We start from the raw sequence: 60,948 nt of genomic DNA on the forward strand, positions 1-60,948 counted from the left end.
TCAGGGAGTAGTTTTTTCCCCCCTCTCATTGCTGTTTGGCTTAGAATACGTGTGTTGTTTCAAGTGATTTGTCAGAATCTGTCTCTTGTGTTTCTTGGTACCCTGTTTTTATCATTTTGTTTAGATTTTTTATTTTTTTTGCCCACTTCCATCTGTGGGGAAATCAGACACACTTGTCTCCAGTTAAGGGGTAATTAAGTGTTTCCTTGTGCACTAATTGCCAATTTAATCTTCTGCGCTTTCATCTAAATTTATAGAGTCAAAACTGTCAGTCAAGCAGGGCGGGTTTCTATGGGGATAAGGAAAGTGTAGTAGTTATTCACTTTAACCAGTGGCCAAAGTAAATTACCTGGAGCCTCCTTTTCAACGTTGCTATGGAGATGCAATTATCCAAAACTGAAATTGTGCCAGACTAATGTGTCAGGCCTTTACGTCTTAAATTGATTGAGTTTTTCACTCTTTCTCCCCTCACCCATGTCCCATGCACTCCACCCACTGCCTACCCTTTGGTGAGCAAAACTGTTCAGTAACAGTAAGTAGAGGAAACAAGCGAAGACTTTCTTTAAAGGATGATCAACTCCAACGGTAAAGAAAGCCCTTCTGAGCAGCCAAGAGGAAACATAATTAATATTTCAAAGTGTGTGCGCATGTATGCGTGTTTATCTTGTGGCAGCCTGACATCTTGGGCATCGTAGAAACACAATGAATAAGAAGTGTCCGCTTTCAGAAGTGATTGTCATTGACTTGGTTGCTTATCAGCACTTGGCTTCAGAGACACAGGTGCATCAACGGCATCCTTGAGGCATAACATTTCTTACTTTCACTCAAGACCACCTGCTCAGAGCAACAGCACACTCACAAGGACACACACACACAGGCTGATTTCCCCCGCAAATGTCTCTCTAACATTACAACACAATTGACTTGAGGTGCACTGGCCAGTACCAGCACGAATACTGATCCAGCCTTACTTGCCATCTTCGCAGAGGATATATCTGAGTGGGAGTAAATCCTCATTAATTGTGTTTCTAAGTTAAAGATGTTGGAAACTGGGCCGCCACTGGAGAAAACCCAATCTTCTTCAATCTCCATTCCGCATAGAATAAAACAGCTCTCATCACTGCTGATCTACCGTGAGAAATGGGATTAATCAGTCAGAGAGAGTACATTTATCTGCAAATTAAGAACTGCGCTCATCACTGAACGGACAGCTTTTTTTGGTTCTGGTGTTATTTTTGTGACATGGTGAGTGGGTGGCTTTCAAACAACAAAAGAACATCAATCGAACAGACCTCAGATGAGTAAACTGACCAGTTTATAGAAAGTGTAGGGAAATTTAACAAATGAAAATGTGAAAATGCAATAAATTAAAGTTTCAAACAGGCATTTTGTCAATACCACCATAGCTACACTAATAACTTCATTCAGGGAATTTTTATCAATTATATGGCAAACAATCAAGTTCAATATGTGTGCAATCCATTGTAAGATTATCTTAAAATAAACTATGAGTGGCTCCACCCACCAAAAACCTCTGACTGGATCAACATCTTGTCAGATGTTTGGTTGTGTATGGTAGAATTTAGTTAGGCAAAGACACTTCATTGACTAGAATTAGGATTGATATGCTAAAGCTTAATTGTCCAATTAATAATTGAGCATTTCAGTGTTTGTTGGTCTCTTTCTTACAGGAAACAGAGCTGGATGTTTTAGTAGATGTGTGGCTCGTCCTTGATGCTGAGCAACTCTGCAGGCAGCCATAGTCGATGTCTTGATAGGAAAAGGATACAGCAGCAATTACAGAATTATCAGATATGACAGGTACCAAAAGAAAATGTCATGAATCACACAAGTAGGAAGCCTATTTAGAATCAACAGTATGTCATATCACTAACTACAAGATTAATTTTCATTGAAAATAATGTCCCTAATGGATAGAAAAGTAATAAAACAAATGAATCATAGATAATTTGGCCTGGATTAATTCTAAAATCTTAAAAATGATGTGATAACTTTAGAGAAAGATCATATAATGAATGTGCAGAATGTCATATTTGTGAACTCAGTTTATGTTTGTTAAGTTAATGATCAATTCTGAAGTGATCAGTCCACAGCATATTGATGACACGTGAATAAATGAAAACACACACACAGTGCACATTTCATCATTAATTAAACTGCCTTGGTGTTTGGAAGAGGTCAAATGATACCTTAAAAAGGTTAGGAAGCCTATATTTTTGTGATAAAACCTTCAAACTCTGCTGCATTTTTACACATGGAGAGAGATGACCTCTCTGCCATTAGACAAGTTTTTACTTTTTGTGCTCACACAAATGGTCACTGTGGTAACAGATACTGTACACTTTTGATCTGCACAAATTCCAGCTCTGCAGATATTATTGAAACCAAAACTGACACTGCATTGCTCTTTGCTGCCCTCACATGCCACCCAAAGGAATGCTCAGCACACTAATAAAGACTGTGTCACCTAAATACTGACTCCAGGAATTAAAGAATGTCGAGGCTCAAAAAGCTTTGAAATTGCATGTGATCTTGCTGGGTGGTGATGTTATCTCACATGACCACAAGTAAATGGAGTTTTCTAGACTCACCAGTCAGGCAGCAAAATACTTTATCATAAGACAAGTGTGTAAATGTAAAATTGATCTCTACCTCTTCTATCCATTGTAGGTTGGCTACAAACCTGAGCAACTGGCTTCCAAAGCAAGATAACCATCCAGCAAAGAGCTGAACCCTGTCAATCCTCCCATAGCAGCATAAGGGACATCCTTGCCAACAGGCTGACCCCGTGCCTCTCTTTCTAGTTTTGTCTCAACCTGTGAAGGACAGATGAAATATTCAATTTATTATAATAGCTGCATATACATTTCTAGAACCAGGTTTCTCTAAAATAGGCATCACCTGTGGTTTGATGTTTGACACTACTCACCAGGGTCTGGTGTGCAGAGCAGGGCTGGCCACAGCCACAGGTGTAGGGACTCTGGAATCCAGAGCAGGAAGTGCCTGAAAAATTTGTTATTAGTAAAACAAGCAAGAACTCAATTTTAATACAATGCAAAAGTTATTTGGAGTTGCAAATTAGTCATTTCAGACTCACACATCTTGCAAAAGTGGCCCATGACTTCATTGTGATCTTGGGGCAAATGTTTACACCTGCAGCGCACAGGGTTTGGCCCAAGCCGAGGAACATAGTGGAAGGCAGCGCAGTGACATCCTCTGGCCTGGCATGGAAGGTCCAGGGGTCTCTCAGAGGGAACCACCTTCCATTCTGTCTTATGCTCCTTGTACCTGGTTGGTATGAAATTACTCTCAAATGTATTTGTCTGGGTTTATGGGAGAAGGATGTCCAATTTAATATGTAATGGAGTAATGTCTCACCTATGTGCACAAAAGCACTGTGTCTCGGGGCCAATTAGTTTGCAGTCAATACCCCCTGGTACACCAAAGCTCACATACAGCCTGTTTTTAATACGTTGAGGCAGAACCTTCCTCTTGTATTCATCATATTGCTCTGGAGTAAACAGTTTTCCACCATCATCATTACCCACAATCCTTGAAAAGAAAAGAAAGAAAAGATGAAGAGGTACTACGCAAAAAGCTGTCATGCCAGTCCCAACAGCTTCTATCTTATTTCAGCATTTATATTTCACTTTAGCTTTACATCAGCTGCTATTCAATTATATAACTAAGCTTGCGGTGGGACATGGTATTTTTATTCAAAATTAATGGGAAACCCCCCACGTTTTTTTTTGGCTCGCCTAATTTGATTATATATCTAATTACGTAGATCAGTGTTGGTACAAACCTTCTGTACTCCCAGTAGTCATCCACGGCTTTTAAAGCTGATTGATCGAGATGTATTGAATCCATCGTTAGAAATCTAAAAACTAAACGTAGTGTGTGCTTTTTGTCTTGTACTTTGCAGCAAACAGCGACTGTTTACCACCAGATCCGCGGTTGCCATGGAGATGGTTATAAACGTTCACCTAAAAAGTGAACAACAAAACTTTTTTAAAAATAAAAATAAAATAAAAACAGTAAAGGCCAAACAAAAAGAATGAACAAACCAAAATCACACCAACACCGAATTACCATTATTAACTTCGAGGCTTTGCTGACTATCTGAACACAAAATCTAAGGTCTAAGAGGTGGATTTATATTTTTAACTAAGCTTCATCTACAACTAATTTTCTCATCCAGATTAATATTACAGTCATCCGTGCTAACTGTCAAGTGGTTACAAAAGAGACAATCGCAATTTAAAATGGTAAGAATACATTTCCCATAATTCAGCACTGTGACGCAAGCTGATAACGTTCAGGGGAACCATGACAGTCAGCACAAATGCACGCTTGCGGTTGGAGCTAACGAGTTTTTTCTTTTTTTTTTTTCTTTAATGGCAGAATAGAATGAAGTGAGCAGCACACCAAAAAAGACTTCCCGAAAGGAGATAGCACCTACAATTTCCTCTCTTTTAATTTTGTCGGAAACAGCGGGCCGCCCCAGCGGTAACGAAAACATCCCCGGGGCAGGCAAACAGCAAGCATCTTTCTGTGTCAACCAGCGGTATCCGCTGGAGCTCGTCTCGCCCCAGCTTCTCTGCAGCCTGTAAATTTCCGTTTCAGAGTCAATGTAGCCTCTCGGCACACACGGTAGGGTCATTTATTAGTTTTTGAAGGTCGTCCTGTATTTGCTGGCCATAATTTGCCTTTTTGTTGACTTTGTGGTTGGAGCGTTCGGAAGCTAACATGTCACGCTAACGAGATGTTAAGTTGGAGGCAGCTTCAGCTACGCTCGAATACATCCTACCAATATTTTTGATAACCTGTTCTAAATGAGAAAAGTCTGGTCGGAAGTCTTTAACTTGACACCTTTATCCTCTTTTAGTATGCTTTAATTCGGGTATTTGCCCTTTACTGTGAATTGACATTGTGTAATGAGTCCAGGCAGTTTTTTGCAAACTTGTCAATGAGTAATGTGTTGCTTGGTACTGAGTCTTCGAGTTGCAGCGACACGTATATTCGGCGCCTCAGTCTTATCTTTTACGTTCTGCACGCATACTTTAGCGACTTGTAAGCTTACCCGCGCAGCTTAGCTGGTCAAGAGTGTCTCTGACCCCTGGCAGCTGTAAACTCACAGATGACAGCTGTTGTAGTCAGTATTTAACTTCTAAATGGGCTAGTTTGGCTGATGCGGTTAGCCTTGTTGCGGTCACTAGTCCCCGTTAACACACTTTCACACAAATCACACCCAGTGAGTGTGTTTAGTAAATGATAGAAAGCGTTATGTCAGATTAAATGCTTGGCAGGCTCAAAAGAATCACCAAGAAAGTTTAGCACTTTGTGGCTCAGCGACTGAACTGCAAGCTCTTAAGACAAAGAGCTTTAAGTTCAACCGGAAATTTGAAAACAACGGTTTTCTCTAAGGTCCCTGTATGTGGTTTCAACTTGTTTGACTGCTTTTGTTTTCAGTTGTAAATTTTGGAAATTGGCTCAACTGTGTCTGATCCGTTTGAGATTGAATCTATAATTCTAAGGTGACCCTACAATCAAAACCTCCCGCATATTTCAGCTGCATTTTTCAGCATGGAAGCAGAAAGCTGCAGTGCCTAACCACAAGTCAGAACTTTCCTCCCATGTTTTTACATGTTTGACACAAACTTTGCATGCCGACATGCTTCTGCTCTTGCTTCCGTGAAGTCGTTTCCCTTTCCTCCCTACTTTTTGTCCATTAATGCTTTGTTTTGCCTGGGTCAGAGAAAGGACGTGTGTGTGCGGACGCGCGCGCGTGTGTATGTGTGTGTGGACACATCACTTCATAGATTATGTTACCTTTCTTTTCATGATTTATTTACTCGGTCACTGTCCTCTTTCTAGCCCCAGTGGGGAGTGACACTCCCACACCCAAGAGATACTGGAGAGAATGAAACTGATGACCATGTTGTGAAAACTGAAAAACGATCGTTTGATTTTCCTGTATATTTGCACCTTGCACTCACACTCCTATTCGTCAGAGCAATAACCATTATCGTAGGATGACTAGAACACTCTGTGACTCTCTGTTGCCTTGTCTGCTTTCTGAAGCTGCAAAAGTAGGTCCCATGGAGTCTAAACTAGTAATTGGGTTTCTGGGCTAAGAGGACTGAAAGAGATTTGTTGATGAGTGGGATATTGTTCACCGCGACCTAAAACAACAAAGAAATCTCTCTCATAATAGCTAAATAGTCCAGGAAGCCACTTTGATGTTGCCTCCAGCTCCTCACTAATAAAGAGGAATTTGATTTGGTGCATGCAGCGCACTGCAATGTGTGTGTGTGTGTGTGTGTGTGTGTCTTGGAAATTGTTGCTTTAATTCACTCCCTACAGTCATTCTTAAATAAAACCACGAGATGCTAAACCCACTGCCAATGAACATAGAGATCTACAGACATCAGATATGAAAGTTGGTGTTTGTTGGGTGTTGTTTTCTTTTCTTTTTTTTAGATCTTAAATCATGACTGGGCAGCAATGGAAAGAATTGATTGTTAAAATAGATCTCTTCCACACTTTGTTAATTTTGTCCATTATGTGTTTTTTCTCTATCATAGTCAACAATGTCTGTGGACTTCCTGCCTGATTGCCTTATCTGCGTAGGTGAGTTGATGCTCAAAATCTTGCAACCAAAGGATCTTTCTAAAAACCCCTGATTGCTGGTGCTTAAAGGGCGTTTGTTGCCTTCTGGTTACACCTCCTGCTTCTGCTATTGCTCAGCACTTGCTCCGAAGAGTACAAGATGTCTTAGGATTGCCATGTAGAAGATGTTGACCTTTGACCTTTCTGTGGAAAAGGATAGCAGGAAAGAGAACTTCACTTCTAAGAAGCAACGTTGAGCCTTTGACCGGGCATCTTGACCTCCCTTCCACCACCCGCAGTACCGTGCTCGGTGCACTCATGCTGCGGAGGAACATGTCGCAGAAGTTGAGTGTGCTGCTGGTGGTGTTCGGCCTGGCATGGGGACTCATGCTGCTGCGCTATACTGTGCAGCAGCCTCGCCATCAAAGCAGCGCTGAGTTGCGTGAGCAAATACTGGAACTCAGCCGGCGATACGTCAAGGTCCTGACAGAGGAGAACCAGAACGCGCCGAGTGGGCCACAAGGAACCTCCATGGCAGGTTATGGTAAGCAATTTTAGAGGGATTTAAAAGTTGCTATTCAGTACGTAAACACCTTTGTGATTACGGGAAAATTGTGTGTAGCAAAGTTTTGAAAAATAATTCACCGTTTGTTTTTGTTGCATGTTTTTTTTTTTTCTTCCATCCCTTTCTTCTCATACACACCGCAGCTGATCTGAAGAGGACTATAGCCGTGTTACTGGATGACATTCTGACACGGCTGGTCAAGCTGGAGGGGAAAATTGAACTGGCGGCCAATGCTTCCACCACAAACACGTCCCACGCTGCAGGGGGTATCCTCGCCTCTGCTCCTGCTGCCCTGCAGAAAGCTTCAAAGCAGGAGGCACCTGGCAGCCACACAGGGACGTCACGCCTTCACCCGCACATCTTTAAAAGGCTTCGACCACACTGAGAAGAACATCGTGCTTTTCCATCATTTATTTCATTAAAGTGCTAAATATTAAAGGGATATTTATGGACCTCCAGAACCTTGAAATATGAGGATGCGTCTCAGAAAAGTTCAGTCTACTCAGAGATGAAAGAAAGGACATCTTTATTGTCTTAATTATCACATTCTGGTGTATCAAGAGCCTCATACAGTTTTTTTTTATATTGGCATTGCTGAATTGATTTAGCATACATTTTGTAGTTTGTTTGTTTGTTTTTCCCAATATTTGAATCTAGTGACTGTTAAATTAAATGCAAGCAGCAAATGTTACAATAAGAACTGAGACTGAACTTCAAATGCTTCGTCATAGAAATGCTTCCCATCTACTATATATCAGAGACAGTTTAAAATACTGCTCCAACATATCAAAAATGCTGAGCTAAATGATCCACTCATGATGATAAAGAGTAGCTACACTTCAGTTTTTGGGAAAAAATTGAAAAAAATATATTATTTAGCTTGCTCATATTAAGCATAAATAAACGGTGCCGTTAGCACAGAAGATGTAACCCAAAGAATATATTTTGCACTTAATTGAGGGCAATATAAATGTGTAAGTGATTATTGCTGTGGGGTTATAGGAAAACGACAGCCTGTTTGTCACTGTAAACGTGTGCAAGCGTGTGCGATTGAGGTGCTTCACCTGAAGTCTGTTGGCTGCCACACAGCTCGTTCACAAATGTTCTCATTTAGATGAAGAAACTTTGAATGTACTGCTATCCTATAATGCTGTCAGGGGGACTGGTCGGCATACATATGTTCAGGGTTCTTGTTGCACTGTGACTATGAAGATTTTCTAAAAAAAATTGGTTCATTTAACTTGAGCTTCATGGATCCTTTTAAAGGGGAGTGGGGGCAGACATTGTTATCATCATCATCATCCTGCTCTTCCTTACTTTGGTCTCTTTAATGCTGATAAACTAGTAAAATACAGAAGTGTGTGATTTCCTCATCATGATACTTCGTGTGATGGCATTCTCCTGCCACACAGCGAAGTTGTGCTGCGATCAGCATAATTTGGGAATGGTATGCAACAAAGTCAATGTGGGTCAAGAAAAAAAACTTAATTAAAAGACTGCTTACTGGTTTTGCTCAGAAACGTAGCAGTGCATAGACTAAATTATTCAGTTGTGCTTTTACTGCATCGGCACTGAGTGATGCTGTGAATGTACTTTGCTTCATAATGCTACAGTGTGATTATTATATTATATTATGAGCCGACCAGCTGTTTTGAAATAACTTTACTAATAAATCCGCCTAACGGAAAGCCAATCCTCTCCCACTTAAACTTGTTGTGTGTTCCTAGCCTAACAACATAACGGATCTTGGTTTCTTTGCTTCTTTTCAAATATAAATGCTGCGGTGAACAAAGACGGTAATCTCTACGAGTACTAAAGAGCCGTCTTTTATGTATGAGTGAATGCATAAAAATAAATTGCCCAACTGGTTGTAACTGAGGAGAATGAAAAAGAAACCCCTGACATACTTTGCCTGTCAAATGTTGTGCTATTATTGCCTTTGACGGTGCGGTAATTTCATCTGGGGTATAATTTTGAACCACTAAATTTAAATTTTGCTGGATGATGCTGGTTGTATATCATCTTCAAGCATCTGGGGACTGAGGCCAACTCCTTTTGTTTTGAACATGACATTTTTCCAATTCTTGCTTGATAAAGGTGTTCGGCTGCTCAACTGTTCGGCTGTTCAGAGTCTTCTTTCGTGCATGCTTTATCATTTCATTACGTACTAAATGTTTAAGTGGACTGCATGCAGGCCAGTTTAGAACCTCGACCTATGCTGTGTGCCCTAATGAACCGCCATATCCTCACAGATGTTTGCTTTTGAACTCTGCTGGTAACAAGCTGGTTTTCATTTATTTAATAATCAAATTTTTTTTTTTGCTAAAGTTTCCAAAGATAACCTCAAATTTCAATAGTGTTCCAGAGCCCAAGTGCAGTGATTTTTCCCTCACAAGAGGTTAAATGATGCTGTAAATGATCAAGTCTCCATATTCCTTTGCAATTTTATACTGAGCATTGTTGATTTGTTGAACTATTTGCCCATCGTGTCCTTCATGGACTGGTGATCCCCTCCATATATTTATATATATATATGTTTCCCTATTTTGCTCTCGCCTTTTTACTAAAAACTGTTTTTTAGTATCCAAACTGTTACAGGTTTTCTGTCAATTTCACCAAAGGAAAACTGATCAGCCAGGATATTATGGCCTGATATTGAGTTTTTTTTTTCTCATGTTAGCCAAACAGTCTGACAGGATAAGACATGGCCAAAAACATCTGAGGGAGTCCTGGAGTGTCTGGTACCAGATCATTATTGATCCTTTGGGGCTTGTGGATGGGGACTTTGTGGATTACGTTTTCTTCCCACAGATCCCATCAGACTGGTTATGTGGTTGGAGACTGGTGAACACCCCCGACTCTTTTTTGTTTTTCTCTGAGCCCTTTCAAAGAAGTATCTTACAGGCCTGCTGCTGTCCTTCTGGAGGAGCCCACCACTGCACTGCAGTGATTTCAGGATGCAGGATTTCCACACAGAACATTGCACTGTAACCAGATGAGCCAAAGTGTTATTCGAACTATCAGTGGTTTTACTATTATAACTGTTGGCGGTAGATGCGAGAAGTTTTCTGTCACTCTTTCTTGAAGCATTACACAACTTTTTAACCTATTTTTAAACAACCTGCTGGTATCCAATTAAAACTGCACAGTTTTCCTTTTTCAGAATTTAATATATGGTCTCTCTAATTGAATCAACATGGAATTCATATTAACTAATAATTTATGAAGTTATTTAAAAAACGGGGAATGTTTTCACTGTGTCGCTGTTCTTTTGGCTGTGAATATTGTTGCGTTATGTTTAACAAACTTGGTTGGTGTGAGATTGGATCAGCCGTGGGGACAGACCCAGCCTCCCTTCACCACCAATCACAGCACAGCGTCCCGCCGACTTCGTCCTTGCGTCCGATCCAATTGTAGATTCTTCGGGATAAATGAAGCATGCCTTAACATGAAGGGGGCGTGCCACGCGAGACGGGAGATGACGTTAGTCCTGCTATGCCTAAACAAACCTCCCACCTCACGCGCCATCTTCTAGCTAATAACCAGTTAATTAAGTCTTTTTTTTGTCCTTGCTGCATATTACTGAGTTCAAAATCGTGTTTTTTTAGGTAGTTACACCCAAATGAGTGACACAGAGGATGGACACTGTGACAGGCGGGTAAGTGGTTACAACAAACTCTGCCACAAACTCCCTTTCCTCCTTTTTTCTTTTGTGTGGCTTCCCATAAATTTCATCATTAAGTTATGTCAACTCCAGCTAATTGAAAGATGTGTCATGGTTGACTTTGCTTATTATTTTGGCGTACATGACCTGTGTCAGAGAGGCAGAGAAATGCTAACAGCGGTGATACTGAGCTTTTTTTTTTAGATGCTAGCTTAACAACCTCAGCAGGTTCCTCCAGCTGTAGCTCAGTGAGCTCGTCACCCTTTACCTGAAATGAGGTCGGAGGTATCTACAATTTGGCTTTTTTCCCCCCTATTCTCATCTTGATTAATTGCATCTGATTAATTTGATAATAAAGTAACAAATATGAGTATAAAATCTGGAGTAGCTGTGATGTTATCGCAGCCATTTCTGGACACGCTGAGCTTTTGTTTTGCCTGCTTTAGCATTCATTAGATGCTGTCTCGAGCCACTCTGCCATCTCTGCTTTCACTCTCTGATTTAGCAACATGAAATACTGCTACAGCACACACCTGAGCTCTTTATTTGTAACTATATAGCTTGTTGTGACTTTATTTTTTAATAAAACTAAATGTTATGTGCTAAGATGTAACTGTAGTCTGCTTGTTCTGACTGTAGTGTTCCTTTTCATTTTGTATAAGATATTCTCCATCTCTGAAACCTTGATCTTTGCTTTTGATTAAATGTTCTCTTTTCACAAAGGTTATTGAGCCTGAGGGATTTGAAGAGTTTTATCTGAGAGCGATGAAGAAAGTTCAAGATAGAAGAAGGCTAATGAAAACTTTTACAGAGCAAGACAGAAGTGGAAAGGGAGGAGATGTGACTGTGGAATGGTATCGGATAGATGGACTTGCAATGTAATGGCTAAAATGAAAAAGACAAGTCCAGGTCAAAATGTAGGTATGTTGTCACTTTTAATTGTTTCTCATGATACTGTAATTACATCGCAAACAGGGTCTCATTACGGTCACTCAGTAAAGAGGTGCAAAAAAATGAGTTGTTTTTTTTTGTTTTTTCATTGATCAGCTAAAATACGCTCACCTACTGTACCACACAGTTCAGTGTCTCTTGTCTTCAGGTCTCGCTCCTGGCGGCACTCAAACCGCCGCTGCAGCCGCTCACGTTCCTCGGTCTGGTTGCCATGGGAGAAAGTCCCACTTTCGATCCTACAGCCCAGGAAACCGGCGCAGGAGAAGCCTGAGCACGTCCCCCATGTCACACTGGTGCCGTCACACTGGCAGCAGGGTGAGTCTGATCAGATCTGAAGAAAGTGAAAGGAAAACTAAACAATGCGCACGTGTGTAAGGTGTCAACTCTGACGCCATTAACATCTCAGATTGACATGTCATCTGTGAACACTTCTAAGACATTTAGAATAAAATATTTTGATGTATCATCAAATGGTCTGTTATGATATTTAGGAGTAGCCTTGAAGCTGCTGTTTTTTTTCACAACCATCATGCAAAGGCCTTTTCTTTTCTTTTCTTTAGATGTAGATAAATTGGAATTTGATTTTTGGGAGTGTGTTAGCAGCACTCGTCTCATTGGACAGTTTAGAAATTAAGAGGTACTAATTTAATCTTTCTGTTATTCGTATAGATTAGTTCTATTAGTTGTTTGTATTAAATACTGTGGGAATCCACTGTGGCATGACATTTGATAACCCCTTAACTTTTCCCGCCTTTCATTGCATCAACAGAGCCATGACTTCAGAAAAGAAGCAAACAGCCATGGCCGTGGTGCTGATGTTAGGGTAAGTGGACCCTATGTTGTGTCTTCATGTGAGTCTTAAGTTGCAGCTTTCATTTAGACGCTGTATACTGGATAAAAGTCTATAATGTATTACCCTTATATACCTTTATGAAAAGATAAGCGTGGGGACGATTTTCACCCCTGATTGCATACTACTATGATTTTGACACTTTTTGCTGAAAAAAAGTGTTTACATTTTAGATTTTTAGTAGTTTTCACAGATGTTATTCGATTAAGATGTGCGCTGTATCTGCATCATTACAACAGGAGCAACCAAAGTATTAGTGCATAAATGATTCGTCAAACTTGCATCTTTTCAGTTTTTAGGTTCTTACTCTTTGTTTTACTTTAAATTGTGTTACTTTTGATCTAATATTGTTCAAAGATGTCTGTAAAACCTTGACGGCGAGGAGTAAATGTGCGAAATACTCAGTTTAACACTGGGAGACTTAAGAGATGTTTAGTTTAAAAATAAATAAATTGAAAAAGGGCATCTTGCAATAAGCAAAACGATGCTTTGCATACTTCCACTAAGGAAGGGTGAAATTGATTTCCTTTGTCCCCACCTGGAGACGTTTGCTTGCAGCTCCATGTTAGAATGCAGTTTGTGTCAGATCAATGTTGGCAGCTTAACTGCTGCTTTAAGAGGTCCATATGAGAATGTTAAACAGGAGGGAGTTATTCTTTAGAGAAGCGCGGAGCAAATTGAGTGCATGTCTGTTTTAATCTCCCCCTGTTGCACCTTCATGTACACAGTTAAAGGGGTTCTTAAAACCGTCATATACAGCCATTTTAGAAGTTATTTTGATAGTGTTCCAACTGCTTCCTCACTGTGGAAATGCACAGGTTCTTACATTTTCAGTTTATACTCCAAAGCCTAAAGTTGTTGTGTGTAAGAGCACATGTTTAGTGCGGAAATGTTGTATTTTTCTCCCTAAACAATGATAAACTGACCTGAGACAGCCAGTGTACGTATTTGGAAAAAAATAAATGAATAAAAGTTGGAAATCCGTTGATGAATTGATTGATTTTTGTATGCAAAATATAAAACGAGCACATTAGCGCAACCACCACAACAACTCTGTATTGTTGACCTTTTCAGGCGAACCCTGATGCGAGCACACGTGTGGGAGTGTTCAGCTTGAGCTTGTGCACGGCAGAGTGCGACCTGAGAGAGGTGTTTTCTGGCTGGGGTCAACGTGGTGTACGACCAGCACACAGGTTGCTCCCGTGGCTTTGCCGAGAGACGAGAGACGATTCCAAAGAGGTATGGAAAATATTTCAGTTTTTTTATTTGTAAATCAGATGCCCAGTAACTTTCAGTCCTTGTCTTGGAAAACTGTGTTGGTACCGGCACTATTTTTGTGTTCAGATTGAAAGGAATCTTTAAATCAGGTTAGAATGATGTGATCTGGTTTTGTGGTTTCATTGTTGTTGTGCTCTGATCCATTTTAAAATATATCCCCCTCAAATATATATCTAAAAGGAATAGTTGTACATCCAGATATGGTCCTTAGCAAATACATTTTGTCTGTGAACCACCCACCCCTCATTTTCTTAATCTCGGTGTGATTGCATACATTTGCCACTAGATGTCAGCCTTGCCTCATATTGCATTAACCATGCAGCAACGCATCCTATAGCAAACGGGTTGCATTGTGAACTGTTGCAGGGTTTTTGGAAATGAAATAATTCTTTACTTAAGAGCGCACGATTATGTGAAAGCATCTCTGTCTTTTCCTGCTTGTGTTCCCCAGGCAATGGAGCGAGCCAACGGCATGGAGCTGCACGGGATGTGCATCAGAGTGGATTATTCCATTACCAAGCGTCCCCATGCCCCCACACCCGGGATCTATATGGGCCGAGCAACTCAGTAAGATCAAGACTAACGTCAGATCACATCTTCACTGTTTTCTTGGCCCGTTGTGTGGCTTTGGACCTTGATATTCATGTGATGCTTGACTGTACATCTGATTCATTAGGAGTGGGTGGGGAAAAAAGGGTTTTTTATGAAAGCTTATTTGTTTATTTATTATTTAACTTAGCATCCGTTTTGTTTTGTTTTTTGAAAACATGTTCCGAATTTATAATTCACATCTATTTTTATATGGTGCAATGTTTTTGAAGAGCCCAGAAGTCAGGCTCTTTGTATTCTTACAGCAGTGGAGGTGGGAGTGGCAGCAGCAGCAAGAGGAGAGACTATGTCTGTGGCTACGACAGATACGACGAGCATGACTGTAGGTGCAGGTGAGTAATCATTCGTTAAAGCAAAGTCAATGTTGTACGGTTACAAGAAACAAATTTAGTTCACTCTTTATTTTTTTGTCATGTTTCAGCCGTAGACACCCCCCATCACCCTACTGCAGTCGATACAGATCTCGCTCTTACAGCCCACGTAAGTGTCAAGAGAAACTCGCATGATTTAAAAAAATAAAACGCATTTTCCTTACCGGTGAAAGCTGATTGGTCTCATTAGCATTCCACTGTCTTAATTCTGTTCTAATACAATTTTGACCTTTTTCTTTTTGCAGGAAGATACTAAGTTGCCTCTTTTCAAAGTTCACCTTTTCTTCAGTCGCTGACGTACGATTCCTCCAAGATGTTTCTGCGGGAACAATTTGAGCAGTTACGACTTTATCAGCAGAACTCGTGTTTTTTTGAGGTAGTTCTCGTTTACATGCAATAAACGTCTTAGTATTGAGACACTTTTGATGCTCCCACATGGAGTGTGAGCAAACGACTCGGCTCTTGCTTCATTTGTTAGCCTTTTACGTACTTCCTTCCCGCTTCTTTTTGTGCAACACGGATTGCCTTTTTCTGTTGTTGCATTGGTCACTTTGACCTCACGATGGGGAAAGAACGCCGGCTTTGGTGTATATAACACAAATGGTGACACTTGATTGTTTTGCAACCATTACCAAGAAGGTATGGCTGCATTCTGACTGTGCAGTGAGGAAAACAGATTTTATCTCAGTTTCTTAATACGAACCTTCCATTTAACTGTCAAGCAGCACGTGAATCTGGCTGTAAAATGAAGTGTTATCAGCAATCAGAAGTGAAAGTGGGTCTCTGCTCACATTCAGCCCCTTTTCTCTTAGCGAAGGAGCTCCCTGGGAGTTTTGATTTCATGTGGCTTTTTTTTTTGTTTTGTTACTGTCGGTTCTTTGTGTGACAATACAAATATATGAAAACTTTAAATTGATGGGTCTTTTTTTTTTTTGTTTGTTTGTTTTTTCCCCTCCAGACTTAATATGTATGAAATTGAACTAGAGATGTAGTTGCATGGTTCGGTTAATACTGGAAGTTTCTGAGAGTAAGGTGTGAAAACAAGAGGTTCACAAAATAAGGTGTTGTGTGACAAGCAAAGTGCACACGGTTTTTACGTAGTTTGGCTGCAGTTGCTATTTTAAACTACGCTACACTCTGTTTTCCCCATTTACCCCAGTCCGGCCACACAAGTGAAAACACGCACACAAGAGGTTTGACCAAGGTTTTATTGGGTGTTCTCATGTGAAATACAGTATGTTCTGTAAACCATTTCTCATTAAAATGCAGCAACGATGCATTGTCTATACACATCAACCTCCCCGGGGACATAGGTAGATTATGTACTATGAAAAGATAACATGAATATGGGTCACAAGTCACAGAAAACACCTGGGAGATTACATCACAGTATGATCAATCACTTTGTCCCAGAGTTGTAAATTGGGAGCAAACAGGATTTTGAGTGGCTAATCACAAAAGTAAACCTGAAGGAATGAAGGGCTCTTTATCTGTAGACCTTGGTCTCAGTAATAAGGCACTCCATTCAAATACGGTCAATAATCACTGCTGACATGTCATGGGGCCCACTCTGGGTTATGCATTCAGCTATAGACTCAGAGATAACTAAAGGTTCCAAGGTAAGAACAAGCTGGGGGGGGGCACAAGGGTCAAAGTTCAAGGCCTTTCTCAATAAAGATTGAACAGTAGAACTCAGGATGCACATGGCTTAATGATCGTGTGGCCATTTAAATCCTAACAGATTTGTTCATACACATTTCCTGGCAGATGTCTGATGGAATAAACATTTCACTAAATGTATTTCTTTAACATTAAGGAGTCTGGTGCTGGCGCTTCATATCAGTTGTCATTGTGGAAAGCAGGTGCACACAAAGCGAATGCAGACACTTCACCTGGTTAATGCGGCTATATATCAAGTTGCTTTGTGATCAATGTCTTGCTTCACTTAAGTTGGGTGTAACGACGGGAGCAAAACTACCATGAGGCTGAGGCATGAGGCACAGCCTGAGGAGATCGCTGTGGTTTCATGCGAACGCATTGCTTCTAGAACTTGCGCCTTGTTTTCAAGCTACAGAGAACAAGCGGTATCTGTTGAAAGGAAACACTTTGCAAAATAAGGGGGGGGAGAAAGCTTACGAAATCATTGCTTTCTCATTTTTTAAATCAAATTGACCTGCTTATTTGTTTATTTTTAGGAATTTACCATTAATTCTCTGACATTTACTGTAGAATTGAAGGATTTACAACCAATTACACCCAAGATGTACGGCAGGTGCAACCTGTAGCTTTAATTTGTATTTGTGATCAGATTAGAAGATTAAAGGGCGGGGGGGGGGGGGGGTGGTGGCAATGTCTGGAGGTTGACAGGCATCTATGCTCATGAATTCAAAACAGGAAAACTGGGTGGGGGTGTAGGCCTAAATGCTCCACCTCCTTACTTCGAACATGTCTGATCAGTAAGCACATATTCCAGTGTGCTGTGCTGATTATTTCAGCCATTAATCGGAATTTCTGTTAATGGGACTTATTAAGTCAACAGAATTTGTTTTCTGAAAACGATTATTTTGGAGGTTTCGCACGATAGTTGTCCAAATTAAAATGAAACACTTGTTATTTTTTGCTCCACAAATTAACCTGATTTCCCTCTTGAAACTGGGAGCTAAACCGCGTCAACATGGGAAGGTAATTCACTGTCCATTTGAAAGCTTCATGAAATGTGAAATGTTTTGCATATTTCAACACCATCAAATGGATTTCTGGGAACAAAGATTTGGGAAATTGATTTATTTTGCCATAACATAAAAAAGGCTTCCTGGTTCACAAAAATAAATAAATAAATTACATGTAAATCATTTGTGTTTCTTAATTGGAATTCAGTGCCAGAATTATGACGTTCACGTGACTCCCCTCAACATTTTCACTTCAATAGTCAATCTTCACAAGCAAATAACAGATGCCTTCCTATTAAGACAGAATACAGACAATAGTCCATTCCAAATTGAGCAAATCGTGCACTGTATTTTACAATTAACACAATCTAAAAAAGGACAAAAGTGTGAAAAAAGAAAAAAAGCTGAAGCACAACAAAACCCTGCTTCTCACTCAGTTCAGGCAACAGGACACTTGCAGACGCTGATTGCTTTTGTGTCGTTTTGGGGGAGAAATTTCCCTCCACACAAATCACTGTGAAACAAATCAATCAAGGAGCTGAAGTCAGTAAACAACAACAGCAGCGGCCGCAGGGGCAAGTTTCCCTGCAAGAGAGGGACAGAGCTCCATGCTAATGCATGGCCGTGCACTGTGGTGTGCAATGTCTGACAGTCTGCAGATCCAAATGTGAGTCTGTGTGAAAAACACACACTCTCGTCAAACTGCTGTGCAGCAGGAGCGTGTGGCGTAAATCTCAGCGAGAAAAGTGACCAACAAGAGCCAAAAACTAAAATAAAAAAGAATAACACCCAAAAAAATGCAGCCATCTTCAGCTCACGCAAAACACAAATCAGCAGATGTTTATTGGAATGAACCACAGTTGTGTTGAGCTGATTAAAAACAACAACAACAATGAAATCTAACAAGGATTTGTAATAAATCATTTCACGCGCCATGCTGCGGAAACAAGTGTGGACGGAGCTGAACCAGATTAAAAGCTATTAAATAAATACTTCAATAAAAAAATATTAATATACATGTAGCTGCTGCCAGCTGAAACAAAAACTATGATGTGACGGTTATTGTTTTTTTGGCTGCAATCAATAGCTTCCTTCTTCTTTTGTTTTTTTAACAACAACCAAAAAGTTAAAAAAATAGATAAGACCAGATATTTAATTCCAAAAATATTCTCCCGTTTAATTAATCTTTTCAGTTACTTTGTATCTATTCTTAATTGAAGTTTTTCCCACAGTAATTCCTGGAATTTTAGTTACGTTTGTGGGAGGAGGGGGAGGGAGGCAAAGAAAGTGTTAGTGGCGAGAAAACTAGAAAAGCTAAACATACTGTAGTCGTGTTGCTCATTAAAATGATCAAAAGATAATAAAAAGCTGGGATAGTTTTGCTTGAGTGTTTTGCCAGCCAGACTTAACTCGTTCTTTGCTGTATAAAAAAAAGGAAATATCCCCTGGCATCTGTTTTGAGGGGACACAGACCGCCATTTTCTGACGGGATGAAGGGTGTCATCCCACAGCAGAATCTGAAGAGAAAACACGTCCACTCTTCACTTTTTCTTCTCCTCCCCCCACTCCACCTCTACTTTTTGGAGCCTGCATGAAAGCACTCTCTGAGAATAGAAAACATATGTCTGGACCAAAAATAGTTGCATGAACATCGAGATTGTTTGCATCAGTTAATGTTGCTGGAAGGCTCTCATCAACATGGCGTTCACCCCAGTGTTCCCTGACTGTCCGAAGCGGTCAGCCACTAGGTTTAATGGTGAAAACTCAAGTGGAGAGAAAACATTGTAAAAGATTGGAATCGCCAACGATCATGAAAATAAACTTTAAAAATAATAATAATAAAGCAATCTCACCGGAGAACAGAATCCCTGGATTCACTGTAGTTTATAGGGTTTGTGAAAGAGCCTGGCGCTTGGCGACGTATGTCTTGGAATGAGGCCAACAACAGCTCAAAGTTGGGCTATAAGATGCGTTGAGCTTAAACAATCAACCTCCCCTCTCTTCTCTTGGTATTTCCTTCTGGAATTATCCAACACTGTGTTTAAACAGGTCGATTTGGTCACCCTTTTCCCTGCACTGACATTAAACGCACCAATCTTCTCACATTGGGTGCCGTCTACTTTGAAACTTTATGTCAGTTTGCCCCCTATGGAATTTGTACATAGCGAGGAGTCCTGAAACTCGGGGGCGGGGAGACTTTCTGTACATTCCTCAGCGATACATTCACTACTCCTCCTGCAGCGCCAGCAACCACACACACTCACACAGAGAGGGTCAGGCTGCAGCCATGCATCAGTTCATTTAAGCCGACAGAGCCAGGCGGAAGACTCACATGGCTGCTGCCTCTATACGTCCAGTAGCCACACAAAAAGCACCATCTGTTAAGACACAGTTCAGCAGGCAAAAGGAGGTTCACACCGAGCTCCTCCGAGTGCGTGTCGTTATAGCATTTGCGGTGGCCATCAAGAGAGCCAAATAAATTGTGTTGTAAATAAAAAAAATGTATAAACTGAGCAAAGCCAAAGGAAAGCGCACACGCCCTGTGAACTCCTCATATAGGTCCATGCAGAATGAACATTTTCATTCCCTCACCGATTTAAAAGTTATTCAGAAACTTTTCGGGAATGTAAACTTTTGGAAAAATTAGAAAACAACCAAAAGTCGTTCGGGAGTTGTCCTGGAGCAGTTTTTTAAACTCTATATTTTATTCTCTTTTCACTTAACCTAGTTGTGTGGGTGCCCCATAAATGTAACTCAAGCATAAACTTCCTGAAATGTTGAGAACCGTTAGAAAAAGCGCCTCGGATATGGTAATCCTTTCGTGTTTCGTTACATTTTTCTGCTTTATGACAAAGCCGAGCAAAGGAAACCTGGGGAGAAATGTATAATTGGCGCGCTGATTCATATAGAATTGTCGAACCGGGGAGCCAATGAACGAGCGCGCTGAGGCCGAGCCAGCAGCAGTAGTACGGAACAAGTCTGCCGCTCTCTGATTGGTCAGGAAGTATGGCCAATCAGAGAGCCATGTGTGTTTGCTCAGCAGCAGAGGAGTAACCCACTGAAACTGCCATGGCCCCAGTCATAGCCAGTGACTAGAGGGCCCACTAAACTAACACTCTCTTTGTAACCTGCTTTACATGAGCATGCACACCTACAGGCTCATTCATTAGCAAACACAGCGGCGACACAAAACGATCATCCCTGCTCAAAGTAAATCTGTCAGTACTGGCTGTTGCAAGGCTGCAGGCAACAAGAGGCATACTAAACTTACTTTTCCCAACTTTTCAAACTGATACAGCTAAAGCTCTTTTGGGATGGAGACTGGAATAAAAAAACATTATATTTGGCTTGGAAGACCGTGAGGTCAAAGTTAATGTTGTGTAACTCCTTATAGTAACCATGTAAAAAACAAGTTTTGGCTGCAGTACAGTTAGATTTTAACCATACCTAGGACAAACCATAGCACCATTATTGCAATGTATAATGTCCTCATTTATACCAACACATCATGCTAGTAGCACATACAGTCTGATTTCAAACTAGGTTATGTGTATTGAGCACATGTAAACACACTTCCACAAACTCAGATAATATGAATACAGTAAATTTAGATGGATGCTCTCAGTGGTCAGTTTTTATGTAAATCTAAAATAATGTATGCAAGTGCTATGTTCATGATAAAGTTGAGTTTCTCTTAAATCTGTTTTGAAGAGGCACTGATTTGGGTCAGATGGCAACAGTTGTATGGCTTTTGATTTATGTCGCCAGCTGAAAGGTGGCTGTATTGTTTTGCTGGCCTAATTTTACCTACACCTAGAGTGTTTGACTTAATAACAGAAACGCCACTCTGTGTCATGCAGCGCAGTTCAACTACACTACAAACTAGGGCCCCCAAAAATACTACAACTGCTATGAAGATGAGGGTTACTGCATCCATTTTTAGGATAATGTAAATCAGAATCAGAATCTCTTTATTTGCAAAATGTACAATGTACACAGGAATTTGACCTTGTGTAACAGCACCACAGAACATCAAATACAAGTTATCTTAGCAGAAACAAGTAAAAAAAAGTTGTGCCTTTGAATATATATATATATACAATTGAGGTAGGTAAAATAAGCGACTTTAGTTTGATCAATGACTAAACTTCAAGGGACAGAAGTCAATTGTCAGCTCAGATTCTGTGATAAATGTTACCCTTTGCACATACATTCCTCATGGGACCTCTGTTGTTAAAAAAAAAAAAAACTTGCACAAGTTCTGCCCTGGCCCTATATCGACCTTTCGGATTGTAGTCCCCATTTGACCAGTAAACACGAACATCATCTACAGAGTGACCTACGCGTGAAAAATCCACCCCGCCTTGTGATTTACAAAAAAATCCTATTGACAGTTGTGTAATGTTTTAGACATGTATTCCACACGTGACTGAATTAGTTATATGCCTTACATGGGACGCTAGGGGCAGATTAGTGTGGGGGACCCCTCCCTCCTTCAGTAAATTCAAATCCATGCCGGAGGTATAGAAGAGGAGATTCGCCATGTGTGCTCGCTCCATATGGCTTTCTCGTTGCGCCCAAACTGCCTGAAAAGATATTCAGAAAGTACACAAGTGGCGTGATAGCATCCACGTTGCTCGAAGATACCCTCTCAGATATTATTTTTGTGTAACCACGAGTATATGGGGCCCGCTGTTGGACTTTGAGCTGTGGATCAGAGAGGGCATGGCTCCACGCTTGCTGGAGAAGATGGATGCCGTCATGTGGATAGTACGTGTCATTGCCACATTGCGTAAGGGCCCAAGAAGCGGCGCAGGGCCCTCCCAATTGACGAACTATTTAAAATTAAATGTGCCCAATACGCAATTTAACAATATAGTGCAACATTATATATGAATGGCCCCACCCCCTTTTCTTTCAACTGTGTCATCAGTACAGCGCACTTGGTAGCCTACAGCCGTGCGCTCAAGCCCCAGCATGAGCGCATTGCCGTTTTACTATTTCTCAGCCGACCAATGAGAAACAAGGCTTTGCAGAGAAAGGCACACGAATGTGATTCTAGTAAAGATACACTAGTTTCTCACGGAATCCCTTTACGCACATATCTCGCCAGGTTTTTTCTCCCCCCCCCCACAACACCAATCCACTCTTCCCGTCCTTTTTTTCTTAACTCCCCTTTGCTGTCCCCACCCCAGATTCCCGTGCAATTTTCCCCAATCCCAAACACTTAATTGAGCAATTGGGATTCCTCACGTGTGGGCTGATTTGTAGTTTGAACACGTGGCTCATTCAAAAAAGCCGGAATAGCAGAGGATTTTTTTTCCTCCCCTTTCTTCTTCTTCTTCTTCTTCTAGGCTCTAGACTTAGAGGCGGGCGCCAGCCTTACCGTGTGTGACATTCTCTGTCTCTTTGCCAAGGGGTTTGGAGGAAGACACAAAGTAGTTTCTCCTCCTTTTCACCCAGCCCGCCATCGTTTGGAGACACGAGATTAATAATTGAGCATTTATTTATTGCGCGATATAGACAGAGGGGCGAGGGAGCGCAAACGCACTGTGAGGCTGCCAGTTTAAATCTATCTGTGGCTTGAACGACCGGGAAGCACGCCACAGCCACTCCGTAGTAGTAGGCGATTTGGGCTACTCCAAACTCTGCACATCCGTGAGAGCAAATAACTGTCTCTCCCTCAGCGTAAAGATTGTCCCTTTTCCGCGTAGAACATGAATAAGCTGTACATTGGCAACGTGAGCGCAGAGGCGAGCGAGGAGGACTTCGAAACTATCTTTGAGCAGTGGAAGATTCCGCACAGTGGTCCATTTCTTGTTAAAACTGGCTATGCGTTTGTGGATTGCCCGGACGAGAAAGCTGCAATGAGAGCCATCGATGTTCTTTCAGGTGAGAGATTTTAAGCCCAAAACAAAAGTGGAATTTAAAAATACGCAACAACTGCTGCAATTGACGAGATTGCCTTACTTTCAGGGCCCCTGAGAGAAATGCATGTAGTCCTGTAGGGTGGGGGTGCATCCAGCGTTTCTTTCTCTCACACAACCTTTACTTGGCCTTTTGACACTATGGGTTCAAACAAATGGCTTCCAGTAGGTTTGAGTGTAATTCTGCCTTGGTAATACCACTGTGTGTAGCTTGATTAAATGGTCGAGTAAACACAATCATGAGGATACCAAGGCTTTACTGTATGTGCCGTTCAGGGCAGTGGGGCGATAGGCAGCGGGGCTGTGGACGCCGTGAAGTGAACCTTATTGTGAGCTCACTTTGGCACGATTTGGAGCAGTGTGTTGCTGCTTCCTTTTTTTTCTTTTTATTTTGAATTTGCACTCTGAATGTTTCTAAGTACAGGCTTTCTCCTGTTGCCACAACTCACTACATGGTGAAGCCATTTCGCCTATACTGACACACCAGGTGGTTTAATTGTGTTGGTCAAATGTAGGCCAGCTAACTGAGCCACACCACAATTTGCTTTTGTGTGTTTTGTTTAATCTCGTCTCAGGGTTTATTCAATTAAAGTCAAGTCTGCATACAAGGAACACGTACCAATTTCGCCAAATTCCAATAATTTTACGAATTGGGCTAACAGGCTCAGTTGTGTCCTCGTGCTATTTGTGGCTCGCACACCCCGAACGATTCATGTTAAAATCCACACTGATATTTTCACATATGCCTGTTTTTGTTAATTTTTTTTTAAAGCACTGTTTACAAACTGGGTAAACGCCAACCTAACATTTCACACAACACGAGGAGGCCTGTGTGAGAGGTCATATGCAAAAAAAAAAAAAAAAATTAAATGATTGTATTTTGTGTTGTAGGTAAAGTTGAACTTCACGGGAAAGTTCTCGAAGTGGAGCACTCGGTCCCTAAACGTCAAAGGTAGGTCAAGTTTTATTAACTAGTCTTGGTTCAACTTGTGGGAGCTCCTTTCCCTCCCCTCCTTCCCCCCCTTCACCTCAATGTAGCCATTTTCTACACAAGCATTTTTTTTAAATGTTTTTTTTTCCAATAAGAGTACGTGTGCGCTTGGTTTTGTTGTCTAGTGTTTTTTAATTGAGTAGAGCTGTGTTGTTTTTTTTTAAACCCCATTTTTGGTTAATGGAGTATTTTCTTCCTGAACGCTCTAGGTCAAATATAAGGGGCGTATGGTGGTGAACTGTACTCCCTCCACTCGCCATGACAATAGAGTGCTAAAGCTGGTGTACGTTTAAGTTCATTTAGCACATGCTGGTACACATCTCATTCGCAGCCACCATTGTTTTTCTTAGCATACGCACAGCGCCTAATAGCCGAGCTCAAAGCTCGGAGCGGCTGATAAACTACTGAGTGTGCAGGCTTAAATGTGTCAAGAGTGGGTGCAGGCTTGATTTGAGGCGTACAGGCCTTGTGGAGTCGTCCATTTGAGAAGGATCTGCCCGTCATTCTCCCTGCCTGCCCTGCGCTTCCGCCCTCCTCAGCACATTGTGCTGCTGTTGCATGAGATGGACTCCCAAACGCGAGGGAATGGGAGGCTTGGGGCCCAAGTCACGAAAACCCTCGCTGTTGAAGTTAGACCCCCTCTAACCTAACTAGGAGGTTGTTTCGGTGTTAAAACGTGTCAAATAAATCACCTGAGTGTGCAGCATGTAATCTGCGCTGTGGACGTGAAATGCAGGGATTTGAAGACATTGCGTGCGTATTTTTGGTGAGGCAATATGCTCACTCTGTCAATTATATAAACTAAATTTAAAGCTTAATTGGTTATGGGTACAAGTATCTGCAAGGTGCACTATATTAAAAAATGCATTTGGTGCTTCAGTAGAAAAAAGTGGTATTTGACGCAAAGTCTGGTGCCACATTTAACAAAGCAATGGCGAAAGACGTCGACTTTTCAGCTGTTAAACGTGGCTCAAATTAATTTAGAAACTGCTTGGATATATGTAGAAAAAATGGCGCATACAGATTAAAAATTCGAGTTGTTGACGTGGAATTTATTTTCCTTTTGAACATAATAAAAGCCTTTCGTGGCAGCTGGTGGGTGATTGTTTGTCATTGTAGCGTGAATAAATGAACCAGCAGAGCTCAATATGAATTTGTTTGCAATAAAATCTCAACACGTTCCTCAAAGTGCTCCTCATCAGCACAAATTTGTGACGTCGCTGTCTTTCACTGCAGCCTGTAGTGTTGGCTATGGCAGCAGCGGAGTCGAGTTTCAGCCATACTTTAAAAGGGGAGGAAAACGAGTAAAACGTGCCCTCCCTGTTCCACATGGAACATAACCCTATAGTCGTTGGGAACAGTACTGACTCAGACGTGTACACTGGGGGGCCCCTCGGAGCATTCCAACCCTGCAGATTTCAGATTGAGGTTTGGCCAATCACCATAGCTTAACCTTTGAACTCATCAGGAAGGGGAAGTGCCAAAGCAGACGGGGATCAAGATGGGGTGGCTGCATTGTGGGGTTCATAAAGATAGGAATGTGTAGAGTGACATGCCGAAGAGTGTGGTGTTTCACTCCGGGCAAAATACACTCCAAAGATGCCAATTTAGGCTGCATTCCTCTGAATTGAACATGGTTGTGATTTTTATTTTATTTTTAAAAGGCCACATAAATAAGTCTGCTACAGCCAGTAGTGACTTTTTAAAATGTTCCTTTTATTTAAGCTAAATGCAGAAATATTGGTATATTTGAAATCCCATTGTCTGTAGATAGTTGTTCATTTACGTTACCTATCCACTTTTTTGCAAATGCCCCCCCTTGTCTTGTGCTTTTTACATATTCTGTGGGAAGCACACAGAATATGTACATTTTTCAATGAGCAGAAGTCGAGCATTCATATGAATCTTGTAAGTGTATCTACTTTTCAAACCCTACTCTCCACAGTTGACTTTTTTCCCCATTTTTATTGCTTTTTTTTCTTTTCCTTATTTAACCAAAAATGTTTAGCTTTTTGGAGTAGCTGGACCATATAAATATTTTTTTCCACCTGGCAAACTGACCTTCACAATGGTCATTTCTGTGTACACTGAATGAATGTCCTGGTTGAAATTATTCCCCACGTAAGGTAAATTGAGTGCAAGAAAAGGCAATTTAATCATCTTCTTCTGCACGTGTCACTAGTACAGAAAGAAAATGGTACGGCTGAATGAGGGGTGGCCCCATTTAAATGAGCAATAGGAAATGGCCAAATGTATTGTGTTCAAAGGTGTAGGACTAAGATTTACTTTTTCCAAAAATTAAATTTTTAAAACTAGTATTTGATTTCAGTGGGTGGTGTAAAGTTGAGTCCTTGTTTTGCTTTGTTTGTATATTTGCTTATAGATTTATTTATTTATTTTTGATAGAATTTATTTTATATATATATTTTTTTTTTAATCTAAAACAAGATGAAAGCCATTTTTGAAAATGTGTAGACTGGGTTTGGATTGTTTAGAGAAACAACTCGATTCTTAAAGGAGTTCTGGGTCATGGGGTCAATGAGGGGCCCCACCTGCGCACATACACAAGACTGTTTTGGGGAGACGGCTTGGGAGGCTCCAACTTTTAATGTGACACCTCGATTCACTTGAACTGAAGGAAAAGGTCTCTTTAAAAAAAAAACAAAAAAAAAACATTTGTGTGCAATGAGACAAAGTTGGGTTCCAGTTGATATCCAACATAATTTCAGCTTATTCAAATGCAGTGATGAATTCTGCTTCTTGGGTGCACAGTGTGTATGGAAGGTCTGAAGTAGACAGTGGAGCCCGAGACTTGGTTCAGTCATTCAGAACCTGCGTAGTCAATGGCTGCGGATGGGCAGTGAGTTCTTCAGTATGGGTAGATGATTAATAAATGGAGAGGAATACAGGTAATGTGTTTGCTGCTTAACTTGTGAACCCTCTTGTGGTTGTGTGTGCGAGTAAAACGCATGCAGGGTCTGCTATGCAGGCCTATACGTCTCACCCAGGCAGCTGAGGACAAACGTGTAGAATGTTGGTCCATTTTGAAAGTAAATAAGGAGAGTGGCCTCCTCCTGGCCATCACATGATAAGCTAGCCTCAGTAACTCCTGGGCCTCCCCTCTATCCTGTCCCCTCCCACTTTTAACCCTGCTGTACATGTTCCTGTCAGTGGACTTGCCAGTGTCCATAGCAACAGGGCCCCACCCCCACAGGGCAGAGAGGGCCCTTGTTACCCTTGCCTGAAACAGGGCTACCCCCCACTGTCCATACCACTCCTCACACGTACACGCACTTCCCCAAATCAAAGACTGAGACCAGGAATGTATACTACCCACAACCCCCACCTCCCCATATACCCTGTGTGTATGTGTGGAGCCATAGGTTAATCCGACTGGAAGTACTTTGTGCATTTGCACATTTCGCATGGCGTTCCCACCGCAATGCAGGGCATACGGAATGAGTGGGGAGAAGGGGCTGGATCAGCCAGGAATGGCACCGTGGGCCGGAAAGGGTTGAAATTCCTGTTGGAAGTTATTTTGGAATTTTCTTTACAATTTGTCCATTTAGAATTTAGTGGTTTCCTAATGTCCTATTTTGTTACATTGGACAACTGTTAGCCTGAATATAGGCAGTGGAAATGCTAAGGAATTGCAAATGTTGTGGTCCATGTTGCACACATGCACTGCACTTTGTTTTGTATGACACGTTACGATTTTTGTTTCATATTCTTAATTTTTAATTTTTTTTTAAAGGGTTAATTTTTAAGGGTTAATTGGGCCTCTGAGGTCCATTTTAGATTTCAAAACAGCAACTAACTAATTAACAGTAAAGCAGTCTGTACAAGTAGGTGTCACTTCAGTGAAGTTGAGCTTTTGGGAAAAATGTGTGCAGTGTGACTAAAGGATTTTACACTTGCTACAAAAAATAGCTGATCACAACTTTGAATGAGGTGTGCATATGTGGTGTGAGTGTAAGGCTGATAATGGAAATCAGTTGGGGTCAAGGTTTGATTCTTTGTATTCGTACTTTAGCTTGTATTCATATGTACATTTTGTTCCTTTAGGTCTATGTGTTAGGAGGTAGTGGACTTTGGAGTGGCCTGTGCTTTTCTAGCCTTTTTTTTTTTTTTTTTTTTTTTTAAATACAACCACCACATGCAGGCAGACACTTGTGAAACTCACCCATTGATCCACAAGTTCCATTGTCTGCATGACCATAGCCTGTATACTCGCACTGTTGTACACAAAACTGATGAAATGGGGAACCCTAATGCTAAAGGAATGAATTGGGGATTTCTGTACTTGTTTCTGGTGACAGAGCACAGCAGTACCATTGTAACCGCTAGTCTCCACTTGCTTCAGCTGTATGCACGTTCTGTGAACAAGCATGTGACTTTTGACTCTTCTTTGTGTGACCCAGCTAGCAAAGATTCCTGTCAGTTTCTGAAGGCCTGTTGAAGCCCACCCCCCTCCCCTTAATTTTTGATACAACAGCTGGCTGCTCCTGGACAAATGTCTATTTGGGCTGAAATGAGTGGGCCTGAACCATGCAGCGGTTGACGCATCATGATTCAGTACTACAGGGCACATGTTTTACTCAGTGTGTAGACACACTTAAATATGGAATCTTTTTCCAATTTTCAGTCCCTCTTGCTTCTGCTCTGAATTCCACTTCAGTGTACTGGTTTTGTTCCCCATCTCACTCTTTGTGCTCTGTCCTACAATTGATGTGGGAGAAGGAAGGGCGTGGTGGTGTGGCCTTTATTTATTCCTAAAAGCTTAATTCAGATTTTGAGCAGCCTCAACTAACTTTAATCTGCAGAAGTAGATTTGTGTCAGTCTACCTGAGTTGGGAATAGAGCTATTGTCTGTGAATAGCAGCAAGATGTGTGCGGTTACTTTATTTAAAAAAAAAAAACAAACGAAAAAACCATTTAAAAATGTTATTTGCATCATAGTGCCCTTTGTAATGACTATTGTCTTTCTCCCTCTTCTCTCCCAACAATTTCTCTCCCCACCCTCGTCCTTGTATCTCCAGGAGCTGTAAGCTGCAGATCAGGAACATCCCGCCTCACATGCAGTGGGAGGTGAGTGCTAACGGGCTACTAACCATTTCAAGGGTGGGCCGTCATGGGGCAGCCCAACTGGGCTCTTATTTAGTGGCCACTAGTATTATCTTGCCTCCCTTTTGATTTCAACTGAGCATGAGGTTGATTTATTTGACCAGGTCTGCAGCTTGGGTTGGTAGGAAGGTGGCCTAAGGTTGGTGGATCAGAAAGGATGTCTCTAGAGTAGAGACTTTGAAGATGGCAAAGATTTAGTTTAGAATTATTATATTATATAGAAAAGATTATTTAGCGCAAAGTCCCCCTGATGGAGCTTAATTGTCGTAGCATTAATCCAATGTGTTTTGACTACCTTTGAGATGCGTAAAATGAAGGGATTGTTGAAGGTGCTGGTACTTCTGGTAAAGTGAGAGTACATTGTCACTTAATTCAACACAGATCCCATTTGTTAATTCAAGATTTTTCACATGACGTGCCTCCCCCAAAAAAAGAACCCGAAAGTGTTGTCATTAAAGGTTGTGAAATGTTCTTGTGACAGAGGTTTGATATGTCCAGTCTAATACTGCAAATCCCTTTTATGGTGTATCATTGCTTTACAATTGTCTGTTTTCTAGCAGTTGTTAGGATTCATGTCTTACAAAAGTCTAAAAATGGTGAATTTTAAACAATTGTCGAGTATGTTTCAGTGGCACGCAAAAGGATGAATTAAAATTAGCATTTTTACACTTTGATGCAAGCTTTTGCAGGACCCTTTAGTTTAATTGTCAGGTTTTGAGTCTCACAATGGTTATTCAATTCCAGTGAAATTTAAGGACATAGTTGTGATGGAGCATACATGATTTTCTTACCTTTTTTTTTTAAGCTGACTCATATTTCTCTCAATTGCTTGTACTGATAATGTGACTTACACATAGTATTTAATTGTTGTGCTGTTGCACACAAACTGATTTTGTAATGTGTAACACTTCCCACACAATTCATTCTTAAAACATGGTCTGGCATTAAAGGGGCAAAAAAAAAAGACGCAAAACAAAAAATTCCTGCACATCTCTTCCAAAATGGGGAACTTAAACTTTGAATTATTTGGTATGATGTAGATTTTAAGCCTTAAAGTCAACCATGGGATTTTAGGCAAAAAAGTAGTCTCCAGATTTTGAGAATCTTTTGATTTGAACTCTTTTGAAATCTCCAGTAAATGTATGCAACCAGCAGTTCACTGGTAAATTTTCCTTTTTTAAAAGGTTGATGTTCAGAAAAGCTGTCACAGCCATTCATATACTTTATATAAGTTGAAATGGCAAGCAGTAACATGAACAGATTTCGTAGTTGGCATCTAATTAATGAAAATCCAGCCAGTGTTAGGCAGTTGTATGCATGTTTCTTGTGCATGTCCTTCTCTCTCTGTGCATTTGTGTTAAACTCCTGTGTATTCAGTCTCCACCACTTATTCTGCCTGAATTATAATTTATCTGTGAGGACACTTCTATTCATAATGGCTTTAAATTTGTGAGACAACTTTGAAAATGATTCAAATTGAAGTAAAGCTATCTAATTATTTGTAAAATTCAAAATCCCACTTGGGTCACATGTGGAATTTCATGCAGCTTTACGTGACTTTCTTTTCCACCCCCCACCCGCCTTTGTACAGGTTTAGCTGCGACATGTGCTTTCAGTATTCGGTTTAATTTTCTGCTCCATAAACCCAAAGAAAGCCAAATGAGAATTTACTTTGTTGCACAATTGTGCAGTGATACTCCAAAATCTTAAGCTTAATTCATAGGTTTTTTTATTTCAGCCATTTCGCCAACTGATCAAATGGCTACAGGCGAGCTCAGTTTTGTAATGCTGGCCTCGCTTTGCTTACGCACGCAGTTCCAGATCCACCCATGTCCTTAGCATGTAGCGAGCCAGCTATTTGTTTTCTTGAAAGATGACATGGAGATCTCCCTCCTCCTCCCCTCATAGGGGGAAGGGTCAGAAGAATTGAGGGACAAAACGAAGTGAGATCTTTAGCAGCAAAGGCCTTGCATGTAGCTCACTAGGTAGATATGACTATGGGTCATGGTGTGTAGCTCTACAGCAAGCAGTGATGGTTGAGAGTAGTAGTGTGTTCACAAGCCGTGGGTGGGTGGGTGGGCCTGGGCCATTTCCCCTTCCCCTCCATGTGCTCTGATTCACAGAATGTGTAGCATGAACTCGTACCCCTCCCCCCCAGCTGCTGCTTCCTGCTGGAATGTACCCCACCCTTTCCTGAATGGCCTGGATTTCCATTGGCTAGGTTCAGTAGACGGACAGGCAGCGAAGCCAGCCAGCAGCCAACAAGGCCTGGCTTCAGGGAACTTGTAAGAGTGCAGGAGCAACCAATGATGGGGAGTGGAGATGGCAGAGAGGCGGGAGGTTGTTTGGTTGGTGGTTTAGTAGAGCTGTGGGGGGGTGGGGGGTACAATCTTGTTGGTTAGAAAGTGGGGTTGAGCTCTTGGGGGTGTGGCCTTGGGTTCAGCTGAGCATGGTCAGAAGTCCTAGCTTTGCTTAGAACCCTGCTCCCCCTCTTGCCCACATGTGATCGCGTCTATAAATTTAAATCCTGTGCTCTCCAGATTTGGTTTGGGGCAGCTCATCGCTTTCTTTAAAGAGCAAGCAGTAGAACATTTTTGGCCACTGGCTTTTATGTATATAGTTTCAACTTGTTAGAGAAGTATATTTTATTGTGCTTGTAGAGGACAGAAAAGGGTAGCTTTTAATTGTATCTTTGGGTTGGCACCCAGTGCCGAGTGTCTTCGGTGTCATAACTTGATAGACAGACTTTTACAAGACTGCAGTAAATGTAAAACTCAACATAAACTCCGGTTTCAGAATTAATGGAGTATGTCCCGCCAGCGAGCTAGGCTGATTACCGTGGGAGAGCTTCATCTCATCAACAGGTTTGGGTCAGAGTCAAGGTAATCATGCCTTTTCTGTTTACAGGTTTTGGATGGTATGCTGGCACAGTATGGTGGAGTAGAGAGCTGTGAACAAGGTAAATGGACTAAATCGGCTTCGATGCAATAACTGTTGAAATGTAATTCGGTTACCCTGCTGCAAGAAGCTCTTCGTCAATGCATTGAGAATGTCTGCACCAAATAATCTTACTGTATGATTAATGAATGTAGAAAACATCTAGTAAAGACTGTAAGAATACACCAGTGGTGAAGTTATTGGATTTGCGGGAACTGACCGTGTATTTTCCCCACAGTAAACACTGATACGGAAACTGCAGTAGTCAATGTTCGATATGCAGCCAAGGACCAGGCCAGGCTGTGAGTACACACACACACACACACACACACACACATCTGACATTTGTGTTGACATGAATCTGCAATGCTGCTTTTTTTTTTTTTTTTTTTTAAAAACCCTGTTTCCTAGTGTTCTGAATTGGACACTACATAACCTTTCTTGGTCTTGTTTTTATAGTGCACCTGATTTCCTCGGTTTCATAACTATTGCAGTTGAATTGTATGTGAAATGACTGCTTAGGGTGTGTGTGTGTGTGTGTTTGAGGGGGTTAAATTGGCTATCTAGTGCCCCCTGGTGTACATGATTCATGCTGCAATGTTGCGCTCCATCCAAATGGTCGTAGAAGTCTTTATGCATAGTTGTTTCAAAGAAATCAAAATCCTTGAGGTTTAAAAATAAGATTGGTTTAAATTGAATCTCCGCGATTACGGTTCGTTCCTCTCTGAGATGAGATGAAAACGGTATCTTGTTCTCATCACTTGAGAAACTACACATGGATTCAAGCCTCCTGTACTGTAAAATCAAAGCCCCTCTGTGGTGGTTGGAAGTATCACGCAGTAACTTATGTCATTTTACTCTGCCCAGGGCGATGGAAAAGCTGAATGGATCTATGATGGAGAACTATGCCTTGAAAGTGTCATATATCCCAGATGAGACAGCTGCACCAGAAGGTCCTTCAGCAGGGGGCAGGAGAGGCTACAATGCCCGTGGACCTCCTCGTCCTGGCTCTCCAGGTTTGGGTGCGCGGCCCAAAATGCAGTCTGACATCCCGCTGCGCATGCTGGTGCCCACACAGTTTGTAGGTGCGATCATTGGCAAGGAGGGTGCTACTATCCGCAACATCACCAAACAGACACACTCAAAGTACGTACACGGAGGTCAGGAATTGAACTGAACACGGCAAGTGAAGTGTGTTCTCTTCTTGGTGGTTAATTTTTGAAGCTGGCTAATTGGATGAACTCTTTTACTCCAGGATTGACATCCATAGGAAAGAAAATGCAGGTGCAGCAGAGAAACCAATCACAATCCACTCAACTCCTGAAGGCTGTTCGAAGGCTTGCAGCACCATCATGGAGATCATGCAGAAGGAAGCTGTTGACACAAAGTTGTGAGTTTTGCCCAAACAAAATGAGACTAAATGCTGTGTTTCATGTCATCCTTACTCTTAAAAGATGGGAAGGAGCCAGTCTTTATAGTACACAACTTTGGTTAAACCGTTTGTTACAATAAGGTCAAAATGGACAGTCATTTGAGCATCTTGGCATGCATTTATTTTATTGATAGAAGTTTCTAACTGGAGATGAAGCTAAATGACTTCATAACCATGTCTGTCCAAAGCATTAACAGGCTGAACATGTCTTATTAAAAGATAAAAAAAAATGTATAAAGGATGTAGAAGCTTCTCCTAATGGTTGTTATTAACTACAAGGGCGCTGTGATAGCACAGACACTGATCTCCTTATTCAAAACTGAAAAAAAGAGCAATCTGGAACCACACCAACCAATGTAATGGGTTCATTCATTGCCCCTGCTTCAAATCTTCAAAATCAAATGAAATTCAGGCCAGTTATAATTGCATAATCTGCTACCAATGACGTTTAGTGGTCTCGTTGAACTGATGTTTGCTTAAGTTCAGCAATACATTGAATCATGTCTTGAGATGTTTAGTATTTGCAGAAAACGTGACGCGCTTGACTGTCTTGTGCAGCACTGAGGAGATCCCACTGAAGATCCTTGCACACAACAACTTTGTTGGAAGATTGATTGGGAAAGAAGGACGCAACTTAAAAAAAATTGAGCAGGACACAGGGACCAAGATCACAATATCACCGTAAGATTTACTCACCTTGAACCACTGATGGCTCTTACTCACGGCTCATAATCTGGTTAATTCATAGAGGGGACTGTTGGCACCACATCAATTTTTAATGTTATAGTATTGACTTTATTTATTTATTTTTTACACTGAGCACTGTTCTCATTACACCTTTTTCTTCAGTCTTCAGGACCTCACCTTGTACAACCCAGAGCGAACCATCACCGTAAAGGGTGCCATTGAGGCGTGCTCAAGAGCTGAGGAGGAGGTGATGAAGAAGATCAGGGAATCGTACGAGAGTGACATGGCTGCTATGAATGTAAGCATTTACAGCACTTGCAAGGATATATCCACAGACAATGAAATGTGACCCATGTTCGGTCTGAATATCAAGTTCCCACTGAGGAAGTGTCTTGCTTGAGTTTGTGATTGATACTTTATCTGGGGGGGGGGGTAAAGAAATAGATGAATAAATAAACCAAAAGACTGATCTTGGGAAGCAGAACAGATAATTTTTTGCATCGGCATGCTGATTGTGAAGTGGAAACGCAACTGCCATCGTAGCACTTTCATTTCCTGAATAATGTTGATACTCAGGGCAGGGGGGGACCCAACTTTACTTTCTTTTTTTTATGAACATTACTGATGATTAGGGATACTTTCCAAAATGCAATGTCAGCGGTGTTTAGCCTTACAAATGCTTGTGGATTGTATTAATAGAAATGTTGGCTGTTCTCTCCAGCTCCAATCCAACCTGATTCCAGGCTTGAATCTAAACGCTTTGGGTTTGTTCCCCAGTGGAGCAGCAGGCATGGGTCCCTCAATGTCCAGCATCCCACCCCCTGGAGCCCACGGTGCATGTGCGTCTTATGGAGTAAGTGACAGTCGTCGTTGCATACTGTACATTGGCATGCATTGTACACTACACAAACCCAGGACTGTTTTTAATTGGTTTGACACATTCCTGGGTCAGGTTTGTTTATTTTAGAGGAGAAAAAAAGAATAATTAAAAACTGCGCTCAGAGAGATCAGTCTTGAGCAACTCAGTCTCATGTTTCCTTTTTCCTCTAGTGCAGTCCTTATGGGGCTGAGGGGCCACTTTGGGCCTCTTTGGTGTCGGCGAGCAGCCAGTCCCTTACTGTAAGTTGCGCATCCAGAAAGCTTTGCACGGCTTGTGGCTGCTCGCTGCAGGATTAGGGGCTAAGTCATTCAATCAGGTGGATGGGAAATTTTAAGCTCAGAGGGGCACTGATGTCCTCCGCCCTTCTCAGACATGGTGTGAAACATTAATGGCTTCATCAGCCAGTTGAAGCACTGGCATTCTGGCATTCGTGCTTCTGTCAGTTTTACGATCAATGGCCTATTAGTGAAACTGCGTTTGTAAGAGAGGAGATGCTGCAACATGACCACAGATATCAAAATGTGTTAAATGTCAGTTAAGTTTGCCCCAAATGCTGTGATAAAACAATGCAGGGCTGCATCTGATGCAGAGCTTTTGAGTAGGAAGGTTTGGTCTCTTGCTTGCTGTTAAACAGAGATTTGTTGGATCCCTCTCAAAGGCATATTTCACACTGAGCTATATTGAATCTTACTTATAAGTAAAATCTGTTTGAATGCTAGGATGCAGTTTTTTCACAGAACATTGCACTGTAGCAAAGATTAAGGGTTTCACTGTTTCTGTCAATATGACTGATCAATGGTGGTTTGTGCTGTTAAAACTGATACCTTAAAGTTGGACCAAAGATGGCTGGCTTGGTTGGTTTTACAAAGTAGGTCAGGGACCCCCCCTCCCTCCCTCCAAACTATGAAGCAATTGCAGTTCTTTGGAAGGGGTAATGATTGAAATGGCAAGTAACTCATTCTCAGCACCTAAAGCCCTTCTCCAGATTTGTAGGCAAAGTTGTTGGCCTGACACCTGCTTGAGATCAAACCTAAAATCAGCAAGTGCTACTAATTATTTATTCCTCGAGAGCTCAATTCGCCCACACCCGCCAAAAATAATGTGCATCTTGGCAGTGGTAAATAATTTGACATTTTCAGTGGCTAAATATGAGCTTCATATATCTGTATACCACAGTCCACCTGATTTATTTCTTCTTCTCACAGTTGGAATTTAACACTAATCTATTGTATGTGGCAGAGTCTGACTGTGACTTCTGACACTCGGTAGTTTTTGTTTGGCTCATTTAAGCAGTGGTAAACAAACCAGAACCCAGGAGTTTTCTTTCATTATGACTGTATTAGAGACCAACGTTTCCAAGAAAATCTCAGTGGCCGTTATGGTGGTTTTATATCAAGATGGTATTAGCTGAAAAATATATATATATAATTATAGAAAAGCTTTCGCTTGATCCTCTGCCTGCATTTGCTCATTGGTGGCTGGAGCTTAGTGGCTGGTCTATAGATGTCTGTGTGGTCCGCTCCTGATCACCGTAGTGCTGAAATATTTGTACTTAGCAGGGACAGCCGGAGTCGGAGACGGTTCACCTGTTCATTCCTGCACTTGCAGTGGGAGCCATCATTGGAAAACAGGGCCAACACATCAAACAGCTCTCGCACTTTGCCGGAGCCTCGATCAAGGTGATTCCCTGACAGGAGTGAAACTCAGAATCTCAATGATGACATGATGCTTGCTGTCTTCCTGTAGTCACTTGATTGATGGGAACAGGCAGCAAAAGAGATGGTTGCTGTTTATTAATGCTGCATGTGCCCTCTTTCAGATTGCCCCTGCAGAAGGTATGGATGCCAAGCAGAGGATGGTCATCATTGTTGGACCACCAGAGGCTCAGTTTAAGGTGATTAACTCTTACAAATCTCTGGTTGTTTATGGTTTTTATTTGCATTTTACAGCCTCATCAAGAGCAGGAACACATTTCACTTCTACCATTTGCTGGAGGGGGGGGGCTCAATTTCCCAAATGCAGCATGAGTAATCTGTACTTGAACCTTTGCTTGGCTGCAGGCCCAGTGTCGTATCTTTGGTAAGCTGAAAGAAGAGAATTTCTTTGGACCCAAGGAAGAGGTGAAGTTGGAGGCTCACATCAAGGTTCCCTCCTTTGCTGCTGGACGCGTCATTGGGAAGGGTGGAAAAACGGTAAACGGAGGACACCGAGTCATAGATTTACAAATTGGAATTTTGCCCCAACATTCAATCACTCTTAACTGCAGGTAAATGAGCTGCAGAACTTGACCTGCGCCGAAGTGGTGGTGCCCAGGGACCAGACGCCGGACGAGAATGACCAGGTCATAGTAAAGATCAGTGGACACTTCTTTGCATGCCAGGTGAGTCATTGGAAAAAACACTTACGAGCTATCAAATAATATAAATATATTTGTATTTAAAAAAAGATTTCAGAGAAACTGTTTTTCAGTTTTTAAATGAAACGTAAGGCCTTTACATTACAGTAAGATTCTGCCTTTTAACCACAACTATGCAGTTGTTCAGAGCTTTTATTAGAAGTATATCCGAGTAGTGCTAGTGGAGCCATAAACCAGTCTGAAAATCCAGTTATTAAAGTTGTAGCGTGGTTTAACAAGACTCCAGACCAAAATATGCGGTGGGGTCCAATTTTAAAAATACATGACTACGTTGTTGTGTGGTTTGATCCCAGCATTCTTCTATCATATCATCTAGTTGGCCCAGAGGAAGATTCAAGAAATCCTGGCTCAGGTGAGGAGGCAGCAGCAGCAGCCTAAGCCCGCATCTGGAGCCCAACCTCCAATGCCCCGCAGGAAGTAAAGATCCAGCACATCTGGAGGAATGGTGACTGACTCTGTCAGAAGACTCGACAGATGGACAGATGCAGCAGAGTCCAGGGGTTGGGGGGGGGGAGATGACGACAGTGGGTCCTAATGCTCAACTCAGGGGTCAGAGGTTATGTGAACCAAATCAAACATCCACCCCTCTTTGACTTGAACATTCAAGTGTGGCAAAAAAAGACCTCACTCCTCTGACGCTTCACCCACTTCACCCCTGCATCTCCTGTGAGAATGTACTTCCGAGGGCTCCCACAAATGTCACCTGCCCTCATGTGTACGCACCCCTAAAATACTCTCCTCCCCCCACGGGTGATAGTTTTAATTTTGTTCCTTTTTTTTTTTTTTTAAAACACTATAAACACAAAGAAGAAATAGGACACCCCCAACCCCACCCCTCTATCTATCTCTCTCTCCTGTCACCTCCTTGGTGTGGTACTTAAAACATGACAAGATGTTTGGGTTGACTTCAGATTTTTTTTTTTTCCTCTCTTTTAAAGTCTTTAATTGGTTGAAGCTTTCTCATGAGTTTTCTGTGGAAAGAAAGGCATTGCTCGGTCCAAGCTGGACCAACAGAGGTTTATTTGGGGGGAGGGTTGGCTCCTGTTGGGTGGGCCATGTTTAGGGGAAAGATTCTTGTTTTGGGACAGGACCCCAGAAAAAGGTGGATTATATTGGGTGTCCTGCCCTTGTAATAGTGGCATTTTTAAAAAAATTCGGATGCATTTTATAAATAGACCTATATAATAGATGAATATATATAAATATATATGTAGAGAAGAGGGCAGCACTATGACTGACACTTAGGGAAATGGTGCCGAACTGCTGCTGCTCAGAAAAATCAATTTAATATGCATTTTACTTAACTACCTCAGGATTCTAGTACCTCAGAAGAGAAAAAAATGATTATATAAATATATATATATGTGTGTATATGTATATGCATATATATGTATATGAAAATGTTCCTTTTTTTTTTTTATTTTGCTTTTGTGGTATTTTGTATACTTTATAAAGCTGATGGTCTTTGAACATTTTTATTTTTTTAAGAAAATTTAAAATTTGGTCAGCTGCCAACTGACCTTGCCTTCAACTCTGGTGCTTTAGGTGGCATTGTACATGTTTGCGTGACTTAAGATGACCCTGTACATAAAGTCTTTTTGTACATAGAAGCCCCGGAGCAAGAGTTGGCGCCCCCTCAGCTGGCGGCTGACAGGGGAAAAAACTGAGGCAATTTTCTCGATACTCCTGAGGGTCCACCATCTTCTTGAAGGAGGGGGGGGAGGGATATATATGTATAAAACGACTTAAGACATGCAAATGATGCCAACCGTACATATTTGCAACAGTGCAGTTTAGTTGTGATTGACATTGGTAATGGTACTTTAATTTGTCAATATTTCCTTTTCATCCTCTGACGAGGGCTGTGGTCAGGGTTCTGCAGCACAGGCTGCGATGGGTCCTCCCTGTAGCAGTTGTAGTCGGCTAAGCATATATATATTAAAAAAAAAAAAAAGTGTTTTGGGGTTTTTTTTTTTTTTTGCTCCAGGGTCATCTGCCACCTTCTTGACGATGCTGTTTTGGCAAGGTCTAAGCCCAACTAGAATTACTTGTTTTTTTTTGTTTTTTTTTCTCGTCATCATAGAACAAGCTTTGTCATTGCAGGGTGGCCCTCGTTGCCTGAGCAAGTCAATGTTGTCATTCACTGCATGAGGATAGGGGAAGTCACACTGATGGATAGTCACGCATATCGTTTTATTTTTTATTTTATTTTGGGCTTTTGGGAAAAGATTAGGGGGGGGGGGGTAGGAAAAGAAAGGAATCCAAAAGTTAAAAAAAAAATACAGTTTATTTCATTTGTTTCCATGCCGAATGTAAATGTGTTAATTGTGGTAAAAGTGCTTGTGTATCCATGCTTCCACAGTAGAACGCCATCTACCTCAGCTGAGGGGGTGGGGGGGGATTGTTGTGACATGAGGCACCTCACCCTGCCCCCACTGAGCGCCAGCGCGCACGATACCTCAGTCCCCCCCCCCCGAACACTTTTCTCTACCTGGGCGCGCCTTCCTAACACCACGCTTAACTGAGGGGCACAAGTGATACTTAAAATTTTCCCTGGACATCTCCCAATTCCCTGCGTCCTTCCTGCCAACCTACCCTCTCCACACCTCCCCTCCTCCAGTTTGTTTTGATCTACCTCTTTAGACATGTATTTGAAGTAGAGGCATTCTTCTATTTGTTAGACTTTACCCACACTTTTCTGCTTCCCCAGATAAGAATAAAAACGTACAAAAATCACGAACTCCTTAGAATTGAGAGTATTCAAAAGTGATCAAAATATTTTCTTTTGCTAGTGTTTATAAATATATATACTCCTTTTGGCTTTATTGAAATCCTCAATGGTTATTTCTTTGCTTTCTATTTTTGGTGGTGTGGCTTACATGTATTTGAACTTTTTGCTTGAGTTTTTTTGTGAAAAGGGTCAATCACTCGTTTGACTTTTGCTTTCAAGAGTTGATACAAGGAAAAACAGTTTTTTAATGAAGGGCCTGACTTTTTGTTTCTGAACTGTAAGACTTCAAAATAGATACTAAGTGCTGTCTTTTTTTTTTCTTTTTTTTTCCCCCTTTTATCTTTCATCGATGCTAAAACTCGCTGATTTAATAGCTGTTTTCTTCTGTTGCATTTCTTGGCTGTGTAACTTGAAACATCCTCCTGGTATGGGACAGATGAGGGACTGGATCTGTTAATTGAATAATGATCTGACTTTGGCATGATATTTCCTTCTTCCCCTCTCTGCAACCATGCTTGTGCCCCTTCACTACCCCTCACACACAGCTCCACTTGTCAAATGCCTCTGAATAATTAAAAAAAAAAAAAAAAAGAATATTTATATAGTGTGTTCTTTTGTATTCATAAGGCATTGCAAAGAATTGTTCGGTGTTTTCGTGACTTGTTTTGTTTCTTTTCAACCTACACTGTACAAGCAGGCAGTTTATCCTTTAGTCTTGGGTCTTCAGAGGATGTTTGAAATGGTAAGACTTGAGCTATAAAAACAAGGCAAACTGTAAAGATAACTGGCAACTGATAAATGTTCGGCCGTGCCCTCTTTTTGTTTGCAGTAAAACTGAAATGTAATCGGGTACTGCTTTTAAGTGGAGATTTGAAGGGTATTGCACTTTAGTTTTCATTCCACATCCACTGCCCTTAATCTCAGGGGGGGGAATATTGCACTTACCTACATTTATCTGAAAGCTCATGATTTTAAACATTGGTGTATAATTTTCACTGGTGCTGAAATTAATTGTCAAGCAATCCTTAAGTAGACCCTAAAATTGGCAGCTATTTTTCAGTCATTGGGATGCAGTATTTTACTTGTTTTTATTTGATTTATTTTAGAGTAAGCAATTGGCAGTTTAAAAAAAAAAAAAAAAAAAAAAAAAAAAGCTGCCACAGTGAAATTCTTCATTTAGAGTAATGTACAAGTAGTCCTACAATGCATTTTCCTGTTGATTTACATGACATTTCAATGAAGATCTCCTAACCTTTACGATGGGGGAACAGAACTTAAAGAATCTAAGTGCTTTCCCTGCTTTTACCATAAGACCCGGCATGAATCGGAACGCTGTGCCAGAAATCTAAGGCTGCTTTTCATTCAGCTAACTTGTCTCCTTGCCTCCCTGACAAACATTACTTTCTTGATGTGACCTGGACATCCATCTCAGCAAAACATTGTAATGAAAGATCCACTTGTGTCCTTTGTGGCATCTGAGATCTGTGTGTGTGTGTGTGCATACACACCATGGTATGCCACAAAATTTGATCTTTCTCTGAGAACATTCCCAAGTTCCTCTTTGGATGTTGGCTACATGTTGTTTTTTTATTTTTGTCAAGATGATTTCCCCCTCTGCTTCAATAATGCTGAGGTCCAAGCTCTTTGGAGGATTCATCACTCCATAAGATCTGTTGATTTGGCACACCTCAGCCTTTTTTTTTTTTTTTTTTTTTTTTTTTTCTTCTTAAGAATTGCTTCTTGACAGCCAACCTTGACAACCTCCCATAGAGACCATTTCTGATGAGGCTTCAGTGAACAGTAAACGGATCAACTGAAGGAACAGATGCATCTCATTGTTTATTGAATCTGCTTTGTTTTAAGAACATTCCTTTCAAATATGGTCCTCCACTTGGTCCTCAAATTTTGTGGCACACCATGGTGATTTACCAGAGTTAGTTGCTAATAGGTCTATAATATACATATATTATTTATTTTTTTGGTCATTGATTAGAACAGTCTTTGCAGTAGGCGACAAGTGACAAAGGGCCGAAAGATGCAATTTAAAATGGGTTCTTGTGTATAAACGGAGCACTAGGTCATCGCTTTCCTCCCCCCCTAATGCTTCATAGACCATTTTCCTCAGAAAATAGTTAATGGCACAAGGACTGGACTAAAAATTAGCACAAAAAGCAGCCAATATACAAAGAAAAACTTGAAAGCCAGGAAAACTATTGCTCATGACCACTTTTAAAATATTCTAGAACTTTTTGTGCATTTTAGCTTCTCTGATGTGTAGGGGGAAAAAATTGACTGTGCAACTTGGGAGATTAAACAACGTCTCTAAAACGATGTAATTGTGTGCGACAATTGCATATCGTGCCACTTAAAGTTCCTCTGCATGGAATGTGACCATTTCCTCTGTCTGCATCTGCTCGATTTTTAAAATTCTGGAAAAATAATTGAAAAGCTGCAACAACTTCCAGGTCATGTGAGGAGGCTTAAGTTATGGAATAAAAAGCACACCTGGTCTCTATACTGTGTGATAGGGACATTACAGAGCCAAGGTGAATGTGTTCTAATTTCAGTAACTTCAACCTCCAAATCTGTTTCTTTGGTAGTTTTATTTTTTTAACCAGTATTTTTGCTGAATGATTGGTTTTCTGCTGGGTTTTTTCTGCTGTGCATGGAATCAAAACTGGTTAAAAGCATTTAATATAAAGACAGGCAACTCAGAGAGGTGGTTAGTTGACAACCTTTATTATAGAGATGCCATTTCAGATTTCCACTAATTCCTTTAAATTATTTGAGCCCCACAGTTTAAAATTCATATTACTGGGCTGAACAAACATGCGCATATCCTTAGTAGTGGGACATTTGTTAATCTTTTACTTAACTTGGCATTGGGAACAACACTGCAAAGCATACCTTGGCACAGAAGTTGAAATATTTCTTTAGATTAGAAAAAGAAAACCTTGACTTGAACGCTGTTAATCTCCTTAGCAACCTCTTCGTCCAATAATGGCACGGAAGTGAATGGCATGAAAGTGAGTGCTGCATTTAACAGCTTCTCTAGTACATCATCTTATAAATCCCGTTTCTGTAGCATTAGCCTTTAGCCGAAGCCAACACTCTTAAACCACTTAATCAAGATGCAAAAGATTAGTATAATTTCCTTAAAATTTTACTTTACCAATGATTTAGCATTTCTTTTTTTTGTTTTCTCTTGAGCTGAACAGAGCAACTTTGATGCTCTTTAAAACCTACAGGGGGCGCCTCTCAGTCAGCAGGTGGCGACTCTCCTCACTGGAGGGGAAGAGGGCCTCCTTCAGGCGAACCATGTGACCTGCAGCCCCAGAGTTGGTGCAGGCATCCTCCACCAGTGACCTTCGGATGGGCCGGTAGACCTTGTGACGCCTTGGAGAGACGAGAAGGAAAGCAACATGATATGACGGTAACATGGAAGGCTGGAAACAGAAGCTGATCAAAGTGACAAAACGGGCATGTCTTTGTTTTATCCATACAGGCACAGCACATGAAATCCTCGACGTGGATTATTGCTGAGTGTACAAGGGATTACCTTACAGTTACAAGACCACTCACTTGTAGATCAGATAGGCAATGAATGCAAAGATGGCCACCAGAACAGCGCTTGAAGAGAGAACCACCCCTGTGGTGTTGGGAGTCTTTGGCACTAGCAGGTGAAAAGGACCAACAGGATAGATTAACAATCTCTTCACGTTCTGCCTTCTTGGTGGTCACATTTCTTATTAAAGTTCTAAAAATATGGTGATTTGTTCGTGTGTTGGTGTGTCGCTAACCAGGTGCATCCTGGGACTTGTCGATGGTAATGGTGGTGCTGGCAAGCGCCATGCTGCTGGAGTTCTCCAGGGTGATGTTCACACAGTAAGTGCCAGGCTCCAGAAAGCTTCGCCTCAGATGCACTTCGCACTCGTTTGATGGCGGCACGTCATCGCACATGATGTTGTGCACGTGAGTGCAGCTGGGGTCTGACACAATGGTGCAGGCTGAGGTGGGGATGCTGAGGGATGGAGAAGTAAGGGGTTTACTGTAATGATAAATCCTAAGTGTAAAATGGATTTATTTTTTTCTCTCCTCAAAAAGCTGTTTTTGCAGGACATGGAAGGTTGATGCTAATTTTTCAGATTGTAAAAACTGGACCACAGGTTCACAAGACTGTAAAAACTTATTTCAGATTTGAAACTGTTTTCAAATAAACATTTTTACATATTTTACCTTTGCAGATTGTGAGAAGCTACTTTTATTTCAACGTTTTTCTTAATTCTCAATTTTTTTTTTTTACACATTATTTAAACCAGATGACTAATCCAGTGCACACCTGCCCAGGCATTTAACCCGGAAGTTGACGTCGGTGTTTGTCACTCTGGCAGCCGACACATCCAGGATGCGACTGTTTAGCTGTTGGTTGATTGCCGGGTGCTTCGGCTCTGTGGAGAACAGATTTATTCAGTTAGTTTTAGGTTTTCTTGTAACATTACAATGATGAAACCCTAGTTTTTCTGTTTTTAGATTAATAGTAAGGATTGGTTTGAGCACAAAGAAAGTCCTCTTGGAATGTAATAAGGGTGAACTATTTTGTAATGGTACGTTTTTAAATTGGCACTTTTGCTGTGATGTTCAGCTGCACTGTCACACTCTGTTTTTAACAGATGCAGTAGCTTCCTCTAACCTAATGAAATTGAAAAGAAAATTGCTTTCAAATACTTCAAAATGACTTAAAAAACACAATCCCATTTTCCAACTAAATGAGTCAGTTCAACTATAAAAAGATAAATGAAACGTGAATAGAATTCAGAGTAGGTGTGTTGTGAGATACCAGTATTGATTTTAAAAACTGCAATATTAAAAGAATGGAAATATTAATGGTGTTGATAATTCACTTACGAGAATATTGCTGATCTTAACTCATGAGTTTTCAATTATCAGAAGCAGAAAAGTAACAAAACAAAGATAAATTAGTTGATTGAAATTATTTTTTTTCCTTGTAATTGGGAATATGTTTGACTTAAACAATCATGCAGTGAAAGTCTATTGCAACAGGCACAACTTGGAGGTATTTGACAGTATTCATTACCACTGTCACTCATCAAGTGTCACTGGGGAGGGGATAAAAAAAAGAGGACAATGCTGCCTCCCACCTACCGACAATGGTAATGTTGCCTGAGAAGGTCCCATAGGCGTACCGGAAGCACTCATTGCTGTTGAGACGCCTGGTGCGGAGCAACGGCAGGCTGGTGGGGAAGGACTCTGTGGCAACGGTGGGTGGAAGTGGTTCTGTTGAGGGCAACCCAGTTGTCATGGGAGTGACAGAAGGGGACGGATGGGGCCGTCTGGTGCTGAGCGGCACTGAAACATTAGGTCTTTTAACTTCATGTAAAATAAGCCATCTTATGTTTAGAAACCAAAGCAATTCTAAACACTGTGCCGTGGAACCCCACCTGCTGTCGTTTCCGTCTTGGTTGTAACCGCGTGAGTAACAGGTGGAGCTGTTGGAGCCTCTGGAGGGAAACGCACAGATGTGAGCACCATAGATGCATAACTACTTTGATTTGATGTTTGACAAGTAGCATATGAGAGTGTGATTCATGATTGGTGCCTCAAGCCCTCGTAGATGACTTTCTGCTTTAAAGACCGCTTGAAAATCACAATCTGCTCTTTGCATTAAGCAAACACAGACAAGACATAACTTGCTAATAACAAGTAAAAATGTTCTTAGATTTTTGTAATTTTTAAAAAAAATAGTGTTGCCTTTTAAAAAGAACATGAGTACCAGTTCATGTCTGCTTTTAATATTTATTACTTACCTAAGCTGACCTCTCTTGGTTGTAGCTTCCTAAACAAGCCATGTTAGACTAATTCCTGTAACCTTTCAAAGTTGGCATCCCTATCTAGTACTAAGCAAAATATATTGAGGCTTTTTGACCAATAATGATTTGGGCTGGCACCACAGGAACCGAAACAAACAGCCTATGGGGAGCCAATACATTTGCTTGTCTCAGTAGAGCCATCAAAGGACAACTGAAATTAAACATATTTTTATTGATGCTGATAGCTAATTTTCTCCAGACTGTTTGGCAACACACCTTTTCTTCATTTTACGTACTTGCCTTCAAAGCTAAGGCTAACCACAGCAACGCTGTGAGGACAAGAACAAATGATTCAGGTTCTTTAGGTCAAATTCTATCAGTAAACCTGAACAAAAGTAATTTTGTATTTGTTGGAAAGCTCACTATGATTTGTGCCAACAGTTCTCCTCCCAAAATGCTCTTAGGTGTTATATATTAGCCGGTCTGTCTCTGTTCGGTACCTGTGTGAGGAGGTGATGTGGGACGTCTTGGGGTCGGGGTGGCAGAAGCAGGTGGACACTCGACAGGAAACGCTGCCTCCACCACCAGCTTTACACTCATGGTCCCCAGCGTGCTGTAGGTGTGTGTGGTCACCTCCCGGTGTGTTACCAGCTGGTTGCCATCTCTGAAGTCCCAGATGTAGTCGATGGCAGCGGCGGTTTTCAGGTAGCCGCTGGGGTCGTGGAGCTGGACCTTGAAGACCACGTCCTCGCCACGGAAGAAAACATTCTCAGATTGGTTCACCGCAGACTTCTGGGAGATGTCGACCGCCAGAGGGATCTTATCTGAAGGTGTGTGTGTGGAGAATGATAAATTATTAACCTTCTAGGTTTTGTTTGTTTGGCTGATGACTGAAAAAATAAAATGGTGTTGAATGAGTTGGTCTCCACCTGTGACAAAGAAGACTGTGTTGTCAGTGGTGAGGGGGCTGTACTTCCTGCGCTCACGCTTCCTGTAGACCATGACCTCCATGACCTCTGCTCCCAGAGAGATTTTGGTGGTGTTGATGGTCACGCTGGATGAAGAGCCATCGCATGTCTCGTAGTATTGGCCTGGAACAAACCGAGGAGACAAAACCAGGGACGCTGCAGATTCAGTTTTTCTTTGGATTTGGCAAAGTGCATACCTGGACACTCACCCATGGTGTGCCAAACGTAGACATAACTCTTGCGTCTCCAGTCATTGCTTTGAGGGAAGGGCTTCCCATCGGGGAACACGTTGCATTTTTTCATGTCTGTGCACTTTCCAAAGCCATAGTCGTCCAACCAGGAAGTCCAATTGTACACATAACCTGAGCGAAGCTGTCCATTGGCTGTTCAAATAAAAGGAAAGTGATGTGTTACTTTAAAATGACGGAAATTAAGCCGCATTAGTAAATATTTGACATTTGATAGGTTTGGCTTGATGGAATGTAAAATTAATTTCTAGATGGAAATCCTCACACAAGCATGTACCACTTGCTAATTGCTGTCAGTTATAGATATTTTAGCCTCTTTCAGCTCATGGTTTAGATTTTCGTGGTGCACACTGGTGGACTTGTATGTTGTACAGGTGTGATGTGAGGTTCGTGGCCTGGCCTGGCTTCCCGGCAGCACCTGAGGCCTCCAGCTCCATACCATCCTCGCAGTGCTCATCCCAGACAAGGTCCCCGTTGGCATTCTCCTTCTGGCACGGAGGATACTCCAGCTTGGCAGTGAAAGAGATGCATGAGCCGTTGAGAGCTGGACTGTCACTGTTCAGACGGACCTTGGGTTTACCTGCAGAGAGGAAGATGCACAGGGTTGACAAACATACCCTGCAGATATTTGAGGGATTAAAATAAAAGATCCCACTCACCCCTGTGATGCATGAGCTCCCTTGGCTTTGGGTTCAATGGGGGGTAGAGGTAATCATCCCATGGGTTGGTGTCAGGATCCCAGCCAGGGATTGGTGGGATTGGAAATGGCATCTTCCTTACTATAGAGTGCTTGTGGGTGAACATATCAGCAAATGCTACAGGAAGAACAAACAGAGAGAAAGAGGCTGGGAGTTTTAAGTATTTTGGACCGTTGCTCTTCTATCTTTGAACAAAAAATAAGATATTTTCCGTTATCCGTTTGTATAAGCAAACAAACCATCAAAAAGTATTTTTCAACTCGCATCGATTTGAGGGAAGATTTCGGGAAAATCTGCTTTGAATATCCGCTGAGAGGAATCCATCGGGAGTTTGAGATCGGATATAATCTTGTTTGAGATGCAAACAAAATAACTCTGGAAATAAAGTATATACTCAGTAAATAAAACGGAAAATAAAATGTGAAGGTAGGAGTTTCAAAAGCGGAGTTGTCTGCTCCCGGGCTTTCACTTGAAGAATAATCGCAAAAAAAAAATAAATAAAAAAATGTATCTGATCTTGTAAAATGTGATCTTAATCACATTCTAATCTTTAAACGCGCTGGTTCCTTCACACGAATTTGTTTCCAGCTTCTGACCGAATTTCACCGGAGCGACACTTCTTTTTTGATAAGGAAAACAACAAATTCCATCGCAGTAATTTGATTACAGGAAAAAGAACCAAATTATTTGTTGGAGCATCTATGAGCAAACGACCGTCTGAGAACACATCATCGCATGACCGAACTCGTAAAAAACAAACAAAAAAGCTTTGGATTTAAACGTGTTAAAATGTATTGATTTTTTTTTTTTGTAATCAACAAACTTTCATAGAAAAGGCTTTAGTCCATAAAAGGCTTATTTTCTCCTCTTAAAACTTTCTGCGACAACATCTGGATATTATGAAAAATTAAAAACCGTCCGCATGTCCCATATGATATAGATTTATAGAGATCAGTTGTGAAGCTGGATGGTGACCGTCAGCTTCTCACACGCCTTAATTGGGCTCATGGGACCTTTACTGCAGAGAGCTGACAACAGGACAGACTTTACAGAAACTTTGGAATGAATAGCCAGCATCAGAAGTCTATTTTATTCCTCGTAAGCGCAACATAATTTGCACAAATGAGCAACATTTTTAGTTTGACTACATTACAATTGCAACTGTAGAAATCCAGCAAACACGTTTCGTTCACAGTTCACATGAACCACTTACAACCTGATCGTGCAACTGCCATCCTAAATTCCACTTTAGTAAGATATGATGGTTCAAGTTCAGAATGATAGCACTTACTTTTGCGTCCTTCAGCTTGATTTACGCAGCAGGCGCAAGCCAGGAAAAACGCACACCGCAAGACTTCCATGTTCCCGATAAAAATTCGACACGTTCAAAACTTGCACAAAAAGTTTGGGTGAGGACTGACTGACACAGCTTCTTGTGCCACCCTCTGCCTTCGTCCTGTGGCTTCTTCCCCCCCTGCTTAGCGTGATGTCCTCTAATTTAATGTCACCCCGCTCAGCTCACAAACATGTGACGTTTCCTAACGAGGCGCATCTCATCACTCATTAGGCTCCCGAGCTCAGGAAACTCGAGGGAGATGAGATGCGCGCGGACATGTACGCATGCTCATTTGACTCTTTATTTTTTTTCTTCTTCTTCTTCCTCTTCCCCCAACTCCTAAAGAAGATTATTAAGGCAGTTGGAAAAACTTGTATTAATATGAAGTTGTTGCTGCCGTGCGCTGGAGATGAGGGCTATGGCCATATTTTTTTGCTGATATTTGATCATTAGAACATCATTATCATTGTTATGATGATCATAATATTCCATCATGTATTTGTAAGTTTTAAAACTTTACCAGTGGCAAATGTCCTTAGTCGTTTTCTTCGTATAGTCTTTGGAGTTTTTGTGGTTGATGTTGTATATTTGTTTTGGTATACGTCGGTCGATCTACAATTCTAATTCTATAAGTGCTTTTATTTGTCACTAAAAATAAATATCACCGCTACAGATATGCAAAGAACATATTAAATAATAGTTTTGTAAGATAAGATATTAAACTAAAGGGACCGACACGCCCCCACCCCCTTTTTTTATTTTAATTTTTAATCTGATTGTATTGAACATAGTGTATATTGCAGGCATGTCTTTCCAGCGTGGTCGTCCGACATCCCACGCGTGACAGTTGGACACATGACCGAACTATCCGATACTTTTGCTGCTGTCACCGCTCCGAGGTGCGTGCAGGTTGCGCCTCTGAAAAGCAGAAGGAAGGCGTGTGATATCCAGCGGTTCGTTTTCAGCAGCGTCCAACATGTGAGTATCCTCGCATGGTTTGGAAACGGTGGCAAAGGGCTCCTCAAGTGCAAAACTGACTGATCCAGAATATCTGTTCAAAAGTCAACGCATAGAAAACCTCGATCAAAAGGAGAAAGAGACACACAAGCGCGAATCTAACGTGCAAACATTGCCAATGCTCTGAATGGTTGCTTATTTATTATTATTGCTACTGGAGGTGAATATAAGATTAAAATAGTTTAATTATGCGAGACTGCATACTTAATCCATATTGGCAAGAGTAAAGGCAATGGGGCTCGATTTTCCCATTTTGAAGCGGATACAGTGATTTCTGTTGAATCACTACTCAATGACATTATGTCAACTAATGCATCTACAATATCTTATTGATAAAGAATGGATTTGAACCTGTGAATATCTATAAGAATGATCAACTGATGGTTGGATTGTCAGATGAAAATATTTGGAAATCCTGTGTGGAAATCAAATGATAAAATAGATCTATTTAATTGGCTTAAAAATGATCAGATATCACCGTTAAGATTAAAAGTGGAATTGATTGGCATTTAAGTGGTATTTGTTTCTTAAAATATATCAGAGACGGTAAGACCACCAACACCAAATGATTTCATTTCAGGTCACATGTTATCAGAATAATTCATTCAAACGTTTACTCAACTGAGAAGCATGCATGGGAGAAAATTGAATTTCTAATTTAACACTCTTTCTGTCCTCATAACATGTGACCAAACTGTAAAACCGTCGGTGAGCAGCAGTATTGTACGTATCCAGTAGAGGGCAGCACCACTCCGCAGCTTCTCGCAGCCTGCCGCCACACAAAAAAACAAAATAAAGTTGGCAGACAAACCCCAAGGCAACAGTGCTCTGTAACACGTTTATTTGGATAGAAAGTGCAACAAACAATTGTTTTTAGAATGATATAGAAACGCACCGATGGTAATTATTAAAATTTGAAGATGAATAATGTCAGAAAAAAAAGAAATTCCATCACATTGATTTCTTCAGATGTTCTGTTTTCAGACATAAAATCAACTTAAACATAAAAAGGGAAAAGAAAAAAACCCCCAACAGAATAAGACATAAAATGAAAAAGTTATTTCGGGAAGCATGAAACACTTCACTAAACATCTCTGAAATGTTGTCACTAAAAAAAAATGTTATTGTTCTTTTGCTTTTTGTGCTCCAGAGTATTTTTGTTTCATTGTGTGCTGGCAGCTTTTTGCTGTTGTGTTGTCTGAAATGCTGTGTTTTCTGTTTTGTGAATTATTGTAGGTCTTGTCTTGTTGCTTATTCTGTTTTGTTGTATTTGTGAAAAAAGTTTTTTTTCCCTATTTCTTGTGTTTTTGGCGTGTTGTTGTCCGATATATTTGCATTTCTTCAGTCCAGCATAAAATTAGTATTCTGTGAAAAACGACAACAACAACGAAAAACATATTATATTCTAAGTTTAACTTCGTAACCATCTGTGTCACATGTGTGTGTCATGCACACACACACACTGAACTCCAGACATTTGTGCTTGTAAAGAAGGAAAAGTATGAATGAGTATCGGACCAGAAATACTTTGAGCTGCCGAGCCAAGAGTCACATTACCCTCTCTGCTGTGCTTGTCGTGCCTTTTCATTTACAGCTTTGGCTTCTACTAGGTGATGGAATGCAGAACCATTCCACAGAATGTGGCCCGGACTTTTGTGCGTGCAGCCCTGCGTGCGTGTGTCCATGAACTTTTGCTGTTTATTCCTGAGTCTGAAAATGTGCTGGCAGTGGAAACTTCACTTCACTGTGTGTTTTGGCTGCGCAGAGGAACATATGGTGTTCACTGTGCAGCACTGGAAATACACGAAGGTCTTCTTTCCTTCTCAGTCGCGAGGCTTTCAAATACATTCCCACAAGAACACTGGAGTCAAGAGGTGGTTGAGTCTCTCTGTCTTTGTCTCTGATCTTTTGCGGCTCTCTGTCATTTCCACCCTCTTTGTAACACCTTCATTTTGCGCTCTGTGTCATCCTCTTTTAACTTCCCAGTGTCTCTCCAGGTGTCCTACTCTTGTCTTTTAGCTGTAATCATAATTATCAGAGACTTTTTCTTCCTGTCATACCGAGAGAGAGGAGGAGAGTTTCTAAGTGCATAACAGGAGGAAGGGTAATCCCACCCACTCATTTATACTCTTTACGGAGAGTCCCCACCCGCTGCAGAGCCATCAGGGAATAAAGTGGTAGCTTTATTAGCTTCGGAGCTCCCCGAGCTGATCTTCCAGCTTGTACAGATTGGCCTTTCACAGTTTCAGTCAGCCACTATATAAAGCTCTGACGCAAAACGTCTTCACTTTTTGTAATGCGGTAGTGAAAAGAAAAAAAAAGACGAAAAGTCTGACCTTATACTGGCGACTGCTCTTTTGGAAAATGTATTGAGTAACTATGTTTTTCAGTTTCTATGAAAATCCATGACGTGGGCATGCTATTTTCTCTCCAACTTCCACCAGCTTTCTTGTGTCTCTGCTGTGGAAAAAGCATATTTTCGATGTGCTGCAATGTAAATGAAATGTTTTAAACAAAACCCAACCACGCCAACTTCCACAAACGCGCTGAAACCAGACGCAAGTCTTTTGGACTTTTCTCTCCATTTCGTTGAAAACAGCAGACTGCCTCAGCTGCCAAGATCACTAGAGGAATCGAAGGTGCGACCGCCCCGCTTCCCCATCACTTACAGTCCGTCATGGGACCACTCGGCCCGCCGCCAGCTGGACAGAGAGAGAGTCTTTGATGTGTGGCGCATCGGGGGGAACGCCTGCGCCAAACAGACTGTCATACACGAACCGGCAAATGTAAAAAAGCTGTTGTTAACCAAAACAACATTGGCCTATTTATTGCATAATGCTGTTGTCACTGCAATGAAACGGAGTTTTGAAGTAGACTTGTGGCGTTTTTCAAAAACATTTATGAATGAGCCATTCCATGAATGTTAATATATTCTGACGTTCAACACACAATCTCCCAAAAGACAACTGCGCTAAAAATGGATTTTAATTGACTCTGAACCCTTGGGAATTCAATAGGAATGAACGCCGTGAACGTTTGGAGAGCAGGTGGCTGCATCAGATGCATTTTTCAACCACAGAAGTGCAGCTCAAGTTTACGCAGGCTTTAGGACCGCGGGACGAGTTGAAAAAAAAGGTTGAGTGCACACCTCGAGAAGTTCGGGGCTTGTCTTGAACCTGCTCTGCCTCTCACTCTTATCCAAAGTCTGCTGCTTGATGGATTCGACCACAATCTTCAAAATGCTCACGAATAGAGTCAGGCTATATTGGTGTATCTGTCATCTGAACAACCCATGTCGATTTTCACCACTTTCGTGAGATGCAATCCGCTTCAAGGCTGAGTCAAAACTCAAAAATGTGCAAGTGGAGACAGCACTGGGTTGACTTCTGAGCACCGTGGCCTCCGCGTTCTTCAGCATGAGGCTGTGGGGCAGAGCTACAACTGCCCGGAGGAGGATGCTCTGCCTCTGGCTGATGCTCCTTGGTCTCGCCCTGGTCATGCTGACACTCTCCGATCTGTTCAACAGGAACCGCAACCACAGTTTTCAGAAACCTGGAACTCCCCGTCGCCCCCTCCAACGGATTCCTGGTCCACCACAGCTGGAAGTCATCGTGGACTCCCGCGACCCCGCTTTAGAGCTCGGAGTCGATTTGGCTCCACTAAAATCTCTACAAGAAGACCAATTGCTATTCGTTCCATCCATGCAGGGCACCAAGAGCCTGCCGCAGAGGAAACGCAGTTACAAGATGCTTCTGCCCGGAACCCTTAAAGATACCACCGCTGCCAGGACACCAACGCATGGTGAAATGGGGAGAGCAGTGCGGCTGTACCTGGGGGGGTCGCAGAAAGATATGGAGCACACTTCATTGCAGAAATACGGTTTCAGTGAGGTGGTCAGCGAGAGGGTTTCACTGCATCGCAAACTGCCAGAGGCGCGCCATCCTGAGTGAGTGTGGTCAAAGCGCATATATTTGTATATAATGTGCTTTTAGCTGATTTTGTATTGCTTTACTATTACACAGGTGTATGCATAAACAACATAGTGAGTCTCTGCCGTCTGCCAGTGTTGTTATCTGTTTCCACGACGAGGCTTGGTCCACGCTCCTGCGCACTGTGCACAGCGTGCTCGATACGGCACCCAAACAGTATCTGCAGGAGGTCCTGCTGGTAGACGACCTAAGCCAGCATGGTGAGCTTCCCCATCCATCCATCCGTCCATTCCTCCATATGTCTACTGACTGACCGCTTGTTCGGCCTCTTCTTTGCGCCTCTTAGGTCACCTGAAAACTGTGCTGAGTGAGTATGTGTCTCACCTGGAGGGTGTGCGTCTTATTCGCAGTAGTAGGCGTCTGGGTGTTGGAGGATGTCGCACTCTGGGTTCTGCCAGAGCAACAGGGGAGGTGCTGGTATTCATGGACTCCCACTGTGAATGCCAGAATGGATGGCTGGAACCACTGCTGGACAGAGTTGCCCAGGACAGGTTCTATTTTACACCAACTACCCGAGAATATTTTCTCATATTCTTTAAGAATAATAACACCCTGTAACATTGTTTCATCCCATTGCACCCTTCTTCTTTTATCACACTAATTGTAACTTTCTTTGCTGGGTTAATACATAAAAAAAAAATAAAAAAAACGCTACCCAGAGTTTTGTGATGGGGAAAAAAACTTAACAAAATGATACACACTATGCCAGACAGATTCCAACCCCGCAGCTAAGCTTTATCTGCTTCCTCTGCCATTTGACAGAACCACTTGTAGGAAGTGAGATAACCGAGGGTTCAGAGTTCCTACTTGCCCTCATTCATTAGTAGAGCTGAAAAGCTGGGATGTGTGAGCCCAGTGTGTATCCGAGACTCGGCTCTCATGATTTGGCTAGGCAGCCTGCAGTGTGGCTCTAATTAGACTAGGTAATTAGGCTGAAGTCTCAGGCCAGGAATCTGCAGGAACTCAACCCTCAAAGCCACATGTTAGATCCCGCTCTCATTTCTGCTGTTTCCTTTTTCAATATTTTCATTCCATTTAATCCAATTAAAAGAGTATCACATCACATAATGTAGCTGTTTGGAAGAAAAACCTCCAAAAACACATGCATAATAGAACTTAGTCTCTCTTATGAAGGCTGAATCACACCTGGCCAGACATTTGCAATACCACACACAAACACACACAGATAGGAAAACCCCTTCTTACTCCTCCAGATGCCTACAGACTAATGACTTAAGATATTGTCAATGAATGCTGTTTAACTACTCTCACATATTAATACACCATATATATGTCAATGAAGAAAGTTATTTTAGAATAAAAAGCAAACGGGGTGTCTTCACAGGACCAGAGTGGTGTCCCCTATCATGGATGTGATAGACTGGCAGACTTTTCAATATAATGCCACCCAGTGGCCAGTTAGGGGAGTGTTCGACTGGAAACTTGACTTCTATTGGGAGTCAAATCCTCAACTGCAAGATAAGGACCCAGAGATGGCTGTTCGACCTGTGCAGTGAGTATAAACCTAAAACGGTCAGGTTTAACAAAAAAATAGAGAGCACTGTAGTGGAATTCGCCTTTGAAACTTAAAAAAAATTGTGAGACTCCGTTTGAAATACTCTGATGTTCATGGCTTTGTTTTATTCAGGAGACGCAAACTCCCCCCTGTGTTTGGTATTAAAAGTAATACTGATTCTGACTGTAACAGGAGCCCAGCTTTAGGAGGCGGAGTTGTGGCCATTGACAGACATTTCTTCCAAAGTGTGGGAGCGTATGACCCCGGGATGCTGCTGTGGGGGGTGGAACAAATTGAACTGTCTATCAGGGTAATACTATTAAAAAAATCCAATATAATTTCTTACTTCTGATTCTTCTTTCTTCTGACACACGCACACACCAGACAGAAAATGAAAAGTGTAAGTCATGTATGATACTTTAGCAATGCTTTGCCTGAGTGATTCAGCTGCCTTCTGTCAGGGCTTCAGGAATGTTGTACCGTAAGATGATGTCTTTTGCAAGTGGAAAATTTCAGGTTAACCAGCGGTCATGGGATGCTTTGTCCCACAAATGAATGCACAGTGAAAAAATATTATGAATCCATTTGGCTTCCCATGATTACCACGAAAGCACAAACTGTACTTCTTTTGCTACTATTAAGATGAAACGTTTATGTGGTGTGTCCTCACAAACTCACCGCAGCCCTCGCATGACGCAACATTTCCCAAAACATAACAAAGTAGAGAAGAGGATAACTTGTTCTGCAAGAGGTACAAATCAAGGCAATGTTGCAGAAAAAGCAACTAAACAGAAGAGACAGAATTTCACAGAACACCTCAAAAGAGAAATTGTGAAAAGATAAAAAAAAACAAAAGGACAAAAACGTTTTTTTTTTTTTGTAAATGTCAGTGTTTTCTGGTTGTTTAACTGTTGTGTTTCATCAAATATTGTGCTCTCTAAATAACCCTAATAAACCTGAATATTTCTACTCTCTATAGGTGTGGTCATGTGGGGGCTCCATGGAGGTTGTGCCTTGCTCCCGCGTGGCACACCTCAGTCGCCATCACCTGCCTTACATCTTCCCGGACCAGGATCTGCTTCAGAGGAACAAGATCCGTGTCGCTGACACCTGGATGGACTCTTACAGGAAGATCTTTTACAGGAGGGACACGCTTGCTCATTTCATCCGACAGGTGTGTGTGTGTGAGTTAATTCGTGTTAGGAAGAGACTGTCCAGTAAGTGAGTCTCGCACTAAAAATCTAACCTCACTTTGCTTAGTCTGAGAGCCCGAACATTGCACAGCGTGTGCGACTGAAGAAGAGTCTGGGTTGTAGGGACTTCCACTGGTTCCTTTCTACAGTCTACCCACAGCTCTATGTACCCCAGGACAGGCCCACACTGTCAGGCGAGGTACAGTATGACACACTCGCTTACACACAAGAGATTGTTTCTCAAAGATTATGATGTGACATGCAGTATATGTTCCTGATTGAAGCTGTACAGTGTGGGCACTGGTAGCTGTGCAGACTACCCCAGCGGGCAGGGGCTGCAGGGTGGGGCCATGAGTATAGCCCCATGTAGTGGGACAGGCAGCCAGGTAACCATGATAACGCATTCATCAGCAATGAAGCAAAGAGTCATTATACATGATGATAATAAAGATCTGCTCCTGTTGCAGCACTGTGATCTAAACTCTGAGGGTGAAGTGCGATGGGGGCCCATGGGGGCTTTGTGTTTTGATATTAAAGGAGAAAGGGTGGTCCTCTCTCCGTGCCCTGCCCAAAAACCACCCAGCAGCAGATTCCAGTGGAAGTTCATAAAGGCAAGGCAGATCATTTAACTTGTTCTTGTCCTACGGTTTTCACTCTTTTTTTTCTGGGTTAAGTCACTCTGTTTTGCAACCCTCAGCTGAGCGGCCAGCTGGTGCACCAACATTCCCAGTTATGTGTGGAGGCTGTGAAAGACGGAGGGCTGGTGCAAAGTGGTCCGGTGCCAAGTGGTCCAGGAGAAATCAGCACCAACTCTGGAGCAGGTGGTCTGTTCCTGCGCCAGTGTGCACATCAACCCAGACAACAGTGGCACTTTGAGCAACTAGTTGCTCCCAAAGGTGCCTGAAGCACACAGGGGCTAGTCTGTTTTCAGCATGTGAATCATATCTCACATGTTTATTATAAACAGAACTGTGTAAAGGTATCAATACACACATCATTTCTTTATGCATTGCCAGAGAAGAGAGGAGATTGGTGCAGCTATTTTTTTTTAAACATGTCAAACACTAATAGACATACAGTCACTAAGGCAAAACCCAGTTTGTTCGATTCTAGAAAGCTTGAAAGTCAGCGTTTGGTATTTCCACTTTTATTCTTCTACACAGCCTGAACCCTCTTAGACAATCTTCCATGTTATATCTTTAAGTAGTCTTCAGGAATAGTTCTCCAGGCTTCTTGAAGGACATCCCAATGTTCCTCTTTGGATGTTGGTTGCCTTTTCTGTCAAGATGACCACACACCGCTTCACCAATGTGGAGGTCCAGGTTCTAGGGAGGATGCATCACTCCATAAAAACCTGTTGCAGCAAAATTTCTGTCCAGTTTTTGGGTCTTTTGGCATACCTCAGTCTTTTCTCCTGGTTTTCCTTCCTTAAGAATGGCCTCTGTGAACCATAGATGGACTAACTGAAGGGTCAGATGCAGCTTCCAGTTCCTCTGTGAGGTTTTTTTTTTCTATTTCTTGAGGATATTCCTTTCAGATACTATTTAACTGCTGTAGATATACATATTTTTAGGCCTGCCACTCATTCTTTTGGCCTCCAATTTCTTTAAAGGTGTCCTTTGTAACAAGTTGCTCGTATCAAAGTGTATAAAGATACAATTAAGAATATGTCATTTTCTAAGTTGACTGTCATAGACACAACACTAGTTTATTACTTGAGTTGAGGGGCCTTTTTTTTGTTTTGCTAGAATAATTCATAGGTCAGTGTTAAGTTAAACTGAACAAACCAAAAAACGTTTTCTGAAAATAATCAGGGGCCAAGACTTGACTGAAAATGATTGAAAAAACACTGCTTTTAATAGAAAAACTTTGATAGACCTTCAGAGAGCCTGGAGAACTATCGTTTCAGGACCATTTCCAAAGATTACAGGGAAGTCTGGAAGTCTTCGAGGCAAATAAAAAGAAATGAGAGGTGACTTAAGACTTGCACTGTAGTGTGCACTGTGCTTTTCACAGAGTAAGTGAGTAAAATAACACAAAATAATCTTCACTATACTTTTTTTATTCCTGTTTTAAGGATTAAAAATGTAATTCTAACAGGAGTATGATTCTTTGAATATCTTTTATTGTACTGTTTTACTTGTACAGTATAAAAGTACAGAATTAAACTATCTTAAAACTATCTTTTACCTTGGTCTTTCAATAATTTCAAGCCTTTCTAACAACAGACCCTTGTGCTTTTCACAGTAGGAAAAGTTTTAGTAACAAATATGTTCTGCTCGCTGTCTTAGAAAGCCTGGACATTGTGACAGAAACGGCATGCAACTCTGAAACTGAACCACTTGAGTATAGCCACCATTGAGCAAAGATAGTTGGGCTATAATAGAATACTGCAATCAGAAATGTTACATTCTTTTGTAATGTGCTTCGTAGTATTGCACAGATACATCTCTTACGAAAATGCTGTCAGTGTTTTTCAAAGCTTATCGGTTGCCAACAGCAGAGGGAGCCATCCCCCTTTCACATCTCTTCCGTTGTTTCAACCAGTTACTTCCTTTTTGTTCTGGGCTGCACAGACAACGCCCATGTTATCAACTTATGAAATGTTCTAAATGCCTTTGTTTGTAGATAAGACAAGTCTGACTCAACCAACATCGGACAAATTGAAATGGACTTCTGTCTGCAACAAACTAACAAAAAGTGAACATCCCCCATTACGAGGCCATGTTTTTTTTTTGTTTGTTTTTTTCAGTCCATGTAAATAACACAGTCCAATAAATCAAAAGTGAAGATGTTTTGTTGAGCCCAGGAGATTAAGGTCAGGATAGTGACTGGCAAGAGAGCCCCCGAGCTGCTCCTTACTTACTGTTCTTGCCCCTGGCGTTGAGTCTGATCAACCTAGTATACTCACAAAGTGATGCTCCTCTTAACCCTTAGTGCACTTAGCCAAGTCAAGTAGACTGCACCTGTACAATGGAATTAATTTATATGGCACGTCTGCAGCTTCAAGGCACAAGTCAATGTAGTCGATTAGAATGTCTTGTTCAGTTATGTGACATTTGTGTGGGCTGCTGAGCTTCTGCAAAACAGGGGCTACATCTCCCTGCTGTGGGATGTCAGATGATGAAAAGGGGCAACAGACTAATAATATGGAAGAGTGTTGTAAAAACCAATTAATGTCTCTGAAGAGAAGGTGAAAAATACAGATATTGTGTTATCTTCACTTTAAAAGTTGGAAAAAGAAGGTCACACTTTTGAATAGAACTACATCTATATTGTTTTTTTTCTTAAATCGCTCAGATTTGTTGAACTTTAGTGTTTCATGTTGGCAATATAAGCAACAGCAAAAAGAGTTGAAGCACCCAAGCGTGTCATCCATTTTAGGATGATTATAAAAAAACTAAAACTTCGTGTCCACACATGTCTGAATTTTGAGGGAT

At 41.5% G+C, this 60,948-nt stretch overlaps 6 protein-coding genes across 10 annotated transcripts in view; 4 read left to right on the top strand and 2 right to left on the bottom strand.

The window, feature by feature from the left end:
- fam221a (family with sequence similarity 221 member A) overlaps positions 1 to 3,964 on the bottom strand; it is a 6,406-nt gene extending 2,442 nt beyond the window's left edge. Inside the window, exons 1-5 of the mRNA XM_072370110.1 lie at positions 3,827 to 3,964; positions 3,400 to 3,573; positions 3,119 to 3,309; positions 2,951 to 3,024; positions 2,705 to 2,837 (exon numbers count right to left, since the gene is read on the bottom strand). Of these exons, the coding sequence (XP_072226211.1) occupies positions 2,705 to 2,837; positions 2,951 to 3,024; positions 3,119 to 3,309; positions 3,400 to 3,573; positions 3,827 to 3,891 (637 nt within the window). The 5' untranslated portion in view covers positions 3,892 to 3,964. The remainder of the gene's footprint in view (positions 1 to 2,704; positions 2,838 to 2,950; positions 3,025 to 3,118; positions 3,310 to 3,399; positions 3,574 to 3,826) is intronic.
- Positions 3,965 to 4,346: 382 nt separating this feature from the next.
- On the top strand, positions 4,347 to 9,315 carry ccdc126 (coiled-coil domain containing 126). Its single transcript, XM_072369864.1, has 3 exons — positions 4,347 to 4,674; positions 6,609 to 7,177; positions 7,342 to 9,315. The coding sequence occupies exons 2-3, from the start codon at positions 6,952 to 6,954 to the stop codon at positions 7,581 to 7,583; spliced, it is 468 nt and encodes a 155-aa protein (XP_072225965.1). The 5' UTR covers positions 4,347 to 4,674; positions 6,609 to 6,951; the 3' UTR covers positions 7,584 to 9,315.
- A 1,166-nt stretch (positions 9,316 to 10,481) lies between these two features.
- Positions 10,482 to 15,833, top strand: tra2a (transformer 2 alpha homolog). Its single transcript, XM_072370308.1, is given in 11 exon segments — positions 10,482 to 10,856; positions 11,586 to 11,783; positions 11,962 to 12,128; positions 12,583 to 12,636; positions 13,738 to 13,817; positions 13,819 to 13,874; positions 13,877 to 13,902; positions 14,393 to 14,508; positions 14,796 to 14,882; positions 14,972 to 15,030; positions 15,167 to 15,833. Coding segments are annotated over 10 exon segments (726 nt in total). The 5' UTR covers positions 10,482 to 10,856; positions 11,586 to 11,713; the 3' UTR covers positions 15,178 to 15,833.
- Positions 15,834 to 22,834: 7,001 nt separating this feature from the next.
- igf2bp3 (insulin-like growth factor 2 mRNA binding protein 3) lies at positions 22,835 to 39,701 on the top strand. Of its 4 annotated transcripts, none has more exons than XM_072370250.1 (16): positions 22,835 to 23,482; positions 24,409 to 24,469; positions 29,548 to 29,596; positions 32,540 to 32,591; positions 32,808 to 32,871; positions 33,437 to 33,715; positions 33,825 to 33,959; positions 34,560 to 34,682; positions 34,851 to 34,986; positions 35,410 to 35,541; positions 35,739 to 35,807; positions 37,125 to 37,247; positions 37,388 to 37,462; positions 37,629 to 37,760; positions 37,835 to 37,948; positions 38,301 to 39,701. In XM_072370250.1, exons 1-16 carry the CDS (start codon positions 23,308 to 23,310, stop codon positions 38,403 to 38,405), a joined length of 1,824 nt encoding a protein of 607 aa, XP_072226351.1. In that variant the 5' UTR covers positions 22,835 to 23,307; the 3' UTR covers positions 38,406 to 39,701. The 4 variants fall into 4 exon arrangements, with proteins under 4 accessions (XP_072226351.1, XP_072226352.1, XP_072226354.1 ...); XM_072370251.1 differs by having other exon boundaries at positions 37,128 to 37,247; XM_072370253.1 differs by lacking the exon at positions 35,739 to 35,807 and having other exon boundaries at positions 37,128 to 37,247.
- A 3,737-nt stretch (positions 39,702 to 43,438) lies between these two features.
- gpnmb (glycoprotein (transmembrane) nmb) lies at positions 43,439 to 50,010 on the bottom strand. Of its 2 annotated transcripts, none has more exons than XM_072370281.1 (12): positions 49,749 to 50,010; positions 48,419 to 48,574; positions 48,199 to 48,339; positions 47,721 to 47,894; positions 47,473 to 47,634; positions 47,044 to 47,367; positions 46,175 to 46,234; positions 45,879 to 46,082; positions 45,055 to 45,163; positions 44,516 to 44,736; positions 44,298 to 44,388; positions 43,439 to 44,111 (listed from the first exon to the last, which is right to left on the bottom strand). In XM_072370281.1, the coding sequence occupies exons 1-12, from the start codon at positions 49,816 to 49,818 to the stop codon at positions 43,958 to 43,960; spliced, it is 1,866 nt and encodes a 621-aa protein (XP_072226382.1). In that variant the 5' UTR covers positions 49,819 to 50,010; the 3' UTR covers positions 43,439 to 43,957. The 2 variants fall into 2 exon arrangements, with proteins under 2 accessions (XP_072226382.1, XP_072226381.1); XM_072370280.1 differs by having other exon boundaries at positions 48,178 to 48,339.
- A 4,016-nt stretch (positions 50,011 to 54,026) lies between these two features.
- On the top strand, positions 54,027 to 59,176 carry LOC140274973 (polypeptide N-acetylgalactosaminyltransferase 15-like). The gene is made up of 10 exons (XM_072370352.1): positions 54,027 to 54,756; positions 54,833 to 54,999; positions 55,086 to 55,290; positions 56,145 to 56,312; positions 56,508 to 56,625; positions 57,295 to 57,489; positions 57,576 to 57,707; positions 57,793 to 57,894; positions 57,976 to 58,119; positions 58,206 to 59,176. Exons 1-10 carry the CDS (start codon positions 54,227 to 54,229, stop codon positions 58,410 to 58,412), a joined length of 1,968 nt encoding a protein of 655 aa, XP_072226453.1. The 5' UTR covers positions 54,027 to 54,226; the 3' UTR covers positions 58,413 to 59,176.
- The last annotated feature ends 1,772 nt before the right edge of the window (positions 59,177 to 60,948 follow it).

The sequence above is a fragment of the Leuresthes tenuis genome, unplaced genomic scaffold, assembly GCF_036924035.1.
Source record: "Leuresthes tenuis unplaced genomic scaffold, fLeuTen1.0.hap1 SCAF_18, whole genome shotgun sequence".
In the NCBI taxonomy this organism is placed as follows: domain Eukaryota; kingdom Metazoa; phylum Chordata; class Actinopteri; order Atheriniformes; family Atherinopsidae; genus Leuresthes; species Leuresthes tenuis.

Coding starts and splice junctions, on each gene's coding strand:
- ccdc126 (XM_072369864.1), top strand. CDS start 6,952: ATGCTGCGGAGGAACATGTCGCAGAAGTTGAGTGTGCTGCTGGTGGTG. Junction 7,178..7,341: donor AACCTCCATGGCAGGTTATG/GTAAGCAATTTT, acceptor TACACACCGCAG/CTGATCTGAAGAGGACTATA.
- LOC140274973 (XM_072370352.1), top strand. CDS start 54,227: ATGAGGCTGTGGGGCAGAGCTACAACTGCCCGGAGGAGGATGCTCTGC. Junction 54,757..54,832: donor CCAGAGGCGCGCCATCCTGA/GTGAGTGTGGTC, acceptor ACTATTACACAG/GTGTATGCATAAACAACATA. Junction 56,626..57,294: donor AAATTGAACTGTCTATCAGG/GTAATACTATTA, acceptor TACTCTCTATAG/GTGTGGTCATGTGGGGGCTC.
- igf2bp3 (XM_072370250.1), top strand. CDS start 23,308: ATGAATAAGCTGTACATTGGCAACGTGAGCGCAGAGGCGAGCGAGGAG. Junction 23,483..24,408: donor AGCCATCGATGTTCTTTCAG/GTGAGAGATTTT, acceptor TTTGTGTTGTAG/GTAAAGTTGAACTTCACGGG. Junction 34,987..35,409: donor GTGACATGGCTGCTATGAAT/GTAAGCATTTAC, acceptor TGTTCTCTCCAG/CTCCAATCCAACCTGATTCC.
- gpnmb (XM_072370280.1), bottom strand. CDS start 49,818: ATGGAAGTCTTGCGGTGTGCGTTTTTCCTGGCTTGCGCCTGCTGCGTA. Junction 48,340..48,418: donor GGAGCTCATGCATCACAGGG/GTGAGTGGGATC, acceptor TCCTCTCTGCAG/GTAAACCCAAGGTCCGTCTG. Junction 47,368..47,472: donor CACAGTCTTCTTTGTCACAG/GTGGAGACCAAC, acceptor ACACACCTTCAG/ATAAGATCCCTCTGGCGGTC.